The 60,396-nt window shown below is 46.6% G+C and overlaps 1 protein-coding gene across 21 annotated transcripts; it reads left to right on the forward strand.

Annotated features, from left to right (window-relative positions):
• The first annotated feature begins 8,033 nt into the window (after positions 1-8,033).
• Positions 8,034-58,818, forward strand: OCM (oncomodulin). Of its 21 annotated transcripts, none has more exons than XM_034963614.3 (9): positions 8,034-8,437; positions 9,313-9,381; positions 16,111-16,213; positions 18,453-18,494; positions 27,035-27,106; positions 53,355-53,422; positions 54,952-55,084; positions 56,347-56,456; positions 58,519-58,818. In XM_034963614.3, the coding sequence occupies exons 6-9, from the start codon at positions 53,362-53,364 to the stop codon at positions 58,542-58,544; spliced, it is 330 nt and encodes a 109-aa protein (XP_034819505.1). In that variant the 5' UTR covers positions 8,034-8,437; positions 9,313-9,381; positions 16,111-16,213; positions 18,453-18,494; positions 27,035-27,106; positions 53,355-53,361; the 3' UTR covers positions 58,545-58,818. The 21 variants fall into 21 exon arrangements, with proteins under 21 accessions (XP_034819505.1, XP_054970877.1, XP_054970873.1 ...); XM_055114898.2 differs by lacking the exon at positions 53,355-53,422 and adding an exon at positions 32,660-32,756 and having other exon boundaries at positions 8,039-8,437; positions 54,987-55,084; XM_055114892.2 differs by lacking the exon at positions 53,355-53,422 and adding an exon at positions 32,679-32,756 and having other exon boundaries at positions 8,039-8,437; positions 54,987-55,084.
• The last annotated feature ends 1,578 nt before the right edge of the window (positions 58,819-60,396 follow it).

Consider the following 60,396-nt stretch of genomic DNA (forward strand, 5'->3'; position numbering starts at 1 on the left):
CAAGACTCTCAAAAAAAAATAAAATTAAATTAAAAATGTGGTTGGGCACAGTGGCTTCTACCTGTAATCCCAGCACTTTGGGAGGCCGAGGCAGGCGGATCACGAGGTCAGATCGAGACCATTCTGGCTAACACGGTGCAGCCCCGTCGCTACTAAAAATACAAAAAATTAGCCAGGCGTGGTGGTGCGTGCCTGTAGTCCCAGCTACTGAGGAGGCTGAGGCAGGAGAATGGTGTGAACCCGGGAGGCGGAGCTTGTAGTGAGCAGAGACCGCGCCACTGCACTCTAGCCTGGGTGACAGAGCAAGACTCTGTCTCAAAAAAAAAAAAAAAATTATCCGTTACATATTACATATGACATAAACTATATATTTATAATATGAACTATGATATAAAGATCTTTATAATATAAAACATTTTATATAATATACAGTATTATATAATACAAACCATATTATATAAAATATATAATACAAATGATATATAAAATATATTTTGTAATTTATATATAAATAGCTTTGTATTTATATATTTTTATATAAATATGAAAATCTGCTGGGTGTGGTGGTGTGCGCCTGTAGTCCCAGCTACTTGGGAGGCTGAGGCAGGAGAATCGCTACAACCTGGGAGGCAGAGGCTGCAATGAGCCAATGTATGTAATATATATAAACATTTATATTACATATAAAATATATTTATGCAATATATTACATATAAATAATGTTTTACATTACATATATAATTTTTTTTTTTGAGGCAGAGTCTTACTCTGTCACCCAGGCTAGAGTGCAATGGCGCGATCTCAGCTTGCTGCAGCCTCCACCTCCTGAGTCAAGCGATTCTCCTGCCTCAGCCTCCAGAGTAGCTGGGATTATAGGCACCTGCCACCACACCCAGGTAATTTTTGTATTTAGTAGAGACGGGGGTTTCACCATGTTGGCCAGGCTGGTCTCGAACTCCTGATCTCAGGTGATCCACCCACCTTGGCCTCTCAAAGTGCTGAGATTACAGGTGTGAGCCACCGTGCCTGACCTATTTTATATTTATATTTTATATATCTATATTTTTATATTTTACATACAAATATATTTTATATTATAAATATATATATTCATTATATACAATATAAAATATCAAACCATGGAGACAATGTTAAGCATCTTCCTAGTACACGCCCCTGATAAAATGCCATTTTTCCTGTTGCTATTTTTTCCCAGTGGAGACCTGGAAACAGGATGGCACAGAAGACGCGGAATGAGTCAGTGCAGTTAACAAGAGGAAGCACATGAATTGGAAAGTTCAGTGAGCTCTTGTTTAGATAATAGGATCCATATATCACTAGTGATATTTTCCTTCATTCTCTTGTGATCCATAGATTCCTTCTTCCTCTCTTCCTTTCCTCCCTCCCTCTCTCTGTTTGCATTTTATTTGTAGAAAAAAGTGTAGAATTTGTTGCAGCCTGGATTTTGCAGATTGTCTCATTGTGGTGTCATTTGACATTTTTCTACTGCCTTGTATGTCCTGTAATTTGTTAGTTAGATCAAGAGGCCTAGACTCAAGTTCTTTTTTTTTTTTCCAGGATTACTCATAGGTGATGTTGTATACAGCCATGTAGATGGACAGGGTGTCTGGTTTTCTTATTTTTTTCAAAAAGATGTCAGCAGTCATTGGTGATCATTACCTAAGGGTGTTTTTGTTTGTTTTTGAGACGGAGTCTTGCTCTGTCACTCCGGCTGGAGTGCAGTGGCACAATCTCAGCTCACTGCAGCCTCCGCCTCCCAAGTTCAAGTGATTCTCCTGCCTCAGCCTCCCCAGTAGGTGGGACCAACGATATTAATAATCATATTGCATGTGAATGTCTTAGTATGATTTTATATGATTGGTAGTAGCAGGATGATACTTTATGTTTACATTGATTTGTTACATCATACGTTTATTCTGCTTTTCAAATAAATGGAAAAAATGAACATTTATAAGCAGGGCTATATATATATATATTTTTTTTTTTTTTTTTTTGAGGCAGAGTCTCACTCTGTGGACTGCAGTGGTGCGATCTTGACTCACTGCAACCTCCGCCTCCTGGGTTCAAGCAATTCTCCTGCCTCAGCCTCCTGAGTAGCTGGGACAACAGGCATGCACCACCACGCCCAGCTAACTTTTGTATTTTTATTATTTATTTATTATTTATTTTTTTTGAGATGAAGTCTTGCTCTGTCACCCAGGCTGCAGTGCGGTGGCACAATCTTGGCTCACTGTGCAACCTCTACCTCCCAGGTTCAAGCAATTCTCCTGTCTTGGCCTCCCAAGTAGGTGGGGTTACAGGTGTCTGCCACCACACTTGGCTTATTTTTCTTTGTTTTTGGTAGAGACAAGGTTTCACCATGTTGGCCAGGCTGGTTTTTGAACTCTTGACCTCAAGGGAGGTCTGCGTCAGCCTCCCAATGTGTTGGGATTACAGGCGTGAGCCACCGTGCCCAGCCAATAAGCAGGGCAATTAGAGTCCCTTGTCTCCAGCCCTATGCAGCATATCCAGGCAGCTATTACTGCTTATTATTTCTTTTCCTATCCCTAGAACAGCAAAGGTTTATCCTTTGGTGAAATGGGAGAAAATGAAAACATTAACTTCAACACTATGCGTAGTTTAACTCAGTTGGGAGGGAACTCCTGGTTAATATCACTTGTCTGTTTCACTTGTTCCCCCGGTGTTCCCTGCGTCCTATCTTTTCCCTGTGGTGGAGACCGCTGGTTATTTCCCAGTATCTGTTCTCTCCTTCTAATGCAATAGAGCCTTCAATTTTTAGCTAGGAGTTGCCCTCCCAGAATGGAGACTCCATTTTCCAGCCTTCTTTGCAGATGGAGGTGGCCACGTAACTGAGATCTGTTCAATGGGATATGAGCAGAAGTGACTTGTGCCTTTTCTGAATCAAGCTCTTAAAAGAAAGGGCATTCGGGCCAGGTATGGTGGCTCATGTCTGTAATCCCAGCACTTTGTGAAGCTAAGGGGGGCAGATCACTTGAGGTCAGGAGTTCGAGTCCAGCCTGGCGAACATGGTGAAACCCTGTTTCTGCTTAAAAATACAAAAATCAGCCAGACATGGTGGCAGGTGCTAGTAATCCCAGCTACTCAGGAGGCTGAAGCAGGAGAATTGCTTGACTCCAGGAGGCGGAGGTTGCAGTGAGTGGAGATGCCACCACTGCATTCTAGACTGGGCGACAGAGCGAGACTCCATCTCAAAAAAAAAAAAAAAATTGGGGTGGGGGGCATTCTGTCCCTTCCTTTTCCCCTCTTACTGCTGGCTGAAATACAGACCTGGCCATCTTGAACCATACCTGCTCTAGGGATGGTAGAGCAGTTTTTTTGTTTTGTTTTGTTTTTTGAGACAGTGTCTTGCTCTGTTACCCAGACTAGAGCGCAGTGACGTGATCATGGCTCGTTGTAGTGCTTTGACGTCCTAGTCTCAAGCAATCCTCCCATCTCAGCCTCTGCAGTAGCTGGGAGTACAGGTGCATGCCAGCATGCCCGGCTAATTTAAAAAAAATTTTGATACGGAATCTTGCTCTGTCGCCCAGGCTGGAGTGCAGGGGCACGAACTCGGCTCACTGGAAGCTCCGCCTCCCAGGTTTACGCCATTTTTCTGCCTCAGCCTCTCGAGTAGCTGGGACTATAGGCGCCTGCCACCACGCCTGGCTAATTTTTTGTATTTTTATTAGAGACGGGGTTTGACCATGTTAGCCAGGATGGTCTCGATCTCCTGACCTCGTGAGCTGCCCGTCTCAGCCTCCCAAAGTGCTGGGATTACAGGCATGAGAAAAAAGTTTTTTAGAGATGATGTCTTGCCATGTTGCCCAGGCTGATCTTGAACTGGGCTCAATCGATCCTCCCACTGTAGCCTCCCAAAGTGCTGGGATTACAGGTGTGAACCACCAGGCCCAGCTAGAGCACTCATTTGGGAGTCTAGTTTTCTGACTCCTTTGGAGCCACATGGATTTTTTTTATGAGAAATAATCACTGGTGATTTCTTTTTTGTTTTTTTGAGATAGTCTCACTCTGTTGCCCAGGCTTGGGGATTAGTGGCATGATCTTGGCTTACTGCAACTTCTACCTTTTGGGTTCAAGCAATCCTCCTGCCTTAGCCTTCCAAGTAGCTAGGACTACAGGTGTGTACCACCACACCTGGCAAATTTTTTTTTTTTTTTTTTTGAGACAGAATCTTGCTCTGTTGCCAGGCTGGAGTGCAGTAGTGCATTCTTGGCTCACTGCAACCTCCGCCTCCTGGGATCAAGCGATTCTCCTGCCTCAGCCTCCCGAGTAGCTGGGACTACAGGTGCGCACCACCCTGCCCAGCTAATTTTTGCATTTTTAGTAGAGACGGGATTTCACCATGTTGGCCATGATGGTCTTGATCTCTTGACCTCAGGATCCACCTGCCTTGGCCTCCCAAAGTGCTGGGATTACAAGCATGAGCCACCACTACAGGCCATTTTTGTATTTTTTAGTAGAGACAGGGTTTTGCCATGTTGCCCAGGCTGATCTCGAACTTCTAGCCTCAAGTGATCCACCCACGTCAGCCTTCCAAAATGCTGGGATTACAGATATGAGCCACCACGTTCGGCTTTATCAGTAATTTTTAGGGCACTTTTATTTTGGGAACTCTATTACAGCAGTTTTATCCATGTCCTAAATTACATAGTTGCATATATTTTTAGCTCTCATTTTGTAATTAGAATTACAATGTTCCCCTTCACTTTCATTTTATAGGAGTTTTCATGTTATCTTGATATTGGAAGATGATAGCCGTAAGAGTTTTATTTTCTCTCTTACTAGGGAAGAGAGGAAAAAATAATAAACAAAAATTTTATCTTTGGAAAAATGAACAAGTGATAGACAAATCTCTAGTGACACTAATCAATATAAAAGAGAAACGTGGGAAAACTCTGTAGAAATAGATCTAGGAATTTAATTTTTTTTGTGTTACTGTTTCATAGTTTCATAGCAACCATGAATTTATTGGGAAGAAAAACATTTTCAACCATTTTTTTTCTTTTCTTTTTTGAGAGGGGGTCTCGATTTGTTCCTCAAGCTAGAGGGCAGTGGCGCCATCTCCGCTCACTGCAACCTCTGCCTCCTGGGTTCAAGCAATGCTCCTGCCTCAGCTTTCCTAGTAGCTGGGATTACAGATTCCTGCCACCACACCCAGCTAATTTTTGTATTTTAGTAGAGACAGGGTTTCCCCATTTTGGCCAGGCTGGTCTTGAACTCCTGACCTTGTGATCTGCCTGCCTTGGCCTCTCAAAGTGCTGGGATTACAGGCATGAGCCCCCTTCCCCAGCCTATTATTACTTTTTTTTTTTGAGACAGGGTTTTGCTCTGTTGGTCAGGTTGGAGTGCAGTGCCGTGATCATAGCTCACTGCAGCCTCAAGCTCCCAGGTTCAAGCGATCCTCGTACCTTGGCCTCCCAAAGTGCTGGATTACAGGTGGGAGCCACTGTACTAGCCTTTGTACCACTATAAAATAAAGTCAGCCCTTCATATTTGGAGGGGATTGGTTCCAGGACACAAGCCCTTTGTATTAGTTCATTCTCATACTGCTATAAAGAACTATCTGAGACTGGGTAGTTTATAAAGAAAAGAGGTCTAATTGACTCACAGTTCCGCAGCCTGTACAGGAAGCGTGGCTGGGGAGGCCTCAGGAAACTGACAGTCATGGCGGAAGGCAAAGGGGAAGCAGGAATGTCTTACATGGCCAGAGCAGGAGGAAGAGAGAGAAAGACGGGAGGTGCTGCACACTTTTAAACAACCAGCAATCATGATAAGTCACTCACTCTCATGAGTACAGCACGAAAGGGGAAACCTACCCCCATGATCCAGTCGCCTCCCACCAGACGCACCTCCAACACTGGGGATTATAATTTTTTTTTTTTTTCCTGAGATGGCGTCTTGCTTTGTCACCCAGGCTGTAGTGCAGTAGTGCAATCTCAGCTCACTGCAGCCTCTGCCTCCTGGCTTCAAGCAGTTCTCCTGCTTCAGCCTCCCAGGTAGCTCGGATTACAGGCATGTACCACCATGCCCAGCTAATTTTTGTATTTTTAGTAGAGACGGGGGTTTCATCATGTTGGCCAGGGTGGTCTCGAACTCCTGACCTTAGGTGATCCACCTGCCTCGGCCTCCCAAAGTGCTGGGATTACAGGCGTGAGCCACCGTGGCCAGCTGGGTATTATAATTTAACATGACCCAAACCATAATCACCCTCATACCCAAATCTGCCATACTCAAGTCCCACAGTTGGCCTTGCGGAACTGTGTACATGAAAAGTTGGGCTTTTATATATTTGAGTTTCACATCCCTCAAATACTGTATTTTCTGAGTTCGGTTGAAAAAAACCTGCATATAAGTGGACCTTCGAAGTTCAAACCCATGGTGTTTGAGGGTCTACGTGGTGTATTTTTCCCTCACTGATCTAAAATGCAAATTTATAGAGAAATCTTGAAAAAGTAGGCATAACAAATATCTGAGTTAAAAATATGTCCTGATTAAAGGACAATTTGGAAAAAAATATGCATAACAAAAATGACCTAAATAGGAAGAAAGGAACAAATGACATAAAACCCCAAAAGGTTTATTCCTTTTTTATATGTGTGTGTGTGTGTATATATACACACACACATATATATATATATTTTGAGACAGAGTCTTGCTCTGTCGCCCAGGCTGGAGTGCCATGGTGTGATCTCGGCTTACTGCAACCTCTGCCTCTGCCTTCCGGGTTCAAGTGATTCTCTTTCAAACAATTGTGCCTCAGCCTCCTGAGTAGCTGGGATTACAGGTGTCCACCACCATGCCCAGCTAATGTTTTTATTTATTTTTATTTTTATTTTTGAGATGAAGTTTAGTTCTTGTTGCCCAGGCTGGAGTGCAATGGTGCAATCTTGGCTCACTGCAACCTCCGCCTCTTGGGTTCAAGCGATTCTCCTGCCTCAGCCTCCCAAGTAGCTCAGATTACAGGCATGCGCCACCACACCTGGCTAATTTTTTTTTTTGTATTTTTAGTAGAGACGGGGTTTCGCCATGTTGGTCAGGTTGATCTCTAACTCCCGACCTCAGGTGATTGCCCATCTTGGCCTCCCAAAGTGCTAGGATTACAGGCGTGAGCCACTGCATCTGGCCAATTTTTGTATTTTTAGTAGAGAGGGGGTTTCACCGTGTTGGTCAGGCTGGTCTCAAACTCCTGACTTCAGGTGATCCACCTAGCTTGACCTTCCAAAGTGCTGGGTTTACAGGCATGAGCCACCGCGCCCGACCCCAAAAGCATTATTCTAAAAAGAGTCTACACCCACAAGATTTGTAAATGAATCATTTTTATGGAGATGATTTCTACTGTTTATTTTGGTTTTGTTTTGTTTTTTTTTGACGGAGTCACACACTGTCGCTCAGGGCTGGAGTGCAGTGGTGCGATCTCGGCTCACTGCAACCTTCGCCTGCTGGGTTCACACCATTCTCCTGCCTCAGCCTCCTGAGTAGCTGGGATTAAAGGCGTACACCATGACACCGAGCTAATTTTTTGTATTTTTAGTAGAGCCAGGGTTTCACCGTGTTAGCCAGGATGGTCTCCAACTCCTGACCTCGTGATCTGTCCGCCTCAGCCTCCCGAAGTGCTGGGATTACAGGCAAGAGCCACCGCGCCCGGCCTACTGTTTATAATTCCCTCTAGAACCACGCGGTAGAAACCACAGGTAGAATCTACCACAAGGTGGAAATCTACGTAGTTGAATGTGCAAAGGACTCCAATTCCTGATGTGCAAACCTGATCCAGGAAACCAGACAAAAAACCTTTTACAAAGAGACAAAATCTTTTTGTAGAAACAAAAGGAAAAGTCGGCTGGGCATGGTGTCATTTACCCCCAGCTCTGTGTCAACCAGAGGCCCGGCGCCACACCCTGCCAGCCCATGGCCACCTCCCACGTGACTGCAGCTATGGCTGTGGCTGGAAGTGCAGGGTGGCCTAACCGGAAGCGTGGCGTCGTGGGGGGTTCTGGGAGTTGTAGTCCCGGGGGGAGCTTCTTTTACGCAGTGTTTTGAGGTGCAGGACTGCAATGCGTGCACTTCCGGACCCCAGACTGTTCCCACGGCGACTGACACCTCAGACACGCGTTGGAGGGACGGCGCTCTGGCTCCGGGGCTGTGCCCAGCACGAGCGTGGCCCGCACCCACTTGCTGCAGAGTCGGCACTGCACTGGGGTCCTTGGGGGCGGCTCCTCCAGACGTCTCTGCGGGTTGTCGGGTGCTGCCGAGTTGGGTTGGGGGACGCTACAGGTAGTGGGTCCGGAGCAGCGGCTGGCCCCTTATCTCACTGCCCTTCCCCGCAGCTCTGCTTCCTCGGACCCCACCGTCCTCTGGAAGCTCGTGCAGGGCACCTGCCACTGTGACCACCTGGACGCAGGTGAGCTAGGGGCTTGTTCTCTGCACAGGGGATCCCGCTCTTCCCCAAGAGTGGGTTTGTTGCCGTCCCTTCCCCTGGAGCTTCTCTGCCCATCCAGGCCCCTGAACTCCACTGCACTGCGGTGCCTGGGTCTCTAGGGGGAAGAAGGGGGCTGTTGGGGAATGTCCCCGTCTCTTGCAGAGGGTAACCCCCTTCTTTCTCTCCTACTTGTCTCATGCAGACCCCCGATCGCAGCCAGTGGTGGGCACTGAACTAGGAGGGAAACGAAGGCAGGGTGTGGAGGGGTTATTTCAGGCGTCTGGGCTCATTCAAAACATCTTCTGAGTGCCTGGGTCCGATATGGGGGAGCACGGAGCTGGGGTCCCTTGTTGGATGCATTCCTACAGAGGTGTTGGTCACGTTAACATGTGGGGGCGATCCAGGGGTAGGCGCTCTGTTAGTTACCTCAACTATCAGGATGCATGGACACCCAGGGGAGGGAGGATCAGTTTTAACTGGGGAAGGAGTGACTTCAGGTCAGACTTAAAGAAAAATAAGATGTTGCAGATGAAAGGGCAATAGGGTCTTTGAGGACCAGGGAGGAGCATCCCTAAGGAGTAATGATGGGTGGTACTGAGGACTCAGCACAGGGGAGGCGCCCAGGGCCGTGAGGCTGGGGGCGGGGTGGGGGGCTGACCAGCAAGGTCCAAGGCTGGGATCTCCCTCTTTCTCCAGCTGCAAATGCAGTACTTCAAGGCAGAGGCATGATCATATTTGGGTGTTGGTCAAAGTATCCCTGCAGGAAGTAGAGTTATGAGGGTTGGACTGAGGGTGTGAGAAAATTGAGTAGGGAGACGCCAGATGAAGGCGGTACAGTGTGAGCACCTCTGTTGTAGACGGGTGAGAAGGAGGCGGCTGCCGCAGTTCTGTGTAGACTGTTCTTTTCCAGCCCTTGGTGAAGAAAGGTGAGCAACACTCGGGGTGGTGTGATGTGATGGAGTTAGCAGAGGATGTCTGTCTTTGATGCTTTCTTTTTTTTTTTTTTTTTAAGATGGAACTCACTTGATTTGGGGAGAGAATGAAACTGGTACTATGGTTTTAAATCTTGTTAAGACCAAATGTTTTTATGGTGGTTTTTCTATCACGACTTGAGCTTGGGTCTTACTGAAAGAGGTTTTTTCTTTTCTTTTTTTTTTTTTTTGAGACTGAATCTCACTCTGTCGCCCAGGCTGGAGTGCAGTGGCACGATCTCAGCTCACTGCAACCTCCAACTCCCGGGTTCAAGCGATTCTCCTGCCTCAGCCTCCTAAATAGCTGGGATTACAGGCGGGCGCCACCACGCCCGGCTGATTTTTGTATTTTTAGTAGAGACGGTTTCACCATGTTGGTCAGGCTGGTCTCGAACTCCTGACCTCGTGATCCGCCCGCCTCGGCCTCCCAAAGTGCTCGGATTACAGGCATGAGCCACCTTGCCCGGTCTGAAGGAGCTTTTCCTATGACATGTCCATAATTCTTTTTTGCTATTTTTGATTACTAATATTGGAAGAGATCTAAATACATAGCAAAGTAAAAGGAAATGGAGCCTTTGTACTCATGATCCAAATTGAGCAGATGTCAAAAGTTTACTTCATTCTGAGCCGAAGGGATGTGAAAAAAAGAAGTATGCTGGGTTCAGATTTTCTTAAAGAACTAAAACCTCCTAAATACTGTTGACGACCCTTTGTACTCTCCCTCACTGAGATTAAACTTAAAATTGCTATATATCTTTTATTTTGGGAGATTGAGTCTCTTGTCGCCCAGGCTGGAGTGCAGTGGCCGGATCTGGGCTCACTGCAACCTGTCTTCCAAGTAGGTGGGATCACAGGCGCCCACGACCACACCTGGCTAATTTTTGTATTTTTGGTAGAGATGGGTTTCCCCATGTTGGGCAGGCTGGTGTTAAACTCCTGACCTCAAGTGATCCACCCACCTTGGCTTCCCAGAGTGCTGGGATCACAGGCGTGAGCCACCGCACCTGGCCAAAATTGATACGTGTTTTTGTTTATTTACTAGACAGGAGTGTAGCCATAAACAGTATAAGATTGCTTTGTATGTTCATCACCTTTGCCTGTATTTCCTTCGGGGTTGTCTTTTTCTTATTTTTAGCATTTTTTTCATATATTTTAAATATAAATTCACTTTGAGTTACAGACATTGCAAAAATCTTGAGTAGAATGTAATGAATTCCTGGTGTTTCCCCGATGGCTGTATTTTTTAGGATGGATCCACTTAATGTTGAGTGGCTTATTCTGGTTTTCTGTTTGCCAGTCAATTTTAGTAATTTATATTTTCTAGGAAAGTGTCCCATTTAATTTTGAATTTATGGCAATTGTTTAGAGTAATCTTATAAACCTCGACCATGGCTGGGCGCTGTGGCTCACGCCTGTAATTGCAGCACTTTGGGAGGCCAAGGCGGGTGTATCATTTGAGGTCAGGAGTTGGATACCAGCCTGGCCAACATGGTGAAACCCCGTGTCTACTAAAAATACCAAAAAAAAAAATTAGCTGGGCAGTAGTGGCACATGCCTGTAATCCCAGCTACTCAAGAGGCTGAGGCAAGAGAATCGCGTGAGCCTGGGAGGCGGAGGTTGCAGTGAGCCGAGATCACGCCACTGCACTCTTGTCTGCGCGACAGAGTGAGACCCTATCTCAAAAAAAAAAAAAAAAAAAAATCAAACCTTGACCATATCTGAAATTGTCTTTTTCATGCCTTCTCTTGCTCAATTGTGCCTGGAATCTGGTCGATTTTATTAATTTTAAATACAAACCAGTTATTTTATTAGTTTTAATAAGACCTTTCCAAGAATTGATTTTTTTTTTCTTTTTAACTTATTACTGTAGTCCTAATATATGTGTTAAATAAAAAGAATGAAACTTAATGACATTCAGCTCAGGTGGTTAGCATAGAAAAGAGAATAGGGGCTGGGCGTGGTGGCTCACGCCTGTAATCCCAGCAATTTGGGAGGCTGAGGTCAGGAGATCGAGACCGTCCTGGCTAACACGGTGAAACCGCATCTCTACTAAAAGTACAAAAAATTAGCTGCGTGTGGTGGCGGGCGCCTGTAGTCCCAGCTACTCGGGAGGCTGAGGCAGGAGAATGGCGTGAACCCGGGAGGCAGAGCTGGCAGTGAGCCGAGATGGCGCCACTGCACTCTAGCCTGCGCGACAGAGCGAGACTCCCTCTCAAAAAAAAAAAAAAAAGAAAAAACAAGCACAAACCCCCAAAAGTAAAAGCATATGAGGAGAAATTAAAAGGAAGAGAGGAACATTTACTCCGTTTTATGGAATAAAGTGTTTTCCCACTTAAAACAAAAAAATAGAGCAAGTTAAAACAAAAAAATTTCTGCCACAAATGTATCACCTGAATCTAATCATGAGACATTAAACCTAAATTGCATAATTTATTTTTTTTTCTTTTTGAGACAGTTGCTCTGTTGCCCAGGCTGGAGTGCAGTGGTGTGATCTCGGCTCAGTGCAACCTCTGCCCCCCGGGTTCAAGTGATTCTCCTGCCTAAGCCTCCCCAGTAGCTGGTATTACAGTCACCCACCACCACACCTGGCTAATTTTTGTAGTTTTAGTAGGGACAGGGTTTCACCAAGTTGGCCAGGGTGGTCTTGCACTCCTAATCTCAGGTGATCCACCCGCCTTGGCCTCCCAAAGTGCTGGGATTACAGGTGTGAGCCACCACGCCTAGCCTGTTTTATTTTCTAATAGAGACAGGAGTCTTGCTATGTTGCCCAGGCTGGCCTTGAACTCCTGGGCTCAAAGGATACTCTTGCCTTGGCCTCCTTGAGTGCTGGGATTACAGGTGTGAGCCACCATGCCTGGCCCCAGTTGTTTGAATCATAGCCTAAGTAAATGCAGATTTGTAGTGATTTAGAGATCTCTTGCTGTACATACCTGGGAAACTGCACCCAACATCTGCCGGCCATGTATAAGACAAACCATGTGGCTTTCAAGACCCCAAGGCTAGCTGGGCACGGTGGCTCATGCCTTTAACCCCAGCACATTGGGAGGCTGAGGCAGGCGGATCACCTGAGTTCAGGAGTTCACGACCAGCTTGGCCAACTTGGGGAAACCCCGTCTCTCCAAAAATTCAAAAATTAGCTAGGCATGATGGCAGGGGCCTGTAATCCCAGCTACTTGGGAGGCTGAGGCAGGTGAATTGCTTGAACCCGGGAGGCGGAGGTTGGAGATCGTGTCACTGCACTCCAGACTGGGTGACAGAGCAAGATTCCATATCAAAACAAAAACAAAAACAAAAAAAAAACCCTAAGGCTCTCAGAGATACCCAGGAGCTGTCCCTGCCCCCTCTCCTTCTGGGTAATGGCCCCCATGCCACAGCCCTGGGATGGCCTCTATCATGAGGGCCTTCCTGCCTGCGCAAAGCCTCGCCCAGTTGCCGCTCGTGTGTACTCTGCCACCTTGTGGTGGGACCTTTTTCATCAGCCCTGAAGTCCCTCCAGCCGCCTGCACAAATGTGGTAAAATATTAATATTTGGGAGATCTATTTGGGAGATCTAGATGAGAAGGGTATTTGGAAATTCTTCATACTATTCTTGAGACTTTCTTTTGAGTCTCAAGTCACTCAAGTAAAAAGTTAAAAAGAAAAAGCTAAAATTACTTACTGGAAAGGATTTGTTAAAAACAAACAAAAATTTGGTTGTATTTAAAACTAATAAATTTAGACAAACTTCAGTCTGCACTGGTCGAGGGAGAATAGAAATCAGCTATTTTAGAATGGAAGAGATGATTTCAGATACAGTAGATAGAATTTTTTTTTTTTTTTTTTTTTTTTTTGAGACGGAGTCTTGCTCTGTCGCCCAGGCCGGAGTGCAGTGGCGTGATCTTGGCTCCACCGCAACCCCCATCTCCCTGGTTCAAGCAATTCCCCTACCTCAGCCTCTGGAGTAGCTGGGATTGCAGGCGCACGCCACCATGCCCGGCTAATTTTTTTGTATTTTTAGTAGAGATGGGGTTTCACTATGTTGGCCAGCCTGGTCTCGAACTCCTGACCTCAGGCAATCCACCCACCTCAGCCTCATGACTTCAGGCAATCCGCCTGCCTCAGCCTCCCAAAGTGCTGGGATTACAGCATGAGCCACAGTGCCTGGCCTTTTGTTTGTTTGTTTGTTTGTTTTTTGAGATGGAGTCTCCGTCTGTCGCCCAGGCTGGAGTGCAGTGGCATGATCTTGGCTCACTGCAATCTCCACCTCCTGGGTTGAAGCGATTCTCCTGCCTCAGCCTCCCCGAGTAGCTGGGGCTACAGGCATGCGCCACCATGTCCAGCTAATTTTTTTTTTTTGTAGTTTTAGTAGAGACAAGGTTTTACCATGTTGACCAGGCTGGTCTCAAACTCTTGACCTGAGGTGATCCACCCGCCTTGGCCTCCCAAAGTGCTGGTATGACAGGTGTGAGCCATTGCACCTGGCCAGTAGATGTTTATAAAAAGTGAGATGTTACTATAAATCATTTAATGGCATAAATCTGAAATTAAGACACATTTGTAGAAAATTGTAAATTGCTAAAATTGACTGACACATACAAAACCCAAATAAACCACTTATACACATTGCAAAACTCTTGAAGAGAGTTTGATAAAATTCCTAAAAAACATATAGGCTTGGTATTTCTTTGGGAATACTTTTTGAGTATGGATTCATTTCATATTTAGTGGTTTAAATATTTTTTTGCATTTTTTATTTTCTAATTTTATTTTTTGAGTCAGTGGGGTCTATGGAATGTATGTATTTTTCTTTTAGTATTCAGGATTGCTTTTGATGCTTGCCTTTTTTTTTTTTTTTTTTTTTTTTTTTTTTGAGATGGAGTTTCACTCTGTCACCCAGGCTGGAGTGCAGCAGTGCAATCCCGGCTCACTGCAACCTCTGCCTCCTGGGTTCAAGTGATTCTCACGCCTCAGCCTCCCAAGTAGCTGGTATTACAGGCACCCACCACCACACCTGGCTAATTTTTGTATTTTTAGTAGAGACAGGGTTTTCCCCATGTTGGCCATGCTGGTCTCGAATTCCTGGCCTCAAGTGATCCACCCACCCTGGCCTCCCAAAGTGCAGGGATTATAGGCGTGAGCCACTGTGTCTGGCCAAAATTGCTATATATCTATGTTTTTGTTTATTTACTAGACAGGAGTGTAGCCATGAACAGTGTATAAGATTGCTTTGTATGTTTATCACCTTTGCCTATATTTGTTTAGGGGTTGTCTTTCTCATTTATTTTTAGCATTTTTTTCATATATTTTATATATAAATTTGTCTTATGAACACTGCAAAAATCTTGAGTAGAATGTGGTAAAATTCCTGGTGTTTCCCCAATGGCTATATTTTTAAAGATGAATCCATTTCATTTAATGTTGAGTGGTTTATTCTGGTTTTCTGTTTGTCAGTCAGTTTTAGTAATTTATATTTTCTAGAAAAGTATCCCATTTAATTTTGAATTTATGGCAATTATTTATACTGATCTTACAATTATAAACCTCAACCGTATCTGAAATTGTCTTTTTCATGTGCACAAATGGTTTATCTTTGCCTTCTCTTACTCAAGTGTGCCTGGCTTCCGGTCAATTTTATTAATCTTAAATACAAACCAATTACTTTATTTGGTTTAATCAAACCTCTCCAAGAATTGATTTTAGTTTTTTCTTTTTAACGTATTATTAAAGTCCTAATACCTTTTTTTTTTTTTTTTTTTTTTTTTTTTGAGATGGAATCTTGCTCTGTCGCCCAGGCTGGAGTGCAGTGGCACGATCTCGGCTCACTGCAAGCTCCGCCTCACGGGTTCATGCCATTCTCCTGCCTCAGCCTCCCGCATAGCTGGGATTGCAGGTGCCTGCCACCAAGCCTGGCTAATTCTTTTTTTTTTTTCGTGTTTTTAGTAGAGACTAGGTTTCACCATGTTAGCCAGGATGGTCTCGATCTCCTGACCTCATGATCTGCCCACCTCGGACTCCCAAAGTGCTGGGATTACAGGAGTGAGCCACTGCACCCAGCTAGTCCTAATACATATGTTAAATACAAGGAGTGAAACTTAATGACATTTAGCTCAGGTGGCTTCCACAGAAAAAAGAATAGGGAGCATCTACCCCCATTGTCCAGTCTGTGTCTTCCAGAAAAAGAGATATTTAAAAAAGAGAAAAAAAGAGCAAAACCCCAAAGGTAAAAGAGAATGAGGAGAAATTTAAAAAGAAGGGAGGAAGATGGCCAGGCGTGGGGGCTCACGCCTGCAATCCCAGCACTTCGGGAGGCCGAGGCAGCAAGATCACCTGAGGTCAGGAGTTCAAGACCAGCGTGGCCAACATGGTGAAAACCCATCTCTACTAAAAATAAAAAAATTAGCTGGGCGTAGTGGCACGTGCCTGTAATTCCAGCTACTTGGGAGGCTGAGGCAGGAGAGTCACTTAAACCCAGGAGGTGGAGGTTGCAGTGAGCTGAGATCACGCCACTGCACTGCAGCCTGGGTGACACTGTCTGAAAAAAAGAAAAAAATCTTTTACTGTGATGGAGGATGTATTGGTTTCTCTTCCTTTTGTCTTTCTGGTTTTGGATTTTGTATTTGTTTGCAGCGCATCTCCGTGACATACACTTGCTGATGCTGACCTAAGATGGAATTAATATCTGTTTGTTGCTTTGCTTCCTTTCAGTGGGTTGTTTTTTCCTTTTCCATCTCTGGCTAGTCTTGAAGGCTAGACTTGCGTAGGAGAGCAGACACGAGGACATGAGCCAGTTCTGCTGAGCTGTTACTATGTAAGGAGCAGGGAGCGCTGGAGGGTGGTTGAACCGTGTCCAGCCAGGAGTTGAGTGGGCGGTGGGCTGGTCACCATGGTTACCGCAGTGGGCCCACTAGCTTCACAATTCTGTAGCATCGCTTTGTGCTGCGAATGGGACCTTCCGCTCTTGATCCCCTCCTTGTGTTGACGGCTGCTGCTTGCATCTCCAGGCCTGTGGGTGGAGGGGTTCTCTTTGTCTTCTCAGTCCAGGGTGGGCCCTGGGTCTCTGAGTCACAATGATCCTGTCCCTCCCCTCGTGTCAGGAGACCTTTAAGCCTGAGCCCAGGACATATTCCTGTCCCTGGTTCAAGGAGGAAGGCACAAGATCTTGCCTGTGTTCTGGTGGCAACAGGGTTGACTGCCATTCCCCTGGCAGCTTGAGGCTTTTGTTCCTCAGAAGATAAAGTTCTGGAGGGGGCTTCGTGTGTTTCCCTCCACGGCAGCCGCATCCCTCCTCCAGACCTACACTCCCAAGGAAGTCTCTCTGGTCTTCTGCCCAGCCCCGATCTTTCTCGTGAGCAGCCAGAGAGCATTTGTATTAATCAATTTATTTTTATGTTTGTTTTTTTTTGAGATGGAATCTCGCTCTTACCCAGGCTGGAGTGCAGTGGTGTGATCTCGGCTCACTGCAGCCTCCACTCCCTGGGTTCAAGCAATTCTCCTGCCTCAGTCTCCTGAGTAGCTGGGATTACAGGCGTGCACCACCAAACCCGGCTAATTTTAGTATTTGTAGTAGAGACTGGGTTTCGCTATGTTAGCCAGGCTGGTCTCAAACTCCTGACCTCAAGTGATCCACTAACCTTGGCCTCCCAAAGTGCTGGGATTACAGGCTTGAGCCACTGTGCCTGGCCCAGAATTTTTTCTTTATAGATGTAGGTTTACAAACTTATTACATGTGCTGTAGTTTGTAGTCAACGTATACAAACAAGAAACAGGCCAGGCACAGTGATGCATGCTTGTAATCCCAGCACTTTGGGAGGCCAAGGCAGGAGGATCACTTGAGGCCAGGAGTTTGAGACCAGGCTGAGCAACATAGCGGGACCCTGACTCTACAAAAAGCATATATATATATATATGTTTTGAGTTTTTAGACGGAGTCTCACTCTGTTGCCCAGGCTGGAGTATAGTGGCGCAATCACAGCTCACTGCCACCTCCACCTCCGAGGCTCAAGCGATTCTCCTGCCTCAGCCTCCCAAGTAGCTGGGATTACAGGGACAGGTCACAGGAAGCCAAGATTGTGCCGTGCCACTGCACTCTAGCCTGGGCAACACAGCAAGACCCCATCCCCCAAAAAGTTTTCTTATCATTTTTTTGGGGGGGATGCAAGCTCGCTTTGTTGCCCAGGCTGGAGTGCAGTGGTACAGCACAATCTCGGCTCCCTGTGATCTCTGCCTCCCAAGTTCAAGAGATTCTCCTGCCTCAGCCTCTTGAGTAGCTGGGATTACAGGCACGTGCCACCACACCTGGCTGATTTTTGTATTTTAGTAGAGATGGGGTTTCACCATATTGGCCAAGCTGGTCTTGAACTCCTGACCTCAGGTGATGCACCTGCCTCGGCCTCCCAAAGTGTGATTACAGGCGTGAGCCTCTGCATCTGGCCTGTTTCTTCAGAATAGATTTCTAATAATTACATTTTTGGGTCACGGGTGGGGATTGTAGTAAATTGCACATTGGTTACTGAGACAGAGATACACATATTCATTAAGAAAAACTCCAGTCAGTTGTGGTGGTTCACCCCTGTAATCCCAAGGTTTTGGGAGGCTGAGATGGGCAGATTGCTTGAACCCAGGAGTTTGAGACCAGCCTGTGCAATACAGTGAGACCCCTGTCTCTACCAAAAAATTTAAAAATTAGCTGGGCGTGTGACACACCTATAGTCCCAGCTTCTCGGGAGGCTGAGGTGGGAGGATCGCTGGAGCCTGGGAGTCCAGGGCTGCATTGAGTCATGATTGCATCGCTGCATTCTAGCCTGGGTGACAGAGTGAAACCGCGTCTCAAAAAACAAAAATCCAAGTCAGGCCTCATGAGATTGAGTCCCTGTGACATTTCCAAGGTGAGGGCTTTGCTCTGATAATGGGGATCCTTCAGAGAAGGCTTTCTCCCACCTGTGCCCGCGAGGGGTGGGGTGGGGGTGGTCCCAGCAGTTGATCGGGAGCCCATGGGCAAGCGTGGCCTCTCATATCCTCTCTCCCCACCCCGATGGCTGCCTTCACAGATGCCTGCTTTCCCACAACAGAAAGGAAGAACCATGGCCCAGGTGAGTGTGGCATTTCTTTCTACTGCACTTTTTCAGCAGGGATTTCGGATGCTCATAAGAACATGACTAATAAAGGCTGGGCGTGGTGGCTCACACTGGTAATCCCAGCACTGTGGGAAGCCAAAGCGGGTGGATCACCTGAGGTCAGGAGTTTGAGACCAACCTGGCCAATGTGGTGAAACCTTGTCTCTACTAAAAATACAAAATTAGATGGGTGTGGTGGTGGGTGCCTGTAATCCCAGCTACTTGGGAGGCTGAGGCAGGAGAACCGCTTGAACCTGGGAGGTGGAGATTGCAGTGAGCTGAGATCACACCACTGCACTTCAGCCTGGGTGACAGAGTGAGAGTCTGCCTCAAAAAAAAAAAAAAAATCTGATAAAATGCAAACAGAAGTCAGGATCAGTGAAAACAGGAAGAGAATGGAAGGTCACGGCTGTGGGAAGGACAGGGTGGAGAGACTGTAGAGGCTGCTGCAGTTGTGAGATGCCTTGTAAATTCTTTTTTGAGACAGAGTCTTGCTTTGTCACCCAGGCTGGAGTATAGTGGCATAATCTCGGCTCACTGCAACCTCTGCCTCCTGGGTTCAAGCAATTCTCCTGCCTCAGCCTCCTTACAGGCACCTGCTTACAGGCACCTGCTACCACACCCAGCTAATTTTTGTATTTTTAGTAAAGATGAGGTTTCACCACATTGGCCAGGCTGGTCTCAAACTCCTGGCTTCAAGTGATCTGCCCACCTTGGCCTCCCAAAGTACTGGGATTACAGGTGTGAGCCACTGTGCCCAGCCCGATGCCTTGTAAATTTATATCTGACATTTCTGTCACTTTAAAAAGGCAGGCAGATTCCATCTAATATATGACTTGTGTTGTCTGTTTTGGACAACCGTGTCTAATTCTCAGGGGAAATACAGCTCTTTCAAGATTTAAAGATATATTTGATCTTTGTATGTAAGATGTGGCAGACTCGTTCCTCAATAACAACCATCTTGAAAGAAACACAACAGGAAATCTCTTGTGACTTTTCTTCCTCTCTGTATAAACAGCAGATATTATGCCAAAGCAGCCGTCTGTGATTCTGGTTGTTTGGGGATGCAGAACACTCAGGTCTACAGAGACAGCCTTGTGCGGTGCCAAGTGACCTGGATGTAACACTGCATTATCTAGAGGAACGAATGAATGAACTGCGTGTTCTTGAAACAGCCTGCCATGTCTACCGCCACACCACCCTGAACATGCCTGATCTCGTCCGAAATTGCTTGCCATAATGGTTTTTATTTTTTTAATTAAAAAAAATTTTTGAGATAGAGTCTGGCTCTGTCGCCCAGGTGGAGTGCAGTGGCACTATGTTGGTTCACTGCAATCTCTACCTCCCGGGTTCAAGTGATTCTCCTGCCTCAGCCTCCTGAGCAGCTGGGAATATAGGCATGTGCCACCATGCCCGACTAATTTTTGTATTTTTAGAGATGGAGTTTCATCATATTAGCCAGGCTGGTCTGGAACTCCTGACCTCAGGTGATCCACCCACTTGGCTGTTAGCTCTCTTTGCATGTGAGTGACATCAGTGTTTTCCATCAGCCTGGAAGCATTCTCCTTCTTCTGCTGTGAACCCCGGGTTCTAGGAATGTGTGAGTGTGGAGTGCACTGGTGAGAAGTTCTAATCCTTGAAGTTGGAAGAGCCAGAAATCCAACTAGAAGTAGGTTAGGATTAAAAAAAAAAAAAAAAGTAATTCTAGAACTTTGGGAAGCTGAGGCAGGAGGATTGCTTGAGGCCAGGAGTTCAAGACCAGCCTGGGTAATGTGGCAAGACCCCATCTCTACAAAAAATAGAAAAATTAGCCAGGTGTAGTGGCACATGCTTGTACTCCCAGCTGCACGGGAGGCTAAGGTGGGAGGATCACTTGAGCCTAGGAGGTCGAGGCTGCAATGAGCTGTGATCGTGCCTTTGGACTCCAGCCTGGGCAACAGAGGGAGAGCCTGTCTCAAAAAAAAAAAAAAAAAAAAAAAAAAATCTATAAGGCAGCATGCGAGCCCTGGGAAGAGCAGGTGTGCAGTCGGGCTCCAGAGGCATCCGGCAAACCAGGTATCGCCAGGAATCTTTGTTCCCTGGTCTCTGCTTCTGTGACTTTTTTTTTTTGAAACGGAGTCTTGCTCTGTTGCCCAGGCTGGAGTGCACTGGCGCAATCTCAGCTCACTGCAAGCTCCCCCTCCCGGGTTCACACCATTCTCCTGCCTCAGCCTCCCCAGTAGCTGGGACTACAGGCACCCGCCACCATGCCCGGCTAATTTTTTGTATTTTTAGTAGAGATGGGGTTTCGCCATGTTAGCCAGGATGGTCTCAATCTCCTGACCTTGTGATCCGCTCACCTCAGCCTCCCAAAGTGCTGGGATTACAGGCATGAGCCACTGCACCTGGCGCTTCTGTGACTTTCTTCTCATGCTGACTTTGTCATTGTACCCAGAAATAGTGTAGCCCCAGCTCCTCTCCTCACAGCTGCAAGTTCTGCCGTGGTGAGGGACTGAATCTCCCTTCAATGATCCAATTTTGAAAGCTTTTTGGTGAGGATTCCATGGGTCCAGCCTAGCTCAGGTGTTTTAGGCCCTCTGACCAGGCAGCTGTGCACAGGGGCAGGAAGGGGCTGGTCCCAGAGGAAGATGAGGCCTCATGAACATTACCACTGTCCACTCCAGGAGGGAAAATGTTCACAGTGCCTGGGTTTCTTTGTGCTTTGTGAAGCCAGGGATGTCTAGGTGTTTCACACCAGAAATGTCTCAGAGCAGTAGGAGAGGCCAGAACAAGGTGGCGAGCCACACCCACCCTGTCTGTGAAGCTGGAGGTTTCCCTTGTTGTCTTTCTCAGAAGCCACTGTTTTGGTTTTTTTTTTTTTTTGGAGAGCGAGTCTCGCTCTGTCACTCAGGCTGGAGTGCAGTGGTGCGATCTCAGCTCACTGCAACCTCTGCCTCCCGGGTTCACGTCATGCTCCTGCCTCAGCCTCCTGAAAAGCTGGGAGTACAGGCGCCCGCCACCACGCCCAGCTAACTTTTTTGTATTTTTAGTAGAGATGGGGTTTCACCGTGTTAGCCAGGATGGTCTGGATCTCCTGACCTCATGATCCACCTGCCTCGGCCTCCCAAAGTGCTGGGATTACAGGCGTGAGCCACCGCGCCCGGCCAGAAGCCACTGTTTTGTAGGAAGCCGAGTCCCACTGGGAATGACTCCCTGTTAGGGGAATCTGTACTAAAGATGACAATGACTGGGTTAAATGCTGTCTGTCCAGCACTCTGTGGTCTCTGTGCTTTTCATATGTTATATCATGAATAAACCCATGAGAGGCATATCTGTAGAAATTATATATTTACATGGAAATTTTATGTTTATATAGAAATTAAATATGAATAAATTACATAGAAATTAAAAAGACATATATTAACTATGTAGACATTGTATGTGTATGTATAAAAACTACATAGGCATTGTCTATATATATATTAGACATGTATGTAAACTACATTGACTATATATATATATATATATAAAATGTATATACATATACATACACTACATAGACTCGTGATAGCTCACGCCTGTAATTCCAGAACTTTGGGAGGCTGAGGTAGGCGGACCACCTGAGGTCAGGAGTTCGAGACCAGCCTGGCCACATGGTGAAACCCCGTTTCTACTAAAAATACATAAATTAGCTGGGTGTGTGCCTGTAATCCCAGGTACTCAGGTGGCTGAGGCAGGAGAATCACTTGAACCTAGGAGGCGGAGGTTGCAGTGAGCCAATATTGCACATTGCACTCCAGCCTGGGCAACACAGTGAGACCCTATCTCAAAAAAAAAAAAAAGTCACTGGCTTCAGCAGCCTTTAGCTGCATAATTCAGCTCTCAGGAAAATAAGTTTCCAGGTGCCAGCTATGTAGAAGGTACTGAAAAACAGAAAGTCTGTGAGTTGATGCTTTAGCTGTTCTATGGGTTTTTGTTTACTTGGAACTTGAATGTTAAATGGTATAGAAGGGTAAGAAACAAGAACTTGGGGGCTACACAAGACAGAACTGGCCTTGAAATAACTCAGATGCGCAGAACTTTCCACAGGCTGTACATCAAGGGAGACGGCAGACTGGAGACAGAAAGCTTGCCTGTCTCTCCTTGGGCTCTGGGTAGGGCAAGAGTTTACCTGGATGAGTCCATGTGCACTGGCCTGCATGTCATCTAAGTTAGAATTTGAACTTGCCCTACTCATGTTGCAGTTGAGAAACTGAACAATCAGGCCGGGTGCAGTGGCTGTAATCCCAGCATTCTGGGAGGCTGAGGAGGGTGAATCACCCGAGGTCAAGAGTTTGAGACCAGCCTGCCCAACATGGTGAAACCCCATCTCTACTACAAATACAAAAAGCTGGGCGTGATGGCAGACGCCTGTAGTCCCAGCTACTTGGGAGGCTGAGGCAGGAGAATCGCTCGAACCTGGGAGGCAGAGGTTGCAGTGAGCCGAGATCGCACCACTGCACTCTGGTTTGGGCAACAAGCAAAACTCTTGTTAAGAAAAAAAGGTAGGCCGGGCGCGGTGGCTCACGCCTGTAATCCTAGCACTTTGGGAGGCCGAGACGGGCGGATCACGAGGTCAGGAGATCGAGACCGTCTTGGCTAACACGGTGAAACCCCGTTTCTACTAAAATTACAAAAAATTAGCCGGGCGTGTTGGCGGGTGCCTGTAGTCCCAGCTACTTGGGAGGCTGAGGCAGGAGAATGGCGTGAACCCGGGAGGCGGAGCTTGCAGTGAGCCGAGATCGCGCCACTGCACTCCAACCTGGGAGACACAGCGAGACTCCGTCTCAAAAAAAAAAAAAAAAAAAAAAAAGGTAGACACAGCATGATTCCACTTATATAAGGTACCTAGAATAGTCAAACTGATAAGAGACAGAAAAAAAGTAAAAGGTTGGTTATCAGAGCCTGGGGGTAAGAGGGATGGAGAGTGAGGGTTAATGGGGACAGTTTCAGTTTGGGAAGATGGAAAAGTGCTGGAGATGGATGATGGTGACGGTTGTACAATATTTTGTTTTTCTCTTTTTTTTTTTTTTTTTTTTTTTTTGAGATGGAGTCTTGCTCTGTCACCCCAACTGGAGTGCAGTGGTGCCATCTCGGCTCACCGCAACCTCCACTTCCCGGGTTCAAGAAATTCTCCTGCTTCAGCCTCCTGAGTAGCTGGTATTATAGGTGCACACCACTATGTCCAGCTAATTTTTGTATTTTTAGTAGAGATGGGGTTTTGCCACGTTGGCCAGGCTGGTCTTGAACTCCTGACCTCCTGCCCGCCTTGGCCTCCCAAAGTGCTGGTGTTACAGGCGTGAGCCACCATGCCCAGCCTGGTTGCACAATATTTTTGATGTAATAAATGCCACTGAATTGTACCCTCAAAAACAGCGAAAATGGCAAATTTTATGTTATGCATATTTTACCACAATTAAAAAAAAAAAAAGTGTAGGATCCACTCCCAGCTGGTGCTCTGGCCCTGCCGTGGCCCCACAGTGGAGGAAGGTGCTTCTCTCCCATTAACGTGGACACGCGTTGACCAGGATTTTGAGCGTGTGGTTTTTCCCTTCCCTAGCCCGGGCCTCGGACCTTCTATGACAATCCGCTTTCCTCTTTCATGTGATTTTACTTTCCCAGACTGGAACATTTGCTTTCTGTTCACTTTACTGAACAACGCTTAGACATCCAACCTCTCTCTGTCCTCTCTCTTCCCTGAAGCTTCCTTGGCACACAACACACTTAGGCAAGCCTGGGTGGGTACAGGAGTGGTTCACTGCATCCCTGGAACAGGCTCAGGGGCTTTCAGGCATAAAGGCCTCCTCCCTGGCTTGACGGTCAACCTGTGCCCAGTGTCACATCCATCAAATGACTTTGTATTTCCCAGCTTCTCTTCCACCCCCACTCTCTTGGGAGAGGTCAGGCCCTTCCAGCCCAGAGTGGGTGTCAGTGTGGACCTGGGATTTGATGTATACTCTAAGCTTGGGGAAAAAAAAGTGGTTAAAAAGTCCCCCAAGGGCAGCAGGAAATCGGGCTCTGGTCCTAGATGCATTTGTGATGAAAGGGATTAGACTCTGCAGCTCCTGTTAAAATCAGCCACCGCGTCCATGGGTTGATCCAAGAATTCTGTGCAAAGTCTGTAAAATTCCATCCTTGGTCTTGCTTGCTTTAATGACAGTCTTTCACATTTTTGTCCTAACGTGTTCCTTCTCAGCCTGATTTTTTTAACAAACTGGCAACTTTGAAATGTAAAACAGTGAAATCTAGAATTTTCTCCCAGAGAAAACTTTTCCAGAGCGAACACACACATACACACACACACACACACACACACGCCCATCAATTGAGAACCATATGCTAAGAGCAACTATGTTTACTTTACAAAAGAATAATATCTTGGCTGGGCACGGTGGTTCATGCCTGTAATCCCAGCACTTCGGGAGGCCGAGACAGGCAGATCACTTGAGCTCAGGAGTTTGAGACCAGCCTGGGCAACATGGTGAAACCCTGTCTCTACAAAAAAAATTAGCTGGACGTGGTGGCACGTGCCTGCAGTCCCAGCTACTCAGGAGGCTGAGATGGGAGGATCGCTTGAGCCTGGGAAGTGGAGGTTGTGGTGAGCCAAGATTGCGCCACGGCACTCCAGCCTGGGAGACAGTGAGATGCTGCCTCAATAACAATAATCACAACATCTTGAAATAACCATTTCTGTCTCTTTCTTGCCACTGGAGACAAAAGAGTGAGCCAGGTTGCAATTTTTTTTCCCGTTCCTCACTCCTGGAGACAGCCAGGCCGCTGGGTTCTGAGCTCCTTGTCTCCAGGGAGTTAAGATGAACATGGTAGAGTCAGCTTGCTTCAAGTCTCAGCTCTACCATTTGCTAACTTTGGGTAAATCATTCAAGCCTCAGTTTCCCCATCTGTAAAACAATGAAGATTATCAATGTAACTACATCCTACATGGAGTAGGCAGCAGACTACAAGGGTGTCTCGAGACCAGTGGAGGCAACATAGTCTTGCTTTGTCACCCAGGCTGGAGTGCAGTGGTGCGATTATAGCTCACTGCAGCCTTGAACTTCTGGGGCTCCAGCGATCCTCCTGCCTTAGCCTCCCTAGTAGCTGGGACTACGGGCACATGCTATCACGCCTCACTAACTTTTTAACTTTTTCATAGAGATGGGGTCTCGCTATGTTACCCAGGCTGGTCTCAAACTCCTTGCCTCAAGCATACCTCTTGCCTCTACCTCCCCAAGCAGTGGCATTACAGGCGTGAGCCACTGCGCCTGGCTAATTTTTAAATTTGTAGCAGAGACGGGTGTTGCACGATGTTGCCCAGGCTGAGTCTATATTTTCATACGGTCATTATTCCCCATGTTAAACTTAGAGGCAAAGTCTTATTATTATGATTGTAGTTGAGAAAACCTGGGCTCAGAATATAACAAGGTTCATCTGAGGTCAGCCAGTTTATAGCACACCTGAGTTAGGACTGGACCCCCCCCCCGCCCCCCCAACTCTTCTGTCGGGTATAAGGTGCTGCCTACATAATGCAAAATATCCACAGTAAATTACAGCGAGGTGAGGCTGGAGCTGTAGTCAGCATGACAAAGCAGTCTTTAACACACAAACACACTGCAGTAATCACCGTGTACAGTATTCCCCTGTGACAGTTAGTTGGCTTTTAGGTTGAATATAAGCTGAGTCTCTGAAACAAGAAACATGTCAGATTGCTTTGCCAAAAAGAGATTCACACAATTTTTTTTTTGAGACACTGTCTTGCTCTGTTGCCCAGGCTGAGTGCAGTGATGCAATCATGGCTCACTGCAGCCTCGACCTCCTGGGCTCAAGTGATCCTCCTGCCTCAGCCTCCTGAGTAGCTGGGACCACAGGCATGCACCACCACACCTGGCTAATTTTTTATTTTTTGAAGAGATAGAGCCTCACTATGTTGCCCAGGCTGGTCTCGAATTCTTGGGCTCAAGCAATGCTCCCGTCTCAGCCTCCCAAAGTGCTGGAATTACGGGGATTACAGGCATGAGCCATAGCACCCGGCCTCAGACATGTAGGACGAAATCTCCAAACTGCTTCTCTATAAAGGACAGAGGGTGACTCAAGAACATGAGCTTGGCCGGGTGTGGTGGCTCATGCCTCTAATCTCAGCACTTTGGGAGGCCAAGGTGGGTGGGTCACTTGAGGTCAGGAGTTCGAGGCCAGCCTGGCCAACATGGTAAAACCCCATCTCTACTAAAAATACAAAAATTAGCCAGGCATGATGGCAGGTGCCTGTAATCCCAGCTACTTAGGAAGCTGAGGCAGGAGAATCACTTGGACCCGGGGGGCAGAGGTTGCAGTGAGCCGACATCGCGCCATTGCACTCCAGCCTGGGCAACAGAGTGAAACTCCATCTCAGAAAAAAAAAAAAAAAAAAACGTGAGTTCAAGGAACCTGACCATCACGCTGTCTTATTTCCACCTCGGGCGTTTATTTCCTTGTTTATTTGTGTTTCTTTTCTCCTTCCCCAGAAAGCTGACTTCATGAGACCGAGGATCTCGTTCGTTGATCGATGCTACATATTCAGCATGTTGGATAATGAGGTTGGTGAGATTAATGAAATCCCGCCCACCAGGGCCGACCCACAAAGAATCACTTTATGAAGAACATGCTCCTGAACTCCGCTCCAGAACCAGCTTTTGAAAAGAAAAATCTGAAAAAATTTGACCTCAGTTAAACTGGTCCAAATGCCTGAGCATAACCAAAATCTTTCCTCATTCACTCTTCACTTGGACCACGTTTAATTTGGTTGCTGGTGATTATATTTGTTTTAGTAAGGCTGTCACTCTATCTTGGGTGAAGATTTGGGTTCTGTGGACTGATGTTATTTTATTTTGTTATTTCATTTTATTTAATTTAATTTTAATTTAATTTTATTTATGTTATTTTATTTTATGTTTTACTTGAGACAGGGTCTCACTCTGTTACCCAGGCTGGAGTGCAGTGGTGTGATCACAGCTCACTGCAGCCTCAAACTCCTGGGAGCAAGTGGTCCTCCTGCCTCAGCCTCCCAAGGAGCTGGAACCACAGATGCATGCCACCACGCCCAACTATTTTTTTTTTTTTTTTTTTTTTTTTTGGTAAAGACAGGGTCTTGCTATGTTGCCTCAGCTGGTCTCTAACTCCTGGGCTCAAGCCATCTTCCAACCTCAGACTCCCAAAATGCTGGGGTTGCAGGTGTGAGCCATTAGATGTCGTGATTTAAAACAAAAACCTCTTCTGTGTTTGACACGGGGTCTTTCCACTCGTGCTCTGGCCCTCTGCCGTGGTGCCGCGGTTCTCACTCTGGGATTTTTATTCCCTCTGATGTGCCTTCCTCTGGTGACATCTATAGGCAGCTGCGTAATTCATGCCCACAAAGAAGGACAAACCGAGGAGCCTGGAGAAGTCAGGGTTCCTCTGGAAATAAATATTCTGTTGCATGCACACGTATGTGCACTTTTTTTTTTTTGAGTTGGAGTTTTGCTCTTGTTGTCCAGGCTGGAGTGCAATGGCATGATCTTGGCTCACTGTTATCTCCTCCTGGGTTCAAGCAATTCTCCTCTCTCAGTCTCCTGAGTAGCTGGGATTACAGGCACCCGCCACCACGCCTGGCTAATTTTTTTTTGTATTTTTAAAAGAGATGGGGGTTTCACCGCGTTGGCCAGGCTGGTCTCGAACTCCTGACCTCAAGTGATGCACCCACCTCGGCCTCCCAAAGTACTGGTATTACAGCCACGATGCTTAGCCCATATTTCTTATTATCAAAAATCCTAATACTTTATATAGCCTCTAACCCACAATTCCCCTTCCATGAACTTAAAATGTTTACAGAAATTGTGGAGATCTCCCCTTATGGCCAAGATGGATAACCCTTCTTGCCTTAAATACCTACAACTGTACAAAACATAGGAAACAGCAGTTTCTTTTCGTTTTTGAGAAGGGTCTTGCTCTGTTGTATAGGCTGGAGTACAGTGGCAAAATCAGGGCTCATTGCAGCCTCAACTTTCCAGGCTCAAGCGATCCTCCCACCTCGGCCTCCTGAGTAGCTGGGACTACAGGTGTGAGCCAGCATGGCTGGCTAATTTTTATAATTTTTGTAGAGATGGGGTTTCACCACATTGCCCAGGCTGGTCTTGAACTCCTGAGCTCAAGCCATCTGCCCACCTCAGCCTCCCAAAGTACCAGGATTACAGGTGTGAGCCACCAAAAGCTTTAATTCTTTTTTTTTTTTTTTTTTTTTTTTTGAGATGGAGTCTTGCTCTGTCACCCAGGCTGGAGTACAGAGGCACTGTCTCGGCTCACTGCAACCTCTGCCTCCCCAGTTCAAGTGATTCTCCTGCTTCAGCCTCCCAAGTAGCTGGAATTACAGGTGCTCACCACCACGCCCGGCTAATTTTTGTATTTTTAGTACCGATGGGGTTTTGCCGTGTTGGCCAGGCTGGTCTCAAACTCCTGACCTCAGGTGATCCGCCCACCTCGGCCTCCCAAAGTGCTGGGATAACAGGTATGAGCCACCACACCCGGCCCACTGCCCCCTTTTGACCAATAATTTGGGAATGTGATTTTAAAAAAGCTTTAATTCTTTATATAGCCTCTAACTCACCCTTCCAGGAACTTAAAATGTTTTATTTTTTTCTTGAGACAAGGTCTCACTGTGTCACCCAGGCTGGAGTGCAGTGGTGCGAACATGGCTCACTGCAGCCTGGATCTCCTGGGCTCAAGCAATCCTCCCACCTCAGCCTCCCGAGCAGCTGAGACTATAGGCGCACATTGTCATGCTCGGCTACTTTTAGTGTTTTTATTTTCTTATAGAGATGGGGGTCTTGCTGTGTTGCCCGAGCTGGGCTCGAACTCCTGGTCTCAAGCAGTCTTCCCCCCTCAGACTCCCAAAATGTTGTAAAAATTGTGGAGACTTCCCCAACTTATGGCCAAGATGGATTAACCCTCTTGCCTTAAATACCTACAAAACCGTACAACACATACGCAAAGGCAGTTTTTAGACACCGGTCAATAGGTGGCACTAAAGACCGTGATCTCTGTTAGGGGAGAAACCAATGAGGCAAAGTGTTTCCAGCTGCCGCGGGAGGAGGGCAGCCGGGCAGAGCCCAGTGTTCTCCCTGAGTGCAGGAGACAGAGCTGAAAGTGTGAGCAGGCCTGGCCGGGTGCGGTGGTTCACGCCTGTAATCCCAGCAGTTCGGGAGGCCGAGGTGGGTGGATCGTTTTGAGGTCAGGAGTTCGAGACCAGCCTGGCCAACATGGTGAAACCCTGTCTCTACTAAAAATACAAAAAATTTAGCTGGGCGTGGTGGTGCATGCTTGTAATCCCAGCTAGTCAGGCGGCTGAAGCATGAGAATCACTTGAACCTGGGAGGTGGAGGTTGCAGTGAGCCGAGATCGCGCCACTGTCCTCCAGCCTGGGCCAGAAAGCGAGACTCTTGTCTCAAAAAAAAAAAAAAAAAAAAAAAAGTTTGAGCAGGCCAAAGCAGATGGAATTTGCAGGATGGAATCCTGCGGGAGAGATATGCAAAAAAACCCAAATTCTGCAGCTTTGCAAAGGAAACCTCTTGACTCTGAAGCTGAGTGGGATCAGCTTACGCATGGAGGAAATTACCCGAGCAAGACTAGGGGAAGGAATCACACAATAGAAACAGGCGGAATAATTCCAAAGTCCACAAAAAGCTGGGAACCGTTCGTGTTTCCAGCAGGCAAAGTGAAAAACCTCATAATACATGGGGCATTGAGTCAAGTGTTCAGAGGGGCATTGCCTTCGTGGTGCGGCAGAATTGGCCCTAGACTAAGGGTTGGTCTAGTTCTGCAAGTCTCAAAAGGACCACGCATCTGGGTGCGGAGGTTTACGCCTGTGATCCCAGTACTTTGGGAGGCCGAGGCGGGTGGATCACCTGAGGTCAGGAGTTCAAGACCACCCTGGCCAACATGGTGAAATCCCCGTCTCTACTAAAAATACAAAAATTAGCTGGGCGTGGTTGTGCGCACCTGTAGTCCCAGCTACTAGGGAGGCTGAGGTGGGTGGATCGCTTGAACCCAGGAGGCAGAGGTTGCAGTGAGTTGAGATTGTGTCACTGCACTCCAACCTGGGTGACAAACTGAGTCTCCCTCTCAAAAAAAAAAAAAAAAAAAGATTACACTATTTCCAAGTCACTTAACCATGTCCCAGAATAAGCTCAAGAATGTATTTTTTAAACAAGAATATTTAGCACCCAACCAGGTAAAATTCACAATATCTGGTGTCCAGTAAAAAATCACCAGGCATGGCAGGAAGTGTTGGCTCACACTTATAATCCCAGCACTTTGGGAGGCTGAGGCAGGAGGATTGCTTGAGGCCAGGAGTTCAAGATCCAGACTGGGCAACATAGCGAGATCTCATCTCTACAGAAGTAAAACTAAAAAATTAGCCAGGTGTGGTGGTGCACACCTGTAACCCCAGTCAGTTGAGAGGCTGAGGTGGGAGGATCGCTGAAGCCCAGGAGGTTGAGGCTGCAGTGAGCTATGGTGGTGCCGCTGCCCTCCAGCCTGGGTGACACAGCAAGATCCTGTCTCTGAAAAAAAATCATCATCAGGTATGCCAAGAAGCAAGGATTATACCCCAGGAAGAGGAGAAAAACCAATGAAATGAAATGACAAAGATAGAATTAATAAAGAGATTAAAACAGCTACAACTATTTGATATGTTCAAGAAGGTAAATGAAAATATGAGCATGTTATGGGTAAGTATGATGGCTCACACCTGTAATCCCAGCACTTTGGGAGGCTGAGGCGGGCGAATCATGAGGTCAGGAGTTTGAGACCAGCCTGACCAACAAGGTGAAACCCCGTTTCTACTAAAAATACTAAAATTAGCTGGGCGTGGTGTTGCACGCCTGTAATCCCAGCTACTCAGGAGGCTGAGGCAGGAGAATCTCTTGAACCTGGAGGGCGGAGGTTGCAGTGAGCCAATATCGCGCCATTGCACTGCAGCCTGGGTAACAAGAGCGAAACTCCATCTCAAAAGAAAAAAAGAAAGAAAAAAAAACTCGCTGGGCATGGTGGCTCACACCTGTAATCTCAGCACTTCCCGAGTCTGAGGCAGGTGGATCGCTTGAGGTGAGCAAGGTGTCAGAGCCCCAGCACCAGGAAGTGGTTGATTGGAGGGTTGGTAAAAAGAATTTGCTGACGTCAGGCTGGGCATGGCGGCTCACATCTGTAATCCCAGCACTTGGAGAGGCCAAGGTGGGTGGATCACTTGAGGTCAGCAGTTCAAGACCAGCCTGGCCAACGATGGCCAGGAGAAATGTAGCGATGGTGTAACCCCATCACTACTAAAAATACAAAAATTAGCTGGGCATGGTGGTATGGGCCTGTAATCCCACCTACTCGGGTGGCTGAGGCACGAGAATTGCTTGAACCCAGGAGGTGGAGGTTGCAGTGAGCCAAGATGGCACCACTGCACTCCAGCCTGGGGCACAGAGCGAGACTCTCTGTCCCTCAAAAAATAAATCAAATAAAAAGAAGAAAACTGATGTTCTGAGAGATTAAGTGAATTTCCCAAGGACAGACAGCTAGAAAAGTCCAAGATAGGATGGGATCTCCTGTCTCCTGAGCTTCTTTCTATCCATTCAAGGTCATATCTAGATAAGAACATGAGGGGTTTTTTTTATTATTATTTTTTAGAGACAGGTTCTCGCTCTGTCACCCAGGCTGGAGTGCAGCGGCCCAACTGTATCTCACTGCAGTCATGAATTCCTGGGCTCAAGCAATCCTCCCACCTTGACCTCCCAAGTAGCTGCAACTGCAGGCACGCGCTACCATGCCTCGCTAACTTTTTACATTTTTGTAGACATGGGGTCTCACTCTGCTGCTCAGGCTGGTCTCAAACTCCTGGCCGGCAGCAATCCTCCTGCCTCGGCCTCCCAAAGTGCTGGGATTCCAATTGTGAGCCACTGCACCTGGCCAACATGAGAGTTCTTGGGGCTTTGGAACAATTCTCTGAATTCAACTCTGACATCTGTCCCGGGTCATTGAAGCTTTTGGGCAACAACATCTCTTCCTTGATGGTTTTCTTTTTGTTGTTTTTTATTTGTTTTGTTTTTTTGTTTTGTTTTGTGTCTTTGAGACAGTTTCGTTCTTGTTGTCCAGGCTGGAGTGCAATGGCGTGATCTCAGCTCACTGCAACGTCCGCCTCCCGGGTTCAAGCGATTCTCCTGCCTCAGCCTCGTGAGTAGCTGGGATTACAGGCGCCCGCCTATAATTTTTGTATTTTTACTAGAGACGGGGTTTTACCATGTTGGCCAGGCTGGTCTTGAACTCCTGATCTTAGGTGATCCACCTGCCTTGGCCTCTCAAAGTGCTGGGATTACAGGTGTGAGCCACCGCGCCCGGCCAGTGTTTTTTTATTGGATGGTTTTTCCTGGGTTCTGAATCTCATGGGGATGTCTGCCCAATACAAGGAGACCCCCCACAAAGAGAACCCACATCATGGACAAGTGAAGACAGATAAAAATATGGGACCCTGGAGCGAGAGATGCCAGCTCTCTCATTATGTGGGGTTTAGTTGCAATTTCTCCTTAATTAACTCACTTAAGTCTTCATTAAATGTTGCCTCCAGCTCATCTGTAAGTTGAGACGGAGCCGCTCACATTTCTTGTTCATGAAAAAATCAGCGTCCCATAGCATTTTGTTTCTTTTCTGCTATAGCATTTCACACATGCCTAAGCAGTTTGGGGCTCTCCATATGTGTGTGTGTGTATACATATATGCATATATATATATTATTATGTATATATATGTATATATATACACACATATATACACACATACACACATATATATACACACACACATATACACATATATATACATATATATATATTTCTTTTGTTGTTGTTGTTGTTGTTCCTGCTCAAAAAGTGAAACATTGATTTAGTGACCACAGAGTTGGCCAGAGAGCAAAAACAGCAAGAACAGGTTTTGGGTGAAAACTGCTGGAGAACTTCTTGGCAAGAAGTCCTCAAATGGGGTAGCCTGGAGGTGGCTCGCTGATGCTGACACCAAATGTGTGTGCCACAGGTGGTGGTGGTTATAGTTGTTGCCGGCTTTTAGCAGGATGGGAGGGAGATGTGCTTTAAGAATCCCAGTTCTGGCCGAGTGCGGTGCAGTGGCTCACGCCTGTAATCCCAGCACTTTGAGAGGCCGAAGCGGGCAGATCACCTGAGGTCAGGAGTTCGAGACCAGCCTGGCCAACACGGCGAAACCCCATCTCTACTAAAAATACAAAATTAGCCGGGCTTGGTGCTGCGTGCCTGTAATCCCAGCTACTTGGGAGGCTGAGGCAAGAAAATGGCTTGAACCCAGGAGGCGGAGGTTGAAGTGAGCTGAGATCGCACCATTGCACTCCAGCCTGGGCAACAAGAACGAAATTCTGTCTTAAAAAAAAAAAAAAAAAGAATCCCAGTTCTTGGGGAGGAAGTTGGAATAGAACCAGTTGGGTCATGTGATAGACACTTCCACTGTGTTTTCCAAAGGAAATTTACATTCAGGAAGGAAAACATGTTGAAGAGCAGAAGGAGAGCCAAGAGAGTTGCTCAGTACTTGGGTAATGCATTTCTTATTCAGAGGAAAGTGAGTTTAGCAGGGAAGGAGGGTTCCAGTTCCTCTCTCACCAGTGCTTGGCATGGGTCAGCCCTCCTCATTTTGGAAGTTTTCATTAATGTGTATTGGCATCTCATTGTGGTTTTATTTATTTATTTATTTATAATTTGTTGTTGTTGTTAGAGACAGGGTCTCACTATGTTGCCCAGGCTGGTCTCAAACCCCTGGGCTCAAGTGATCCTCCTGCCTCGGCCTCCCAAAGCATTGAAATTGCAAGCATCAGCCACCACACTCGGCCTACTTTTTAATTAAAAAAATTTTTTTTAGAGACAGGGTCTTGCTATGTTACCCAGGCTAGAGTACAGTGGCTATTCACAGGCACGAACATTGCACACTACAGCCTCAAACTCCTGAGCTTAAGTGATCCTCCTGCCTCAGCCTCCTGAGTGGGTGGAACTGTAGGCGTGTGCCCCTGGGCCCTCACAGTGGCTTTAATCTGCATTCTCTAATGATGAATAACGTTAAGCATCTTTTCATGTGCTCGTTTGCCATCCATACTGAAAGTTCATTTTAAAGACAGGATCCATACACCAGCATGTTTGTATTGTGAAAGAAGGTAAATTCTCAGGACCCCAAACTCACTATGCCAAAGAGAAAGTCAAGCTTGGAAACTGAGTCATGCAATACTGCCTTCCCTTTTGTTCCCAAATGGAGAGCTGTATTTTCATAACCCCATGTTCTAGCCTCATGCATAAGCCAGGTGCCCACCAAGACAGAACGTTACGTATCTTCCCAGATGGCTCCCTCACAAGTTGCTCACAAAGTGAGCCCCTAATTCTTTCAGGATACATCTCCCCCTATAAACTAGCCCTAAAAGCAAGTTCTGTTAAATCTCACACTGACAATGTCGATTACCAGCTTATTTTCACTTGGATAGGACAAGGACAAGATCGTAAATCATCCTTCCACCTACCCTGAGATAAATGCAGCATGGCCCTATTCCCCTACTCCCTCTTTTCATGTTTACTTTATGTTATGTAAAATGCAGATTTACTGAGCTCAAGATGAATGCAGCATAAACTCTTTATTCCCTCTTTTCACGTTTATCTTATGTAAAATGTGGATTCACTGGGCTTAAGATGAATGCATCACAGACTCTACTCCTTTTCAAGTTTACTTTATCTTGCGTAAAATGTAGATCTACTGAGCTCAAGATGAATGCGTCATGGACTCCTCTACTCTTTTCACATGTTTATCCTATGTAAAATGTAGATTTACTGAGCTCGAGATGAATGCATCATGGACTCTTTACTCCCTCTTTTCATGTTTACTTTATCTTATGTAAAATGTAGATTTACTGGGCTTGAGATGAATGCAACATGGACTCCTCTACTCCCTCTTTTCATACGTTTATCTTATGTAAAATGTAGATTTACTGAGCTCAAGATGAATGCATCATGGACTCTTTACTCCTTTTTTCACATATTTACTTTACCTTATGTAAAATGTAGATTTCCTGAGCTGGAGAGGAATGCCTCATTGACATGTAAAATGTAGATTTATTGATCGCTAATCAGAGCCTTGGGAGAATGGGACCATTTGCCTCTCTGCCTACCCTCCCTTCCTTTATCCCTCCTGCTTGCTCTTTCCCCTTTAAATAGTGAAGTTCCCAAACCCTCTTTGGAAACTCACAGGTCACAGATGCTCCTGTGGCTGATGTTCCTCCCGGGCATGTCCTCAAACTGCTGCATCAACCTCAGTCAATGGGGACTCATGCCTCAGTCCCTTTTTCGGTTAATATTATGTTAATGGGAAAGATCTATTAGGGAGAGAGAAATTGATGGCACAGGAGAGGGAAGAGGGAGTACGTGGAGTGATGTGCTTGAGAGGGTGGCAGGAATGGAATCCAGTTTAGATGGCGGAGGGGCTGGCTTTAGATAGGATGTGGATGGTTCATTTTTTTTTTTTTCTCAAGACAGAGTCTCGCTCTGTCACCCAGGCTGGAGTGCAATGACATGATCTCAGCTCACTGCAACCTCCACCTCCTGGGTTCAAGCGATTCTCCTGCATCAGCCTTCCAAGTAGCTGGGATTACAGGTGCGTACCACCACGCCCAGCTAATTTTTTGTATTTTTAGTAGAGATGGGGTTTCACCATGTTGGCCATGCTGGTCTCAAACTCCTGACCTCATGATCTGCCTGCCTTGGCGTCGCAAAGTGCTGGAATTACAGGCGTGAGCCACCGTACCCAGCCTGATGGTTCATGTTATAGCTAAGGCAGGAAGGCAGAGTGAGTGGATGCAGAGGCTGGGAGAGGGCCGATGTTGTCTAGGGAACCTGGGGACACTCTCCTCTGGTCGTTAGTATTTTCTCAGTTAAGGAGAAGGCAAGGTCATCTGCTGAGGATGAAGACATGTTGGGGTTTGAGAAGGAGATCAGGAATGCAAGAATGATCTGGGGAACAAGGGGGGCAAAGAGGGGGCCAGGTGCTGTGGCTCACACCTGAAATCCCGGCACTTTAGGAGGCCGAGGCAGGAGGGTCGCTTGAGCCCATGAGTGCAAGACCAGCCTGGGCAACATGATGAGATCCCGTCTCTACAAAAAATAAAGCATTAGCCAGGCATGGTGGTGCGTGCCTGTGGTCCCAGCTCCTGGTTGGGGGGGATGCTATGGTAGGGGAAATCACTTGAGCCCAGGAGGTTGAGGCTGCGGTGAGCTGTGATCGCACCACTGCACTCCAGCCTGGGTGACATGGGGAGACCTTGTCTCAAAAAAAAAAAAAAAAGGTAGGAAGAATGACCTTCACAGTGTTCTAAAAAGCAGTGGCTTCCAGTTCAGAAGGGGTTTGCTGCCCTCTGTCTAATGAGTTGGGGTTCTCTTTTCTCCTCCACGTTCTAGGGTTTTGATGCCTCTTAGCGTCACCATCTCTCATTTGGGGAGCAATTATGAATCGTTAGTAAAAGCTCAACTTTTTTAAGACGCAAAACCAGCAAGAAAATTCAGCATGTCCTGGTTTTCTAGACGGTATCCTCAAAGATCACACCCAGGCACTTAATAATTTAGCCTTTTGGGCAAAGTTCTCATTAGAATAAATCAAATAGGCCGGGCACCGTGGCTCACACCTGTAATCCCAGCACTTTGGGAGGCCGAGCCAGGCGGATCACCTGAGGTTGGGAGTTTGAGACCAGCAACCCCATCTCTACTAAAAATACAAAATTAGCCGGGCGTGGTGGTGCGTGCCTGCAATCCCAGCTACTTGAGAAACTGAGGCAGGAGAATTGCTTGAACCCGGGAGGCGGAGGTTGCAGTGAGCCGATATCGCACCATTGCACTCCAGCCTGGGCAACAAGAGTGAAACTCCCTCTCAAAAAAAAAAAAGAACTAGGGAAATAGAGTGTGATTTCCTGGCAGGAATTTTGACTGGCATGAGACATTTGACTTGAAAGACCTGTGGAAGACAGCGGGCAGCGGCTGTAGTTTGATACCATCGGATATGACCTGGGATTCCCATTAACCAAATTTGGTGTCATCATGACCCAGTCACCCGATCCAGTCACCCTGAGCCCCTCTGCAACTGCTTCATGTGTTTCCTGGCCAATGTCGGGGCCGACGAGTAGTGTGATTCGCAAATGCCTGCATTATTCATGTTTTTGATCTATTCTAATGAGAACTTTGCCCAAAAGGCTAAATTATTAAGCGCCTGGGTGTGATCTTTGAGGATACCATCTAGAAAACCGGGACATGCTGAATTTTCTTGCTGGTTTTGCTTGTTAAAAAAGTTGAGCTTTTACTAATGATTCATAATTGCTCCCCAAATGAGAGACGGTGACGCTAAGAGGCATCAAAACCCTAGAACGTGGAGGAGAAAAGAGAACCCCAACTCATTAGACAGAGGGCAGCAAACCCTTCTGAACTGGAAGCCACTGCTTTTTAGAACACCGTGAAGGTCATTTATGGTGGCCATCCCATTCCCATAGCTTGTCAGCCAAGGTGTTTTTTTATTAGGCTGGTGCAAAGGTTATAATTGCAAAATTATATTATAGTTGCAATAATGCAAAAACCACAATAACTTTTGCACCAACCTAATTAATGAACATGAATCACCTCTAGCGATGGGAGAACACTAAATTCAGGAAATAAAACATGCTCAGCTGCGACCTGGAAGTCCCAGAGAACTGTCCTGGGCTTGGGCAACACATACCCTGTGCATTTAGAGACAGTGAGTTTAACTGTGCATTTAATACATAGGTAACAATACTGAAATCTTTTGTTCTTTTATTCATTTTTGGAAAAGAAAATGCATATACACGTCTAGATGTAGGTCAAATATGCCGCACTCTTGATAATAACAGAGTTGTCTTCATTTGGATAAAGATTTTAATCACTTCAGTCCCATAATTTCAGGGCAGTTTAAGGGCTATTCATGAATAGTATACGTATTTGTACAAAAGTCCAGTATTTTTCTGCTGGGTGCAGTGGCTCGTGCCTGCAATCCTAGTGTCTGGGGAGGCTGAAGAAGGAGGATTGCTTGAGGCTAGGAGCTGAACACCAGCCTGGGCAACATAGCAAGACCCCGATCTCTTAAAAAAAAAAAAAAAATTTAATTAGCTGGGTGTGGTGGTGTGCGCCTGTAGTCCCAGGTACTTTAGAGGGTGAGGTGAGAAGGAGCCATTGAGCCCAGGAGTTCAAGGTGACACTGAGCTATGATTGTGCCACTGCACTCCAGCCTGGGCAACAGAGTGAGATGAAGGACAGAAGGAAGGAGTGGGGGGGAGAGGGAGGGAGGAAAGGAGGAAGGGAGGGAGGAAAGAAGGAAGGAAGGGAGGGAGGGGGAAGAGAAGGAGGAAAGAAGGAAGGGAGGGAAGGAAGTTAGGAAGGGAGGGAGGGAGGGAGGGAAGGAAGGATGTTGAATTTCCTACCTCCTTGATAGGATGGGAGGGATTGGAGTGAAAATTAGGTTGACTTATTATATTAAAAAACCAAATGTGTTGTTTGATTTTCTCACATCTGACCTGTGTACTGAGAATTTAAACTCACTCAACTCCCAGTAATAACGGCTAAAACCATTTGGGTGAATTTCTCTGTAGTCTTTTACTGATATGTGGTGGATATGTATTGTGTCAATTTAGCAAAACTGGGACTGCATTTCCTAAATTTCCCCTCCCTGCCTAGTTCTAGTTTATTGTGAGCAAGAAGACATATCTGTGGAGGGTGGAGGTTGACACTGGTTACCATGTAACCCGCTCCCACAATTGTGTAAGGTCCAGTCCCTATAACCGCCGTCCTGTGTCTATAAATATATATTTTCCAATTTACAAAATACATTTAACGTAGTGCCTGTTTCACTTTACAATATGTGGTGGATATTTTTCCATATCATTAAGTAGACTTGTAGACTATCCTTTTATTTTTTATGGCCCATCAATTAACATATCCCTGCACATTGGACGTTGAGGTGATTTCCAATTGCTAAGAGAAGCAAAATCTTTGTGTCCATCCACAATTGTTTGTTTGTTCATTTTCCTTGCAGTTCTTTTAAAAAAATTCCTCCTTGCCTTCTGGCCTGCATTGTTTCTGACCAGAAGTCTGATGTCACTGGGTGCAGTGGCGTGCACCTGTAATCCCACCTACTCAGGAGGATCGCTTGGGCCCAGGAGTTCAAGACAAGCCTGGGCAACATAGCAAGACCCCATCTCCAAAAAAAAAAAAGAGAAGTCTGATGTCAATCTTTTCTTTGTTCCTCTGAACATATTGTGTCTCTTTTTTCTGGCTGCCTTTATGATCTTCATCTTCTCTTTATCACTGGTTTTAAACAATTTTATAATAATGCGCCCTTTATACGTGTTGGCTCTTCCTCCTCCTCCTCCTTTTTCCTCTTATTTTTTCTGGAGGTTCATTGAGCTTCTTGAGCCTGCTTTCATCCAATGTGGAAAATTTTCTGCCATTATTTCTTCAAATATTTTTCTGTTCCCTCCTCTTTCTCCTTTTCTCTGAGACTCCAATTACATGTATATTAGGCCACTTGAAGTTGTCCAGTAGCTCACTGATGTCTGGTTTTATTTCTTCCAGAATTGTTTCTCTCTGTGTTTCAGCTTGTATCTTTTCTATTGTGATGTGGGGGTGTTTGGGAGGGGATTGGTTCTGTTTTGGGGTTTTTTTTCTAAGATGGGGTCTTGCTATGTTGCCCAGGCTGGAGTGCAGTGGCACAATCTTGGTTCACTGCAGCCTTGACCTCCTGGGCCCAGGTGATCCTCCCCGGTAGCTGGGACCACCACACCTGGCTACTTTTTAAAATTTTTTTGTAGAGATGGGGTTCCACCATGTTGTCCAGGCTGGTCTCAAACTTCTGAGCTCAAGTGATCCACCCACCTCAGCCTCCCCAAGTTCTGGGATTACAGGAGTGAGCCACTGCACCCGGCATCTTTTCCATTGCTATGTTTTCAAACTCATTACTCTTTTTTTCTTCGGTGTCTATTTGCTAATCCCATCCAGTGTATTTTTCTTCTCTAGCTTCACTGTGTTTTGTTGTTGCTATTGTTTTGTTTTGTTTTGTTTGGAGACAGGGCCTACCAAGGCTGGAATGCAGTGGCAAGATCACAGCTCACTACAACCTCAACCACCTGGGCTCAAGCGATCCTCCTGCCTCAACCTCCTGAGTAGCTGGAGTCACAGGCATGCACCACCACACCCAGGAGAACTTTTTAATTTTTGTAGAGATGGGGGTCTCACTATGTTGCTCAGGCTGGTCTTGAACTCCTGGCCTCAAATGGTCTCCCACCTTGGCCTCCCAAAGTGCTGGGATTACAGGTGTGTGCCACCACGCCCAGCCACTCTCATCTTTATTTCAGCCTTTTCTTCCCCCAACAATGCTCTAGTAAGCTCACGAAGACACAACCAGCCAAAGGTCTAAAGGGATTTTGCCATCAGTTTCACTGAGTAATTTAGAGCAAGTGTCTAAGAGTGAGGGGGAAAAAAGACATAGCCAGTAGTCTCTCAGATAATTTTAAGGAATTGTCCTCTCTTGCAGCATTTTGATAAGAAATGATGTAGCTTCTGTCTTCCTTTGAGGGTCAGTTAGAAGGCACTGGGAACGTAAAGTCTGACACCCATAACAGCTCTGGGCTACCCAGAAAGTCAGACCAGTACTCATGCTACTGAGTCCAGGCCGAGCACGGTGGCTGATGCCTATAATCCCAGCACTTTGGGAGGCCAAGTCAGGTGGATCACCTGAGGTCAGGAGTTCGAAACCAGCCTGGCTAACATGGTGAAACCCTGTCCCTACTAAAAATACAAAAATTAGCCAGGCATAATGGTGTGCGCCTGTAATCCCAGCTACTTGGGAGGCTGAGATGGGAGAATTGCTTGTACCCGGGAGGCAGAGGTTGCAGTGAGCTGAGATCGCGCCATTGTACTCCAGCCTGGGCAACAGAGTGAGACTCTGTCTCAAAAACAAACAAAACAAAACAAAAAGGACTGAGTCCAAAGTTCTACATAGCTAGGCTGACTTAATACCATTGGCATTTTGAATACAGTACTGACAGAAAGCTTCAGGAATAAAAGAGAGAAGAGAGGAACTCAGGAAGCATGAGTGTTCCCCACGAGGGGGTGCCAGGCCCTCCTAGACCCACCTGTGAACATACCCCTTCCCCAGGGCCATTGGCAGCTGGAGTCTTAAAATATTTCCTGCTGCAGCTCTGGCTGGGCACGGTGGCTCATGGCTGTAATCCCAGCACTTTGGGAGGCCGAGGCAGGTGGATCACTTGAGGTCAGGAGGTCGAGACCAGCCTGACCAACATGGTGAAACCCTATCTCTACTGAAAATACAAAAATTATCCAGGCATGGTGGTGTGTGCCTGTAGTCCCAGCTACTCAGGAGGGTGAGACAGAAGAATCACTTGAACCCAGGAGGTGGAGGTTGCAGTGAGCCGAGATGGCACCACTGCACTCCAGCCTTGGCAACAGAGATTCCATCTAAAAAAAAATTTAAAAATTTAAAAAATACATTTCCTGCAGCACTGTATCCTCCCCTATGATCTCATTCCCACCTGCACCCTTCTCCAGTCCCCTCCCACCTGCATTACCCCAGAACAGCTTCTTCTGCACTACCCAGCAACAACTCACCGCCCTGCCCATAATCCGCACATGCTTGCCCTGGCAGCCTCATCCTAACCTCTCGGAAGCACTCAACTTGCCGGGTCCATCCTTCCTTCCTTGAAGCATTCATACCCTTGCTCCCGCCCCTGACATTGGCTGACCCAGGACAAGAGCACAGAGGCCCACGCGCCACGTGTGTGAATTGCAAGTGAAACTGACAAGCGGTTAAATACAGTATGTTTGCGCCATCCTCCAGCCTTGACAAGAGTATTCTCATAGCAACAAAACCATAGCTGTGACATCTTTGCTTTGTTTTCTTTGTTGTTATATATTTTGGGCAGAGGAGTAGGCTGACATTTGCAGAATCCTTTTTTATTTTATTATTTTATAATAAATAATAAAAGCTCTGTCACCTAGGCTGGAGTGCAGTGGCATGATCATGGCTCACTGCAGCCTTGATCTCCCAGGCTGAAGCCATCCATCCTCCCACCTCAGGCTCCTGAATAGCTGGGACCACAGGCTCGTACCACCCCGCCTGGTTAATTTTTAAATTTTTTTGTAGAGATAGAGTCCCACTATGTTGCCCAATCTGGTCTCAAACCCCTGGGCTCAAGCCATCCTCCCTGCCTCTGCCTCCCAAAGTGCCAGGATTACAGGCGTGAGCCACTGCCCTCAGCCTTTGCAGAATTCTTTATGCATTCTCATAGCATCCTGTCCATTGGCTGGGGCCAGAACAAGCCCTTATTCATAATTTCTTCTCACTGGGGTTCTGTGCTCTGTGTCTTACAAAATAAGCCATTAGTCCAGGCCATGTAGGAAAAGCAGGGAACCAGAGATTTCAGCACACATCTGAAGGCTGGTACATTCTGGCCATCTAATCTCTGAAATTTATCTTCATCTGTAAAATAGGAGCATCAATAGCTGCCTTAATGTTCTGAGCAGTGAGGTATCTTGTGGAAAATGTTTGCTGCTTTGCTGAGTACAGAAGTACTTGACATGTCAGCGCAAAGACTTAACACATGTTAACATAAGTATGCAGTCTTGGCCAATGTTTAATCTGGGCACCCCTTGGCCCACTCAAATTGACATACAAAATTAACTATCACAACTACCACATGAAATTCTTGTAAATATCACGCTAATTGATGAGTATCTTTTTTTTGTTTGTTTTTTAGACCGAGTTTCGCTCTTGTTGCCCAGGCTGGAGTACGATGGCATGATCTCAGCTCACCGCAACCTCCACCTTCCGGGTTCAAGTGATTTTCCCGCCTCAGCCTCCTCGCCAGTAGCTGGGATAACAGTCATGGTGATCCACAAATTAAAATGCCCGGAAAGCCAGGCGCAGTGGTTCACACCTGTAATCCCAGCAGTTTGGGAGGCCAAAGCGGGAGGATGGCTTGAGCCCAGGCATTCGAGACCAGCCTGGGCAACATAGTGAGACCCCCCCCGTCTCTACAAAAAATAAAATAAATTAGCTGGGTATGGCGGCGTGTGCCTATAGTCACAGCTACTTGGGAGGCTGAGGTGGGAGGATCAGTTGAGCCCAGGAGGCAGAGGATCAGTTGAGCCATGATTGAACCACAGCACTCAAGCCTGGGTGACAGAGTGAGTCCTTGTCTCAAAAAAAAAAAAAAAAAATTAAGGAGATAGGGGTCTCACTCTGTTGCCTAGGCTGGTCTTAAACTCCTGACTTCAAGGCAAACCTCCTAAAGTGCTGAGATTATAGGCTTGAGCCACCGCACCCTGCCTGACCTGGGATATCTTTCCCTTTTTCATCACGGGGATAATAATATTTCAGAGTTGTTGCCATGGTTAAATGACACGACATCATATTCGTGAACTGGGCAATGTTGCACACACCTGTTGTGAGCAGGGCAGGCTTCATGGGTGTGAGACCTGTAGTCTTCAGGGTCCTGCACTTAGAAAGCCTGCACACTCGATTGAATCCGCTGAGGCCCCCAAAGTGAAATTCTTTGAACAAGAGGACTTGCATTTCCTTTTTTCTTTTTTTTTTTTTTTTTTAGGGGTGGGGTCTTACTATGTTGCCCAGGCTGGAGTGCAGTGGCTGTTCACAAGCATAATCCCACTACTGATCAGCCCAGGAGTTTTGACTTGCTCCGTTGCCAGCCTGGGCTGGTTCACCCTCCTTAGGCAACCTGATGGTTCCCTGCACCCAGGAGGTCACCATATTGATGCCCAACTTAGTGGAGACACCCAATCGGCAGAGCGCCCCGCAGCCCAGAGCTCCAGCAATCCTCCTGCCTCGGCCTCCCGAGTAGCTGGAACTACAGACACCAGCCACTGCCCCCGGCAGGACTTGCATTTTCACCGTGTACCGGAGCCCACAGATTACGGGGCCAGTGGTAATTAGGGGACTTGTGCCATGTCCACACCCATCGTAGGTCACGAGGGATGCATTTTGCCCTGCCCCGTGGGTAATCAAAGCTGTAAACCCGGGAGAGGTCAGCTCTTATAGACGGGGGCTGTGTGCTCCTGGGGATCCCCATCCTTGTTATTCATTCATTCCATTGGGAAACTCACAAGCTGTCCTTTTCACAGAGCCCTAAGACACTTTACGGTCTTCATTTGTAAACAGCAGTCACTTCGTCTCACGAAGGAGCTTGTCCCAAACCCCCATGTGTAAACTTATTTTACCAATTATTGCTCAGTCTGTGAGTGGGAAAGGAAATACACTGGTAGAGAAGTATCTCATAAACAAACATTCTTGTAACTCTGGATCCCACCCCATCCCCCACGTCACCACACGGAGACAGCTGGATGCAGAAACTCAGATTCAGAGAGCCAGTTCATTCCATGCACAAATGTGTTCATTGAATAGTTACACTGTGACAAGGAATGTGCCAATGAAAGACCAAAGATAAAAATGGATGATGGGGCAAGGTGTGCTTTGTTAAACAGATGCTAGAAGGCAGCATGCGCGTTAAGAGTCATCACCACTCCCTAATCTCAAGTACCCAGGGACACAAACACTGCCGAAGGCCACAGGGACCTCTGCCTAGGAAAACCAGGGACCTTTGTTCACGTGTTTATCTGCTGACCTTCCCTCCACTATTATCCTATGACCCTGCCACATCCCCCTCTCCGAGAAACACCCAAGAATGATCAATAAATACTGAAAATAATAATAATTAAAATGTGAAAAAAAAAGGATGATGGGGCTGGGCACGGTGGCTCACACCTGTAATGCCAGCACTTTGGGAGGCCAAGAAGCGAGGATGGCTTGAGCCCAGGAGGTCAAGGCTGCAGTGAACCACAATCGCATCATTGCACTCCAGCTTGCATGACAGAGCCAGACTCTGAATCTACAAAAATTAAATTAAAAAGTTAAGGCCAGGCGCAGTGGCTCATACCTGTAATCCCAGCATTTTGGGAGGCTGAGGCAGGTGGATCACTTGAGGTCAGGAGTTCAAGACCAGCTTGACCAACATGGTAAAACCCTGTCTCTACTAAAACGACAAAAAATTCGCAGGGTGTGGTGGTGCACACCTGTAATCCCAGCTGCTTGGGAGGATGAGGCAGGAGAATCGCTTGAATCTGGGAGGTAGAGGTCGCAGTGAGCCTAGATCTTGCCATTGCACTCCAGTCTGGGCAACAAGAGCAAAACTCCATCTCAAAAAAATTTTTTTTAAATTTAATTTAATTTAAAAATTAGCCTGGGGTGGTGGTACATGCCTGTAGTCCCACCTACTCAGGAGATTGAGGCAGGAGGACCTCTCAAGCCCAGGAGCCTGGATAATTTAGTTATTTTCATTTTTTGTAGAGATGGGTTCTTGCCGTGTGACCCAGGCTGGTCTCAAACTTCTGGGCTCAAGCAGTGCTCTTGCCTCAGCCTCCCAGAATGTTGGGATTACAGGCATGAGCCACCGAGTCCAGCCATCCTTGGGTTTTTTCAAAACCCACCTGGCTAGGTTGGAGGTGACCCCGAGTGGAGAAAGGTTAGGAGGCCACCACAGTTGTTTCCATTCCCAAAAGAGATGCTGGTGGCTTGGGCTAGGGTAGTGACGGTGGTCCGTGAAGAGAAGATGAAGGTGAGAGATGTTTAGGAAGTGATGTCTGTTGAGAGAACATGAAAGTGGGTCCACGGTGCTCTCAACTAGCCCATCATACATGATGGAAGGAGGGTCTCCCATACATTCAAGAGTTTTGTCTGCACAAGGGCAGCCAGGCTGGGCGCGGTGGCTCACACCTGTAATCACAGCACTTTGGGAGGCTGAGGGGGGTGGATCACTTGAGGTCAGGAGTTGGAGACCAGCCTGGCCAACATGGTGAAACCCCCTCTCTACTAAAAATAAAAAATAAAAAAATTAGCCAGTCGTGGTGGGCACCTGTAATCCCAGCTACTCGGGAGGCTGAGGCAGAAGAATCTCGTGAACCTTGGAGGTGGAGGTTGCAGTGAGCCGAGATCGCACCACTACATTCCAGCCAGGGTGATAGAGCGAGACTCTGTCTCAAAAAAAAAAAAAAAAAAAGATCTATTTCCACATCGTCGTCCTATTCTTTTCCTGGGAGCAATTAGGAATTGGTGGCCAAAATAATGAAGACTACTGAATCAACGTTTAAAAATGGTTAATATATACATATACATGATATACATATACATTACATAAATATGCAGAATATAAACATATCATTATGCATATGCAACACATGTCAGATGCATAGCATGATATGCAACATAAAATGCATAATATGCAATTTACCATCTTAATAATTTTCTTTTTTTTTCTTTGGAGAGACAGGGTCTCACTCTGTTGCCCAGGCTGGAGTGCGGTGGTGTGATCACAGCTGACTGCAGCCTCACACTCCTGGGCTTAAGTGATCCTCCCGCCTCAGCCTCCCGAGTAGCTGGGACCATAGGTGCACGCAACCATGTCTGGCTATTTTTTTTATTTTTTGTAGAGACGGGGTAGTGCTTTGTAACCCAGGCTGGTCTCAAACTCCTGGCTTCAAGCAATTTTCCCGCCTCAGCCTTCCAAAGCGCTGGGATTGCAGACGTGTACCGCCGCACCCGACCCATCTTAACCCTTTGAAGTTCAGTGGCATTAAATATATTCACATTGTGCAACTGTCACCACCATCCATCTCCAGAACTTTCTCATCTTCCCAATCTGAAACTCTGTCCCCATTAAGCACTCACTCCCGTTATCCCTTCCCCCTGCCCTGCTAACCACCATTCTGTCTGTCTCTGTCAATTTGAATATTCTAGGTACCTCGTATTACTGGAATTATACAATATCTCTGTGTGAATCTATATCTATATATATATATATATATTTTTTTTTTTTTTTTTGAGACGGAGTCTTGCTCTGTCACCCAGGCTGGAATGTAGTGGCACAATCTTGGCTCACTGCAACCTCTACCTCCTGGGTTGAAGCAATTCTCCTGCCCTAGCCTCCCAAGTAGCTGGGATTACAGACACCCACGACCATGCCCGGATAATTTTTTTGTATTTTTAGTAGAGACAGCGTTTCGCCACGTTGGCCAGACTGGTCTCGAACTCCGGACCTCAGGTGATCTGCCCACCTCAGCCTCCCAAAGTGCTGGGATTACAGGTGTAAGCCACGGCGCCCGGCCTGAATCAATATTTGATGCTCAGATTGCACATAATGGAATTCAAGTTATCATCTTAAGCGCCTCATTGATTCAGAAAACGTGTTCACTGAATATGTTCTTTTTAAAATTTAAATAAATATAATATTTTTCTATAGAGAATGGGAGTCTCACTACATCACCCTGGCTGGTCTCGAATTCCTGGGCCCAAGCAATCTTCCCATCTCGGCCTCCCAAAGTGCTGGGATTATAGGCATGAGCCACCACTCCTGGCCTGGTCTCTGGTATCTTTATTTTCTATCAGAAAAATAGCATGAACATAAAAAGTATCTTGGTTTAACCCATATGCTACTTTGATTTAAATGAGCAGATTTTTAAAAAATGTTTTATCTCTGTGGACAATTGTAAACACTCCCAAAGAAAAAGAAAGGGCTCAGCTAGTTTCTATGGCAACTTAATGTGAGAAACCTGAGTCAAAACTCTTAAGACTTATTTTCAGAAACCTTTTTTTTTTTTTCTGAGACAAGGTCTCACTGTGTCGCCTAGGCTGGAGTGCAGTGGTGCATTTGTAACTTGAAGCAGCCGTTACTTTCCAGCCTCAATCAATCTTCCCACCTCAGCCTACTGAGCAGCCGGCACCACAGGCATGCGCCACCATGCCTAGCTGATTATTATTATTTTTTTTTCCGAGACAGAGTCTTGCTCTGTCACCCAGGCTGGAGGGCAGTGGCATGATCTCAGCTCACTGCAACCTCTGCCTCCCAGGTTCTAAGTGATCCTCCTGACTCAGCCTCCAGAGTAGCTGGGATTACAGGCATGCACCACCACGCCGGGCTAATTTTGTATTTTAGTAGAGATGGTGTTTCACCATGTTGGCCAGGCTGGCCTCGAACTCCTGACCTCAGGTAATCCACGTGCCTTGGCCTCCCGAAGTGCTGGGATTACAGGCGTGAGCCACTGGACCCGGCAGGGGCTGATTTATGATTATTATTTTTTTGTAGAGACAGGGCCTTGTCATGTTGTCCAGGCTAGTCTTAAACTCCTGGGCTCAAGCAATCCTCCCACCTTGGCCTCCCAAAGTGCTGAGATTACAGGCATGAGCCACCACACTCAATCTTCAGAAACTTCTTTAAGGGGCTGGGCGAGGTGATGCTGGTTGGGAATCGTATTTTCAACTTCTTTTTGCTATTTTTATTTATTAATTCATCAAATAACTGCTGAGCGACTAAATCTAGGTCAGTCCTGAGCTAGGCACTGGGGAATAAAACGTGGATGAGAGGTAGGGTGTCAGCTGGAGGTTTGGTCATTTAAGAGAGGCTGCAGGTATCCCTGAGAGAAACTGTTCACTGATGACACTAGGGTGTATACTATCCTGGTAGGAGAATATATTTGGGGCAAAGTGAAGATGCCCACTGTTTTACCCAGGAGAGTCTGAGGTCCTGCTCTAGGTATCCTGAATTGTCTACTTCTTTTTTTTTTTTTTGAGATGGAGTTTTGCTCTTGTTGCCCAGGCCAGAGTGCAATGGTGTGATCTCGGCTCACCACAACCTCCACCTCCCCGGTTCAAGCGATTCTCCTGCCTCAGCCTCTCAAGTAGCCGAGATTACAGGCATGCGCCACCACGCTCGGATAATTTTATATTTTTAGTAGAGACGGGGGTTTCTCCACGTGGGTCAGGCTGGTCTTGAACTCCCAACCTCAGGTGATCTGCCTGCCTCGGCCTCCCAAAGTGCTGGGATTACAGGCGTGAGCCACCACACCCGGCGTGAACTGTCTACTTCTAAGCCACTGTATGTTTCTGATTGCAACATGGGATCTATTTTTGCACTTTTTAAAGACTTGAGGCTGGGCACAGTGGCTCATGCCTTAATCCTAGCACTTTGGGAAGCCAAGCAGGGTGGATCACTTGAGTCCAGGAGTTTGAGACCAGCCTGGGCAACATCGTGAGGCCCCCGTTTCTACCAAAAAAATACAAAAAATTAGCCAGGTGTGGTGGTGTGTGCCTATAGTCCCAGCCTCCTGGGAGGCTGAGCTGGGAGGATTGCCTGAGCCCAGGATGTCAAGGCTGCAGTGAGCTGAGATCACACTACCGCATTCCAGCCCAAAGAGTGAAACTTTGTCTCAAAAACAAATAAAAATAAAAATGAAAAACAAACAAATAAAAAACATGAATCCAGCTTTTAAAAAGGAGATCCTAGGCCAGGCCCAGCAGCTCACATCTGTAATCCCAGCACTTTGGGAGGCCGAGGCAGGTGGATCACTTGAGATCAGGAGTTCGAGACCAGCCTGGCCAACATGGTGAAACCCTCATCTCTACTAAAAATACAAAAATTACCCAGGTGTGGTAGCATGTGCCTGTAATCCCAGCTACTTGGGAGGCTGAGGCAGGAGAATTGCTTGAACCTGGGAGGTGGAGGTTGTAGTGAGCCAAGATCATGCCTCTGCACTCCAGCCTGGGTGACAGAGCAAGACTCCATCTCAGAAAAAAAAAAAAAAAAAAAAAAGGAGATCCTGACACATGCCACAACATGGATGAAACTTGAGGACATTATACTCAGTGAAATAAGCCAGTCTGAAAAAGACAAATACTATATGATTACACTTATATGATGTCCCTAGATAAAGCAGTCAAACTCTTTTTTTTTTTTTTTTTTGAGGCTGAATCTCGCTCTGTCACCCAGGCTGTAGTGCAGTGGCGTGATCTCGGCTCACTGCAACCTCCACCTCCCAGATTCAAGTGATTCTCCTGCCTCAGCCTCCCAAGTAGCTGGGATTACAGGCTACCACGCCCAGCTAATTTTTGTATTTTTAGTAGAGATGGGGTTTCACCACGTTGGTCAGGCTGGTCTCGAACTCCTGATCTCTTGATTTGCCTGCCTCGGCCTCCCAAAGTGCTGGGATTACAGGCGTGAGCCGCTGCGCCCGGCCAGTAGTCAAACTCGTAGAAGCAGTAAGTACAATGATGCTTACCAGGGAGCTGGACTAGGTGGGGGAACAGGGCAGTTGTGGCAGCTCAATGGATACAGAGTTTCCGTTTTTCCAGCTGAATAAATTATAGAGATCTCTCGTTCAATAATGCGCCAAGAGTTAACACTATTGTACTATACATACACTTAAAAATGGTTAAGATTGGCCGGGCGCAGTGGCTCACGCCTGTAATCCCAGCACTTTGGGAGGCCAAGGTGGGCGGATCACGAGGTCAGGAGATCAAGACCATCCTGGCTAGCATGGTGAAACCCTGTCTGTACTAAAAAATACAAAAAATTAGCCGGGTGTTGTGGCGGGCGCCTGCAGTCCCAGCTGCTCAGGAGGCTGAGGCAAGAGAATGGCATGAACCCAGGAGGCAGAGCTTGCAGTGAGCCAAGATCATGTCACTGCACTCCAGCCTGGGCGACAGAATTGAGACTCCATCTCAAAAAACAAAAAAACAAAAAAAATGGTTAAGATTATATATTTTATGGAATGTGGTTTTACCACGATAATTAAAAAGAACAGTCTAGCACAGTGCTGGCCATGTAAAGGCTCAATAAATGTTTGCTGAAAATTAAAAAAAAAACAAAAAACAAAAGCTGGGCGCAGTGGTTCACTCCTGTAATCCCAGCACTTTAGGAGGATGAGGTGGGAGAATTACTTGAGCCCAGGAGTTCGAGACCAGCCTAGGCAACATGGCAAAACCTTGTCAAAACCCTGTCTCTCCAAAAAAATATGTATATTTAAAAAATTAGCCAGGCATGGTGGTGTGTGCCTGTAGTACCAGCTACTCGGGAGACTGAAGTGGGAGGATCGCTTGAGCCTGGGAGGTCAAGGCTGCAATGAGCTGAGATCGTGCCACTGCACTCCAGCCGGGGCAACAGAGCAAGACCCTGTCACAACAGAAACAAAATCTTGAGGTGTCTAGTCCTGGCCTCAGCCTCAGAATATTTGTTTCTGAACATGTTAGTTTTGGGGGTTGGGGATGCTCGTTTGATTTCCTCCTTTTTGCCTTTTGAGTGTGTGCAATTTATGGTATAGCTGGGAAACGTCAAAGTCAAGAGTTTTGTAGGAAAATCACGTCACTTAGCCCTGTCTCCTGTGCCGGACGAGACCTGTGTGTGCACTTGGTGACAATGGCTTTGAGTCTGTCAACTCCAGACTGAGGTCAGACTTACACACCCATAGTTCCCAAAGCTGAAAACAGGCCTGCCTCCAACGGTACCTGCTAATATCGGGGGAGCCTTCTCAGCTTACAGAGTACCCTGTATGTGTTTGTCTTAGTTCAGGCCACCATCTCCACCTTACCAGGCATCTAGAACCTTCTCCACACTTTGCCAACAGGGTTCGTTTGCAGAATTGAAATCTTAGTTAAGGTTTGTTGAAGTTTGTTGTTGTTTTTTTTTTTTTTTTACAATTGGCTGTTCCCACCCACATTCCCTTGAGACATAAATAGAAAAAAAAAAAAAGAGGTTTCATGAGTAAGACAAGACATTTGAGCTGCATCCACTTGATCCTTGAAAAGGAAATCTAAGAGGTTGTAACTATCACTTTTTCTAGCCTATATAAGGTAGGTCAGTAAGGTAGCAAAAACACATCTGTTGTTTTGCTCCTTCAACTCTTTTTCCTGATTCTTCCTGGGGGGAAACCTACAACGGTGAGTAACTGGTGGATCCATCAGACCCCAGACTCTTCTTCACTGCATGCATTCATATTAGGCTCAGGTGCTCAGACTCCTGTTTGCCCGTGGCTCTGACACCTGGAAGGATTTTAATCTCTGGGAGATGGGCTTTTCATCCATCTGCTTCCCACCTTTCAGGACAGGTAGCATGCCTTCTTCCACAGAATGTCTGCAAGCAGCCCAAACTGTATCCTTTCCCACATGGAATTTGCAACATTGCATCTCTCGGGCTGCTGTAGGAAAATGCCAGTGCATGTGTAACATGGTTTACGGCTGCCTATGCAAATGACTGATTATATCAGTATAATTTTTATAAGAAAACAATTGAATCCTTCTTTGGGTCATGTTTTTGTTTTTTTTTTTTTCATTTTTGGCATATATTCAAAAGAAGGCTCTGAGACAAAAAGGGCTGTGGTCTTTTCGGTATCTGGTTTTCATTTGGATATTCTGTCCCGTCACTTCATACAAAACCATGCTTATCACATTTTAAAAATTCTAGACAGGCCTGGCTCGGTGGCTTGCATCTGTCATCCCAGCACTTTGTGAGGCCAAGGCAGGCAGATCACCTGAGGTCAGGAGCTCAAGACCAGCCTGGCCAACATGGCAAAACCCCGTCTCTACTAAAAACACAAAAATTAGCCAGGCATGGTAGTGCGCACCTGTAATCCCAGCTACTGGGAAGGCTTAGGCAGGAGAATCACTTGAGCCCAGGAGGCGGAGGTTGCGGTGATCCGAGATCACGCTCTTGCACTCCAGCCTGGGTGACAGAGTGAGACTCCGTCTTAATTTAAAAAAAAAAAAAAATCTAGACACACATACAGTTTCAGTGGGCCTGGGAAGATGTGTTTCCCCTGGATGTGCACATTCCTGTTTGTGGCTTATCGCCTCTCATTTATTCTGTGTGAGTAGGTAGAAAATGAGCATCACGGACGTGCTCAGTGCTGACGACATTGCAGCAGCGCTCCAGGAATGCCGAGGTAGAGGGGACGTGAGGCGGGGGTGGGATTTCCTCACAGCTTTGCACCTCCAGCGAGGCAACACAAAATCAAAATGTAGGCCACGCGGCCAGACGCAGTGGCTCACACCTGTAATCCCAGCACTTTGGGAGGCCGAGGCGGGTGGATCACGAGGTCAGGAGTTCGAGACCAGCCTGGCCAAGATGGTGAAACCCCATCTCTACTAAAAATACAAAAAAATTAACCGGGCATGGTGGTGGGTGCCTGTAATCCCAGCTACTCGGGAGGCTGAGGCAGAGAATTGCTTGAACCCGGGAGGCAGAAGTTGCAGTGAGCTGAGATCATGCCACTGCACTCCAGCCTGGGCAACAGAGCAAGACTCTGTCTACAAAAAAAAAAAAAAAAAAATGTAGACCAGGCATGGTGGCTCACATCTGTAATCCCAACACTTTTTGGAGGCCAAGGTGAGAGGACTGTTTGAGCCCAGGAGTTTGAGACCAGCCTGGGCAACATAGGAAGACTCCATCTCTACAACATAACAATAAAAATAAAAACTAGCGGGGCATGGTGGCATGTGCCTGTGGTCCCAGCTACTCTGGAAACTAAGGAGGATCACTGAAGCCCAGGAGGTTGAGGCTGTGGTGAGCTATGATCGCTACACTGCACTCCAGCCTGGACGACAGAGTGAGACTCTGTCTCTAAATAAATAAATAAATAAATAAATAAGAGCTTGGCTGGAAAATTCATGGAATCAGAGAAGAAAACTGCTATTTATTAGATAAACTATAGAGATCTGGGATCTGAGCACACGATTACACTTCTGTAAGACAAAAGAAACCTACTAAACATGAAAGCAAGAAATCACTGAAAGGCCAGGTGTGGTGCTCACACCTGTAATCCCAGCACTTTGGGAGGCCGAGGCCGGTGCATCACTTGAGGTCAGGAGTTCAAGACCAACCTGGCCAGCATGGCAAAACCCTGTGTCTATTAAAAATACAAAAATGAGCTGGGCATGGGGGTGCACACCTGTAATCTCAGCTACTTGGGAGGCTGAAGCAGGAGAATCAGTTGAACCCAGGAGGCAGAGGTTGCAGCGAGCCGAGATCACGCCACTGCACTCCAGCCTGGCAACAGAGTGAGACTCTGTCTCAAAAAAAAAAAAAAAAAAGAAAAAGAAATCACCAAAGGCCATTTAGCCTGTTGAAATCCAGTGATTGCATTTCCCCCTACCAATTAGACCAGGGATGCTGGGGGCTCAGCCACACAGCCTGTAAAGTGGGCCGGGGGAGGGGGAGGCACAGAAGAGATGAGGAGGGAAAAGGAAAATGGACAAAACCAAGTGGAGGAGGGAAGACTGGGGCGGAGGGGACATGGGATGCCATCACAGAGCCATCAAGTCTTGGCTGTCCCAAAATCTTGGACCAGTTGAGCATCCCCGTAGCTCAGGGATATTGTTGAAGTGTTTTTAATTATCTGTGTTTTCAGTACCTTGGCCCCAACATAGAATGTGATCCAACAAGTGTCAGAATAACCAATTATCTGTTCTTCAGACCCAGACACTTTTGAACCCCAAAAATTCTTCCAGACGTCAGGCCTCTCCAAGATGTCAGCCAGTCAGGTGAAGGATGTTTTCCGGTTCATAGACAACGACCAGAGCGGGTACCTGGATGAAGAAGAGCTTAAGTAAGCTTTGTCCTGAGTCTGTCTGGTACCCGGCACTGCTGAGTGGGCCTGGGGTGCAGTGGGGGCCAGGTTGCTCAGTATTTCTTCAATGGCCAGCCTTGGTGTTGGTCATTCGGCCAAGCATCATTAAAGCAAAGGACATGAGTCAGTTGACCGCACATCTACCCATGCAAAGCCCTCAACATGGGCAGAGAAGACTGCAGGTGCAAAGATTCTTTTTTTTTTTTTTTTTTGAGACAGGGCCTTACTCTGTTGCCCAGGCTGGAGTGCAGTGGGGTGATCTCAGCTCCCTGCAGCCTCCACCTTCCAAACTCAAGTGATTCTCATGCCTCAGTCTCCCAAGTGGCTGGAATTACAGGTGCCTGCCACCACACCCAGCTAATTTTCCTATTTAGAGTAGAGATGGGGCTTCACCATGTTGCCAGGCTGGTCTCAAACTCCTGACTTCAAGTGATCCTCCTGCCTTGGCCTCCCAAAGTGCTGGGATTACAGGTGTGAGTCACTGTGCCCAGCCGCAAAGATTCTTTCATGTAAGGGATTTCCTTTGGCAAATGGACTTTAAAAAACTAAAAACTTGGCTAAGCGCAGTGGCTCACGTCTGTAATTCCAGCTACTCAGAAGACTGAAGCACAAGAATTGCTTGAAATCAGGAGGCAGAGGTTGCAGTGAGCCCAGGTCGTGCAGCTGCACTCCAGCCTGGGTGACAGAGAGAGACTCTGTCTCAAATAAATAAATAAATAAAAATTAAAAACACTAAAAACTTAAAAATGGGCCAGGCACTGTGGCTCACACCTACAATCCCAGCCCTTTGGGAGGCTGAGGTGGGTGGATTGCTTGAGTGAGCCCAGGAGTTCCAGACCAGTCTGGGCAACATGACAAAACCTTGTCTCTACAAAAAAAAATACAAATGTTAGTGGGGCATGGTGGGGTGCACCTGTAGTCCCAGCTACTCAGGAGGTTGAGGCAGGAGGATTGATTGAGCCCAGGAAGTTGAGGCTGCAGTGAGCCATGATGGTATCACTGCATTCCAGCCTGGGTGACAGAGCAAGACCCTGTCTCAAAAACAAACAAACAAACAAAACCTTAAAAATGAAGTGCCCACCATTGGTTTCTACAGCTTAAGGAAACCTTTGCTTGCTAAGACCTTGGTTAATTATTGCCAGTGCTGGAAACAGATGATATGCTTAAAGGAAAAACAAAAGTGTAAACACAGAGATGCATGATCTTTTTGAAAATCCCCATGGATCTTTATTATCCTGTAGGTTTTTCCTCCAGAAGTTTGAGAGTGGTGCCAGAGAACTGACCGAGTCAGAAACCAAGTCCTTGATGGCTGCGGCGGATAATGATGGAGATGGGAAAATTGGAGCAGAGGGTATGTCCACACGTGTACGTAGCATAAAACACTCTAGCTCAGGAAGCATCCATGAGGGCTTGGGCTGTGAGATCAAACCAATGTGGCTTAAAATCTCCCTTTCTTAACCTTACCGAGCCTCAGTCTTCTTATCTGTAAAATGGGACTAAAGTAAGGATGCAAATGATGTGTGTAAAAACCCTGGCATAATGCTCGGTAGGTACTATAGAAGCTGGTCACACTGGTCATTGTCTATGAGCTGCAAAATATCCTTCACCTGACTAGGGGACTAGCTAGCCACCTGGCCAATTATTTGTACCTGCCAACCATAATGCACCTGCATATAGCGTGAGGTATTTCTACCAGTGGGGTTTGAACCCCTCAGAATAAGGGAAAGATTTACATCCTCAGACCAGGGTCCATTGGCATGCGTAGGAAGCCCTCTTCGTCTTCAAGGGTTTAGACAAATATATTTTATTGGACATTAGCCCGCCAAGGGGATAATATTAAACGAGAACAAATAAGCCAAACTCATTTATTGAGTCTTCCATAGGCCGAATCCTAGGTTTGAGCTTTAGAATACACTAGCACAGCTGTAGGACTATTTTCACTTGATTTTGTCATGTTGCTAGTGTGCTTTTTAACTGCTTTGTGCCTGCTAACTCAGCAGAACATATGATGGTCCTTCTGGTGGTGCTAATTTGAAATTTAAAACTGCTACGTTAGATGCTTATTAAAAAAAAAAAAACCTGTTCAAAATTATACCACTATCGCTTACTACATGGGAGTTAATGCAGATAGATAGCTCATAAAAACAGATTAGGTAAGGGGGGATTGCCTTATTTAAACATAACCAGGGGCTGGGCGTGGTGGCTCAGGCCTATAATCCCAGCAATTTTGGAGGCCAAGGTGGGCAGATCCCCTGAAGTCAGGAGTTCAAGACTAGACTGACCAACATGGTGAACCCCATCTCTATTGAAAATATAAAAAATTAGCCGGGCATGGTGGTGGGCACCTGTAATCCCAACTACTCGGGAAGCTGAGGCAGGAGAATCGCTTGAACCTGGGAGGCAGAGGTTGCAGTGAGCCAAGATGGCACCATTGCACTCCAGCCTGGGCAACAAGAGTGAAACTCTATCTCAAAAGAAAAAAAAAAAAACATAACCATGAAGGATTTCCAAATAAACAAAGCTTACCAATAAATATAAAGCAAGTCCCCAGTTTTTTATATCAATCTGTAACATCCATACCTTGTTATTATTACTATTATCCTTCTTTTAGTAACAGAAACTTTTGGAGTTTGGTTCAATGGAGGAAAGTCAGTTCAAAGTCCCACCCTATCAAATATATCCTAAAAATGCAATACCCAGCTACGGAATAGAGAAAGAAAATCTCCCCTTCCTGTCTCAAATTGACCAGACAAAAAGTTAAATGTTCACAGATGGTCACAGGTAATTATACTGAATTCATGCATTATCAGGGAGAAATGATGGGCTTGACAAGTTCTAATTCAAAGACCTCTATTGCAAAGCTGAAGATGTTTGTTAAATAAGATTATTCAGAGAAACGGAACCCTGTGGACTTCTTGAGATATAGTCATTGATACCCAGGGTTTTTTTTTCTTTCTTTCTTTTCTTTTTTTTGGGGGGGGTTGGAGTCTGGCTCTCTCGCCCAGGCTAGAGTGCAATGGCGTGATTTCGGCTCACTGCAACCTCCGCCTCCCAGGTTCAAGTGATTCTCCTGCCTCAGCCTCCCAAGTAGCTGGGACTACAGGCACGTGCCACAACGCTGAGCTAAGTTTTGTATTTTTAGTAGAGACAGGGTTTCACCATTTTGGCCAGGATGGTTTCGATCTCATGATGTCATGATCCACCCGCCTCGGCCTCCCAAAGTGCTGGGATTACAGGCATGAGCCACTGTGCCCGGCCAGTTTTTCTTTCTTTTGTGCCCGCCAAGGGGGCCATGCCCATCATCTGACAATTTTCTTTGCTTCCTTCCCTCTTTGGAATTCTCATTGGCCACGGCATGTCTGTAAAGAACCAAGCCACCTCCACTGACCCTGTTCTCACCTCTTCTGTTCTAGAATTCCAGGAAATGGTGCATTCTTAAAAGCCCCAGTCTCTGGAGAAAAGAGAGAAAGGGATAATCACCTGGAAGGATTCCAAAGCCCTGGGAATGGGGAACCCCACATCCCATCCCTACCTGATTTGTTAATTTTCCCTGAAAACCTTCTGCAGTTTGCTCATTGTTTTAGCGAGGTCACGAGAGAGTCACTCATGACTTTCTTGGTGGTGGGTATATGCCCTGACAACTTCTGTAAGCCACCCTTCCCCCAACAGGCAATGCCTCTAAAAATCACCCAATAAAGACAGGCTTCTCATCATCTGCTGATGTGTGGGCGTGTTTTTTCCTCAGCACGACACTCAAGCAAGCTGGGACCAAGGGCTTTTTGTAGGATTTCTGGTCCCATCAAGCTTGGAGCGGGCCACACTGGTGTTATGGTCGAGCAAACAAGGAAATCAGGTTTTGGAGGGTGTTTTTGGTGGTTTCTTTAGAGTCACAAATAAATGCCATTGTCAAGCTAGGATTTTTCTCAGCAAATCTTGTGACACTGAAATTAATAGGAAGGGATTTTAGCCAGCATAAAATCACTCTTTTTTTTTTTTTTTTTGAGACAGAGTCTCACTCTGTCACCCAGGCTGGAGTGCAGTGGCTCAATCTTGGCTCACTGCAACCTCTGCCTTCCAAGTTCAAGCTATTGTCCCACCTCAGCCTCCCAAGTAGCTGGGATTACAGGTGCACACCACCACACCCGGCTAATTTTTGTATTTTTAGCAGAGTTGGAGTTTCACCATGTTGGCCAGGCTGGTCTCAAACTCCTGACCTCAAGTGATGCGCCCACCTTGGCCTCCCAAAGTTCTGGGATTACAGGCGTGAGCCACCGCGCCCAGCCAGTCACTCTTACCGGTATGTTTTCTGCCATGTGTTAGAAAGCCACTTTGATTTAATTAAAAGCAAAAGGTACAAGACAAAACAGAATACGTGTCTGTAGTGGTCTGTAAAGCTCAGGAGAGACTTGCGATTCCAGGTTAGTACAAACGGACCCGTTTCCTCTTTATTATTTATTTCTTTTGAGACAAGGTCCAGCTCTGTCGCCCAGGCTGGAGTGCAGTGGCACGATCTCAGCTCACTGCAACCTCTGCCTCCTGGACTCAAACCATCCTCCCCCCTCAGCTTCCTGAGTAGCTGGGACTACAGGCATGCACCACCACACCCGGCTAACGTTTGTGTTTTTGGTAGAGGTGAGGTCTCACTATGTTATTTAGGCTGATCTCGAACTCCTGGGCGCAAGCGATCCTCCCACTCAGCCTCCCAAAGTGTTGCGATAACAGGCGTGAGCCACCGCACCCGGCCTTACTTTTTATTGTTTATTTATTAGAGATGGTGGGGGAGGGTCTCACTATGTTGCTCAGGCTGATCTCGAGCTCTTGGGCTCAAGCCATCCTCCCACCTCAGCCTCCCAAAGTGTTGGGATAACAGGCATGAGCCACTGCGCCCGGCCTTACTTTTTATTGTTTATTTATTAGAGATGGTGGGGGAGGGTCTCGCTCTATTGCCCAGGCTGGTTTGGAACTGCTGGTCTCAAGCCATTATCCCACTTCAGCCTCCCAAAGTGCTGGGATTGCAGGTGTGAGCCACCACAGATCCATTTTCAAGTCCTTTTTCTCCTTTTCATTTTGAGACAGTCTCACTCTGTCACCCAGGCTGGAGTGAGGTGGCATGATCTCGGCTCACTGCAACCCCCGCCTCCCAGGTTCAAGCAATTCTCCTGTCTCAGCCTCCTGAGTAGCTGGGATTACAGGTGCCCACCACCACGTGCAGCTAATTTTGTATTTCTAAAGACAGGGTTTCACCTTGTTGGCCAGGCTGGTCTCGAACTCCTGATCTCAGGTGATCCGCC

Source organism: Pan paniscus, chromosome 6 (assembly GCF_029289425.2).
Source record: "Pan paniscus chromosome 6, NHGRI_mPanPan1-v2.0_pri, whole genome shotgun sequence".
Lineage (NCBI taxonomy): Eukaryota > Metazoa > Chordata > Mammalia > Primates > Hominidae > Pan > Pan paniscus.

Excerpts from the sequence above, each read along its gene's own strand:
- OCM (XM_055114892.2), top strand. The coding sequence starts at position 18,453 with ATGCCTGCTTTCCCACAACAGAAAGGAAGAACCATGGCCCAG. Across the intron at positions 32,757-54,986 it reads GATTCTCCTGCCTCAGCCTC|ACGTCAGGCCTCTCCAAGAT; the intron begins GTGAGTAGCTGG and ends AAATTCTTCCAG. Across the intron at positions 56,457-58,518 it reads TGGGAAAATTGGAGCAGAGG|AATTCCAGGAAATGGTGCAT; the intron begins GTATGTCCACAC and ends CTTCTGTTCTAG.